The sequence below is a fragment of the Gossypium hirsutum genome, chromosome D02 (assembly GCF_007990345.1).
Source record: "Gossypium hirsutum isolate 1008001.06 chromosome D02, Gossypium_hirsutum_v2.1, whole genome shotgun sequence".
Classification (NCBI taxonomy): Eukaryota; Viridiplantae; Streptophyta; class Magnoliopsida; order Malvales; family Malvaceae; genus Gossypium; species Gossypium hirsutum.
The window spans coordinates 47,419,569-47,491,238 of NC_053438.1; the positions used below are offsets into that span (position 1 = coordinate 47,419,569).

The window sequence follows — 71,670 nt, forward strand, 5'->3', positions numbered from 1 at the left end:
CCACCCAATTTTATTTATTTGCGATTTGAGTCCCAAATTTTGGATCCATTTTTAATTTAGTCCCTTGTCGGTTTAATTGTTTTTGTTTATTTACTTATTTCTTTTAAAAAGAAGGTTTTATTTAATATTTTCTTTAATATTTATTTATTTACTTATTTGTGATTTTTTATCAAGCTTACATTATTTATTTTATTTTATTTTATTTTATTTTATTTTATTTATTTGCTTATTATTTTAGTATCGATTTTGTTCATTTTATTTTTGCCATCATTATTGCAATTTCATTTCTATCATTTATTTATTTGTTATTTTTCAAGTACTTTCAGAACTTAGATTTATAGCTATCATAGTTATCGTTGATTATTATTATTGTTTTTATTATATTGTTATTTATATCATTAATCTTATTCATGCGCGTATATATTAAGATTTATTAGCATCGACGCTACATGTATATTTTATCATGCATGTTATATCACGGTTATTTTAAAACGTATGTCGCACTATTGTATTTAGCCATGTACAACTCCTTTTGCGTATTAAACAATGTCACTAATAAACCTAATACATATTAAGCGTACATTTTTAGGCATTTCATTTCCTTTTTATCCAAATAAAAATTTCAAAATAAGGTAATATTTTGCGTTTGGAAGTTCGAGAAAACGTGCCCTAACGTGCTAGGTTTCGATTTTTCGTTCGACCAAATAGCTAAAATATCCTTTTAAAATTTCAAAATAAGGCAATATTTTACGTTTGGAAGTTCGAGAAAACGTGCCCTAACGTGCTGGTTTTCGATTTTTCGTTCGACTAAATAGCTAAAAATATCATTTTAAAATTTCAAAATAAGGCAATATTTCACGTTTAGAAGTTCGAGAAAACGTACCAGCTACACATGGGCTGGCTCAGTGTGAGTTCTCTTATAAGGATGATAACTATAAGAGAAAAATTCGAGAAATATCTAACGCTTGGAAACGAGTTCACCGAATGAAAAGATTTACCTAGGGGCAATCACAACTCCCGAATATTATGGGTGGTGAAGCAAAAGGGTCATTGACAATATCCTTAGGCCGAGAGAAGATTGCGTTCAGTCTCTAGAGAAGCATCTGGAAGTAGCTCCGTCAGAATTAGAGATCATCAAACAGGACTTTGAAAAAAGGAGTTCGGAGTGGGGAAAGAAGATAGAGCAGCTAGAAGAGGAAAAGATGCGTTTGGGACTAGACGTCGATATCCACAAGCTAAAAGTTGAGAAACTAAGGAAAGGAAAGAACAAGGCTGAAGAGGATTTGGATAGCCTAAAAACGGATTATAAGAAGTTGCAACTGTCAATGAGAACTGCCGGTTTGGGTAAAACGTCGGAGCAGTGGCTACAAGAGATCAAGGAAGAAAGAACCAAGGCCGACAAGTGGGAAAAGGAATTTCAAGACGCCCGAGCTTGAGAAAGTGTTTCGGGGAAAAGCTTGTTAGAATACCGAAATGAGAAAGCAGAATTAAAGGCTCGGGTGGCGGAGCTGGAAAAGTCACTTCACCTGTACCGTAGTCGCAACTCCGCGATCGAACTAAGGGCGAATTTGAAAAAAATTGATGAACTGAAAGGAAGGATAGAAGAGCTTGAGGACGCATTGCAAAATTCTGAACTGTGAGTGGAACTTCTTGAGAGGAGTAATGAGTAGTGGCAAGAGAAATTCCATCATTCTCAAAGTCAGATTAAAGATAGAGATTACATCATGGGCGAAGCCATGACTCAAGTACGGGAAGTAGCGGATCATCTACAAACCCTAGCAGTTCAGGTTGATGTATTAAGTTTAAAATTTGAGTTAGAATCGAGCTGAGCTTGAGAATTAGCTTGGCTCCTTGGGAAGGTTAAGGCATTGGGTATAAAGGCGAAGCCGTATATGTAATCCATTTTATGTAAAGAAATTCGTTTTCTAGTTGAGTTCCTAATGAAATTGAATTAGAATCAATGCCTCTTTTTACATTCATCTCATACATTTGCATTACATCATATGCATTAAGTTTCATAAAGTGACCCTAATAAATTAAAATTATGACAGAGAGAGTTACCCTGGAAACCAACAAAAATCCACCAACCAAATATCACTACGGTACTCATCGCCAAACAAAAGCAATAGATTAGAGGTTAGAAAGATTGGAACAATTGCAAAAGGAGATGCAAGATCAGATGCAGGAAGGACTGGATAAAATCCAACAAGACATGCTAGAAGCCCAAACAACTGTGATGAACCAATTGGCACAATTATTGGCTGGGGGAATAATAAAGGAAAAAGCCCCGTAGTTGATTCTGGGGTTGATCACGAGGACCCTGTTTATCCTCCGGGTTTCACCCCAGTTAGCACCCAGGCACAGCCAGATGTGTGCCCGCAAAGGATATCTGTCAATATTAGGCCTCAATATCAGGCCTCAATATCAGGCTGGTGCCTCAGTACCAATGCACTTTCAAACGGGCTCAGGTTCTAATCCCAGGGACAACCCTGCCAATCCTGTGGTCCCTGATCTCGATGACATGGAAGAAATAGAAAAAGTCAAGAATGGACTTGCCAAAACAACTTGAGGATCGGTGTAGATCACTAGAAGAAAAATTTAGAGTTATGGAGAACACCAACTACCATTACGGAGTTGACGCCAAAGATCTGAGTTTGGCCCTGATTTAATACTCCCGCCTAAGTTCAAGATGCCGGAGTTTGAAAAATATAATGGGACTAGTTGTCCTGAAGCTCATATTACTATGTTCTGTCGAAGGATGACAGGATACGTCAATAATGATCAACTGTTAATCCACTGCTTCCAGGGCAGTTTAATCGGGTTTGCAGCCAAGTGGTACAACCAGTTGAGCCGTGCTAAAGTTAGTTCATGGAGAGACTTGGCGCAAGCTTTTATGAAGCAATACAGTCATGTGACAGATATGACACCCAATAGAATTACGCTATAGAACATGGAGAAGAAACAAAACGAGAGTTTCAGCCAGTACGCCCAACGATGGAGGGAGGTGGCAACGCAGGTCCAACCACCCTTTTTGGAAAAAGAGGTCACTATGCTTTTTATCAATACTTTGAAGGCCCCGTTCATCAACCAAATATTAGGGAGTGCGACCAAGAGCTTCTCAGATATGGTAATATCCGGTGAAATGATTGAAAATGCAATAAGAAGCGGTAAAATAGATACAGGGGAAAGCTCTAAAAGACCAGCTCCAAGGAAAAAAGAAAGCGAGGTGAACAACATAAGCACATATAGCAAGAGTTATTCAAAACCAATCACTGTTGGCCCTCCAAGAATGATAGCCACTAGTCACCAAGGCCCCACAAGGCAAGAGCCCAACACAAGGCCTAACGCAGAAAGACTTCAATTCACGCCCATTCCAATAACATATAGGGAATTGTATCAGAATTTATTCTATGCACATGTAGTGTCTCCAGTTTATATAAAACTCATACAACCTCCATACCCCAAATGGTACGACGTGAATGCCCAATGTGAGTACCATGAAGGAATAACAGGGCACTCGATTGAGAACTGCACTGCATTAAAAAAGGTGATGGAAAGATTCATTACGATGGGGATTGTAAAGTTTGGCAACCCATCAGGACCAAACGTGGCAGGGAATCCATTACCCAATCATCCTGATAAAGGGATAAATGCGATAATTGAGAGTAGGGGAAAAAGAATCAAAGCTGACATTGCGGAGGTAAAAACCCCACTGAGATGGGTTTGGAGAAGAATGATAGATGGAGGTCTCATCAAGCAAGATCGAACGGAAAGGCCCAAAGGAGCGAGAAAGTATTGCGAGTTCCATGCTGAAGAGGGCCATGATATCCAAAAATGCACAGAGTTCATAACCATGGTGCAAAATTTAATGGACAACAAAGAGTTGGAATTTTATGAGGAAATCAAAGGATTAGAGGAGGGAGAAGTTTATGCCTCGGAGGAAAGATCTACGGGAAAGGCCCAAAGGCTTAATCACCCGGTGGTGATTATTTCGCGGCCAAGGAGCATAGAAGCTGGAGTGCAAATGGCACCAAGGGTCATGATCCAAAAACCAGTATCATTTCCTTAAAAGTATAGCAAAAGGGTTCCTTAGAATTATGACTGCAATGTGACAATCCCGGGAGAGGAGAACCCGGTAAACGCTTCAGAGGAGGATAATGATGTAGGCTTCTACACGCGTAGTAGAAAATGCTACGATCCAGCAAATACAAGAGTAGAGCCCATAAATGGAAAGGCCTTAGCAGTTGAGCGAGGGAAGCAAAAACAGACAGAATTGAATCCCATGTTAACAAATCAGTGACTGAAAACGAGGCTAGACAATTCTTAAAATTCTTAAAGCATAGCGAGTACAGCGTGGTGGAACAATTGCATAAATAATCAGCTCGTATCTCGGTGCTTGAGCTACTTCTAAGTTTAGAGACTCATCGTAATGCGTTGACAAAAGTACTAAATGAAACTTACGTCGCTAACGATATCTCAGTGAACAAGTTAGATCGTTTGGTTAACAATATAAGTGCTGACAACTTTATCTTCTTTAATGATGATGAAATACCACCGGGGGGAAGAGGAGCCACCAAAGCCTACATATCACCACTCGCTGCAAGGGATACACGTTGCCAAGGCTGTTAATTGATAATGGGTTGGCTTTGAACGTTTTACCTTATCCACCTTAAATAGGTTGCCAGTGGATGGCTCTCACATGAAATCATGCCAGAATATAGTGATAGCATTTGATGGCACTGAAAGAAGGGTAATGGGAAGAATTGAAATACCCCTTTTGATTGGCCCAAATACCTACGAGGTAGATTTCCTGGTAATGGATATCAAACCTTCATATAATTGCTTGTTGGGAAGACTCTGGATTCACTCAGTAGGGGCAGTGCCTTCGTCATTACACCAAAAATTGAAATTGGTTACAGAGGGCCGGCTGGTTACGATAAGCGCGGAAGAAGACATCATTGCATCGGTAACCAGTGACACGCCATATTTAGGGACAGATGATGAGGCAGTCAAGTGTTCCTTTCGATCTCTAGAATTCATAAATGCAACCTTTGTTGCTGAAGGGAATAAGATCCCAAAGCCCAGCATATCTAAAACCACGAGGACTGGGCTGCAGATGACAATTGGGAAGGGAGCCTTACCTGGGAGAGGACTCGGAACATGTCTTCAAAGAATGATGGAGGCACCAGTACTGAAGAACAAACAAGACCACTTTGGCTTAAGATTTAAGCCAGATGCGAAACAAAGGAAGAAAAAGCTGAAGAAAAAAAAGCAAGAAATGAGGAAGGCGCGTTTGAGTGGAGGAGAAATTGATTGGGAACCTATGACATTCCCCCATATATCCAGGACCTTCGTGGCAGAAGGAACCATTTATCCTGAACGAAGGACACCAAGAGGAAATACTGCAGAATAAATGATGAGAAACTTGAACATCAATGCCATATTCAATGAGGAACTCGAAGAGGAGAGTATGTCAGACATCCGCCCTTACAAGCCCGGAAGTGTTCTAGACAATTGGACTGTAGAAAAGATCCCTATAACATTTAGAACTAATTCAGAGTAATATTCAGAAGACTTGTTGCCCTAAGTCTGGGGGTAATAAGAATCTTTTGTAAAACGCACATGTCCAAAATCTTATTTCAATGAAAACGTATCATTCAGTCTCACTTTGAGCAAATATTCTTTCATTCCATTTATAATCATACCGTGCATACAATTATTCTTAGATTTTTCTTTCTTTGGACCTCCCTTCATCCCAATAACAGGTCTTCAGATATCAATGATGTGAGCGACGCTGTTACTAACTCAGAATCCCTATTTGAACAAGACATGAGTATGGAGGATCCTCAGGATTTCGAAGATGACCAAGACAGCGTTCTATCTCCTGATTTGTTAAGAATGGTAGAGCAAGAAGAAAAACAAATACTACCTTATAAGGAATCAGTGAAAGTCGTAAGCTTAGGAGAGGGAAGAGAGGTAAAAATTGGCGCTTGCATCACCAAGGAAACAAGGCGAGACCTCGTCGAGTTGCTTAAAGAATTCAAAGAAATCTTCGCATGGTCTTATCAAGATATGCCCGGGTTAAGTACTGATATCGTGGTGCATCGACTACCCATAAAGGAAGAATGTAGACCGGTTCAACAGAAACTTTGAAAGATGAGGCCTGATGTTTTACTAAAGATAAAAGAAGAGGTCAAGAAACAGTTTGATGCTAGTTTCTTACAGGTGGTCAAGTACTCAGAGTGGGTAGCCAATATAGTGCCTATGCCAAAGAAATATGGGAAAGTGTGAATGTGTGTGGACTACAAAGATTTGAACAAAGCCAGTCCAAAAGACAACTTTCCATTGTCACATATCGACACTTTAGTGGACAATACGGCAGGTTACTCACTTTTCTCCTTTATGGACGATTTCTCGGGGTACAATCAGATAAAGATGTATCCTGAAGACATGGACAAGACCACATTCGTAACCATGTGGGGCACATTCTGTTATAAGGTGATGCCATTTGGATTGAAAAATACGGGCAAAACATACCAAAGAGCCATGGTAACCTTATTCCATAACATGATGCATAAAGAAATAGAAGTCTATGTAGACGACATGATTGCAAAATCTAGAACAGAGGAGGAACATGTACAAGTCTTGAGAAAACTGTTTATACGGTTAAGAAAGTTCCAACTAAAGCTAAAACCAGCCAAATGCACTTTTGGAGCTAGATTAGGAAAGTTGCTAGGGTTCGTAGTCAGTAAAAGAGGGATTGAGATTGACCTAGCCAAATACAAGAATTGCCTCCGCCGCACACTCAGAAAGAAATTTGAGGTTTCCTAGGAAGACTGAATTACATTGCCAGGTTCATTTCACAGCTAACTGAGAAATGTGACCCTATTTTTCGTCTCCTTAAGAAACACAATCCGGGCGTATGGGATGAGGAGTACCAAAAAACTTTTGACAAGATTAAGTCTTACTTGTCTAATGCCCCGGTACTAATGCCACCTTGCCCAGACAAGCCCTTGATACTGTATTTGGTAGTATTCGAAAATTCCATGGGATGTGTTCTGGGCCAACATGATGAGTCGGGAAGAAAAGAAAGAGCAATATACTATCTCAGCAAGAAGTTCACCGAGTGCGAGACAAGATATTATCCAATTGAGAAGTTATGTTGCGCCTAGATTTGGACGACTAGGAGATTGAGGCAGTACATGTTGTACCATACAACTTGGTTAATCTCAAGACTAGACCCTCTGAAATACATGATGGAGTCAACTGTTCTAAACGGAAGGATGGCCAGATAGCAAATTTTACTGTCTGAATTTGACATAGTCTATGTGAATCAGAAGGCCGTTAAAGGAAGTGCTATAGCAGTTTTTTGGCTAGTCGAGCTTTGGAAGATTATGAGCCTTTGAACTTTGATTTCCCAAATGAGGATTTAATGTATGTGGCAATCGCTGAAGAAGATACCTGAGAGGGCAATGCTTGGAAGTTAAACTTCGATGGAGCCTCAAATACTGTAGGCAATGGAGTTGGAGCAGTTTTGGTATCCCCAAGCGGAGATCATTATCCATTAACTTTTAAATTGGATTTTGATTGTACAAACAATATGGCCGAATATGAAGCATGTATCATGGGGATTCGCGCAGCCATAGAGCATAAGATCAAAGTGCTAAAGGTATATGGAGACTCTGCATTGGTAATCTATCAGCTCAAAGGAGAATGGGAGACAAGAGATCCTAAATTGGTCAACTACCTAAAATTGGTTATAGAACTAGTTGAGGAGTTTGATGATATCACCTTCTGCTACCTTCCATGAGAGGAAAATCAGATGGCCGATGCTTTGGCTACATTAGCTTCTCTGATCAAAGTAAATAAACAGGAAGATGTAAAGCCAATTCAAATGAGCATTTATGATACTCCAGCACACTGTTGCAACATCGATGAAGAGGAAGAAGAAGACGATCATCCTTGGTATCAAGATATATTGCAATACGTGAAGAACCCTGAATACCTGGACCAGACAACGGAGAATGATAAGAGAATGTTGAGAAGGCTGGCTAGTGACTATGTCCTAGAGGGAGAGATCTTGTATAAAAGAGGCAAGGATCAGGTGCTACTGAGATGCGTAGACTCTGTTGAGGCCAAGCAAATCTTGGAAGAAGTCCATGATGGTGACTGTGGAACGCATGCCAATGGTTTCACAATGGCAAGGCAAATCATGAGATTCGGATATTATTGGTCTACCATGGAAAGAGACTGCATCAAATATGCCAAGAAATGCCACAAGTGCCAAATTTATGGAGATAAAATTCATGTACCTCCCTCACCTATGCATTTCATAACTTCCCCATGGCCTTTTTCCATGTGGGGCATGGACGTCATTGGGCCAATATCGCCAAAAGCTTCAAATGGGCATCGGTTCATTTTCGTAGTAATTGATTACTTTACTAAATGGGTAGAAGCCACTTCATATCCTAACGTCACAAAGGCAGCGGTCAGTAGGTTCTTAAAGAAGGAGATCATATGTCGATATGGAATGCCAGAAAGGATAATATCTGACAATGCGCTAAATTTGAACAACAGTACGATAGCGGAGGTCTGTAGCCAATTCAATATTAAGCACCACAACTCATTGCCATACCACCCAAAAATGAATGGCGCTGTGGAAGCAGCCAATAAGAACATCAAGAAGATTGTGGGGAAGATGACCGAGACTTATAAAGATTGGAATGAGAAGCTTCCATTTGCTCTTTTTGCTTATAAAACGTCTGTCAGAACCTCCACCGGGGCAACTCTTTTCTCATTGGTCTATGGAATGGAGGTAGTTTTACCCATCGAAGTGGAGATTCCTTCCCTTCAAGTCTTGGCAGAGCTAAAGTTGGACGAAGTAGAATGGATCCAATCTCGATATGATCAGCTGAACCTTATCGAAGGAAAAAGGCTAAGAGCTATCTGCCATGGTTAAATGTACCAAAAGCGAATTATACGAGCTTACAATAAGAAAGTTTTCCCTAAGGAATTCCATGAAGGGGATTTGGTACTGAAGAAAATCCTTCCCATACAAAAAGACTTTAGAGGAAAGTGGATGCCAAATTGGGAAGGACCATATGTGGTAAAGAAGGCCTTTTCTGGAGGAGCACTGATATTAACTGAAATGGATGGCAAGACTTTGCCTAATCCAGTGAATTCAGATTCAGTGAAGAAGTATTTTGCCTAAAAAAAAAGAGGAGAGGCCAAGGCGAAAACCCACAAAGGGCGCTTTGAGACCAAAGGGGCTTTGAATTGAAAATCCGGTAAAAGGGCGATTCAAATTTTAATCAAAGATGGGGCATGTGGTAGGCTTACTATGCCTGAATTGACACGAAGGAGGGATGCTACATCTTGGGGCATCAACAAAGCATTCTCAATCTTCTAAACACATATCAAGTTCAAAGGGTCCTCTAAAAGTATTGTGCAGAGAAACTCATGCTATGATATCTGGGGCACCTGTTTTCATCTTATTCATTTTGTATCTTAGCAAAACTTGCTATCTTGATTAACTTATTCACTTCGAGCTTTGCTCTCAATAAAATTTTATCTTTTCCATTGAGATAATCTTTTTCATCTTATCTCAGCAAATTTTTCTATCTTGATTAATTTATTTCGAGCTTAGTTCTCAACAAAATTTCATCTTGTCTATTGTGACAATCTTTTTCAAGCCTTTTTCATTGAAATGACGATTAATAGACTGACAATATTCAAGTAGAGTGAGTTCTGCATATTACTCTAAAAGCTTCTAAATAGTACAATGACCTAAAACAGGACCGCTATTTAGAACTAACCAAACTTAAGGGTCAGAGGCATTTGAGAAAGAATGGTCTAAATTGTGACTGTTTCTTTGGTTTTTCTGGTAAAGATACCAGCTGAACGAGAAGGCATCAGTGGTAGAACCTTGATGAACAACGAGGAATGACAATCCAAACATTAAAAGGGATCATTCTCATGACATTCTGCATTCATAAAAATATCATTCATGCATATCTAGTTAGGAACATTTGACCCATCCTAATCATGATATCCTAATCACTAGGCATAATTACGCCCATAAAATGGATTCTACAAGTTATGTTCTCCAGAACAAATGGATGAAACCACCAGTCCTATTTTCCTGAGCAACAGCGGAATAGGTCGAAGATTACAGATCTTATCTCTCTGAAGTTGCAGTAGAACAGATCGCATCAAATCTTATCTCCCTAAGCAGTAGTGGAGCAGACGAAAGAAACCAATCCTATCTCCCTGAAGTTGCAGTGGTGCGGATTAAAACCACAGATCTTATCTCTCTGAAGTTACAGTAGAGCAGATCGCATCAAGTCTTATCTCCCTAAGCAATAGTGGAGCAGACGAAAGAAACCAAGCCTTGTCTCCCTGAGCAGCTGTGGAGTAGGTTGAAGATTATAGATCTTATCTCCCTAAGCAGTAGTGGAGCAGACCGAAGACGGCAAATCTTATCTTTCCAAGATAGTGGGGAGCAGATTTAAGCCACCAACCTTGTCTCCCTGAGCAGCAGTGGAGTAGGTTGAAGATTGTAGATCTTATCTCCCTAAGCAGTAGTGGAGCAGATCGAAGACGACAAATCTTATCCTTCCAAGGTAGTAGGGAAGCAGATTTAAGCCACCAGCCTTGTCTCTCTGAGCAGCAGTGGAGTAGGTGAAAGATTGTAGATCTTATCTTCCTAAGCAATAGTGGAGCAGATCGAAGACGACGAATCTTATCTTCCCAATGTAGTAGGGAAGCAGATTTAAGACACTGGTCCTATCTCCCTGAGCAGTAGTGGAGTAGGTTGAAGAATGTAGATCTTGTCTTCCTGTACTAGCAGTGAAGCAGATCGGAAACAAATCTCATCCCCCCGAAGTGGCAGTGGAGCAGACTAAAACCACTGATATCGTTCCCTGAAGTTGTGGCAGAGTAGATTGAAGCTACAAGCCGTATCTATCTAAAGTACAGTGAGGTAGATTGAAGCAACGAGACACAGTGGACTAGAATGAAGCTACTTGAAAAAGAGAAGCACCAGAACCAGTCAAGTCAGTGAGACCGAGCAAAATTGGTCTTTCTTAGTCTTTGATCTATTCTCTTTACACGACAATGAGCAAAGAGGGCAGCTATACAAGCCCATTTTGCCCGGGCCCAGTGCCAAAACAAAAACAAAAAATTACAGTCCATCAGAACCCACAAGCCCAATTCTAAAAAAACTAATGGCCCAAAGTTAACCCTAGCCCAAAATTACAAACATTCAACAGCAAGCAAGCCCTAGGGCGCGCCGCACCTCTGCCCAAGCCCCCAGCACCGCGTGTTCTGTTGGCCTCCCTTGCGCATGTCGCCGCCACCGTCATCGCATCCACGCGCGTCACATCGCACCTGCAAAATGGCCACACGCAAACAAAAAACAAAAAAAGAACGTCGAAACAGCAAGCAACAAAACAAATAACAAAACGACAAAAGCAATCATCAAAGAGTTTGTAATTTGGCTATAAAAGCCACAAGCTTTTTCTTTGTATGGGTTCGGACACATCTTAGAATATCAGAAATAAGAACAACAAAGTAGAGGTGCTCATGGGCCAGGCCGGGCCGGGTTTGGGCCGAGCCCAGAAAAAAAATTTTGGCCCGAGTCCTAGGCCCGGGCCTGGGCCCGGCCCGACCCAAAATATGGGCCTAGAATTTTGCCCATGCCCGGCCCAGGAAAAAATTCATAAGCCCGGGCCCGGCCCGGCCCAGCCCGTTTTTTAAATAAATACCAGAAATTTATTTTAAAAATTAAAAAAAGTATTTTAAAAAAAATTAAAATTAAAAAAATTTTTAATAGTATTTTAAAAAAATTTTCAAATTTTAAAAATTTAAAAAATATATTTTAAAAGTATTTTAAAATAAAAAAATAAAAATATTTATTATATTCGAGCCGGGCCGGGCCCGGGCCAAAAAAGTGGTGCCCGAGCCGTTTTTTAATTTGGCCTCGTTTTTTTGCCCAAGCCCATATTTCGAGCCTATATTTTTACCCAAACCCTCCCTTATTTCGGACGGACCGTCGGGTCGGGCCGGGTCGCCCGGCCCATGAGCACCTCTACAACAGAGGTTGATATTTCTTTTTTTTCAATCTATTTACTCGTTGTTTTTTATTTTTTATTTTCATTTTGTTTTACGAATCTGTTAAATAAAAAGAAAACAAGCCTAAAGGAGGAAGGATAATACCTAAGGGTTGCCTGAAAAGCCCTTCGCCGGCCATTTCAGTCATCGAAATTGGGACGTAAAGGGGGAAAACATGGGGCCTTCTCCTTTCGGCTTTGAAGCCCAGAGGTTTAGGCTTTCAAGCGCCTTAAAAATAGACCAAAAGCACGACCTTTGCATTGCCCCGATCACCAATGACGGTGGGGTCACGGTGGCGCCGGCGTCGGCCCTATCGGCCGGGCTTAGAGCCTGCGAGGGAGAGAGAGGCTGAACCCTCTGTTTTTTTGTGAAAAAAATGAAGCAAACTGTTTTTTATCTTTTTTTTCTATTTATATTAGATATAAAACGACGCCGTTTCGAGTGATCTCCCCAGACGCAAAACAACACCGTTTAGCCCCATGACCCGAGCGCGCGACCCGACCCGCTAGGGGATCCGCGTGTTTTTGCTTGGAGGGGCTATTTGCATGTTAAGTCCCTCCGCTTTTATGCATTAATGCCATCTGACCCTCATTTCTTTTACATTCTTGCCCCGCGAATTTTCGGCCTATTTCATTTTGGTCCGCGCTGAAACGACGCACATAAGGGACGGGGATATTACCCAGTCAGTCCCTCACGCTTTATATGCGTTCCATTTTAGTCCCGAACCACCTACTTTTATTTCTTTGCGATTTGAGTCCCAGATTTTGGATCCGTTTTCAATTTAGTCCCTTGTTGGTTTAATTGTTTTTGTTTATTTACTTATTTATTTTAAAAATATGGTTTTATTTAATATTTTCTTTAATATTTATTTATTTACTTATTTGTGATTTGTTATCAAGCTTACATTTTTTTCCTTTTATTTTATTTTATTTATTTGCTTATTATTTTAGTATCGATTTTGTTCATTTTATTTTTGCCATCATTATTGCAATTTCATTTCTATCATTTATTTATTTGTTATTTTTCAAGTACTTTCAAAACTTAGATTTATAGTTATCATAGTTATCGTTGATTATTATTATTGTTTTTATTATATTGTTATTTATATCATTAATCTTATTCATGCGCGTATATATTAAGATTTATTAGCATCGACGCTATATGTATATTTTATTATGCATGTTATATCACGGTTATTTTAAAACGTATGTCGCACTATTGTATTTAGCCATGTACAACTCCTTTTGCGTATTAAACAATGTCACTAATAAACCTAATACATTAAGCGTACATTTTTAGGCATTTCATTTCGTTTTTATCCAAATAAAAATTTCAAAATAAGGCAATATTTTGCGTTTGGAAGTTCGAGAAAACGTGCCTTATCGTGCTGGGTTTTGATTTTTCGTTCGACCAAATAGCTAAAATATCCTTTTAAAATTTCAAAATAAAGCAATATTTTACGTTTGGAAGTTCGAGAAAACGTACCCTAACATGCTGGGTTTCAATTTTTTGTTCGACCAAATAGCTAAAAATATCCTTTTAAAATTTCAAAATAAAGCAATATTTCACGTTTGGAAGTTCGAGAAAACGTGCCCTAACGTGCTGGGTTTCGATTTTTTTTTTCGTTCGACCAAATAGCTAAAATATCCTTCTAAAATTTCAGAATAAGGCAATATTTTACGTTTGGAAATTCGAGAAAACGTGCCCTAACGTGCTGGGTTTCGATTTCTCGTTGAACCAAATAGCCAAATATCCTCTTAAATTTCAATCCATGTCATTCGAGTTTTTTTAAAGGATCGTACTCTAAACCATTATTATAGTAAAATACCCCCAAATCAATACATTCGAAAGTACCGATAGAATCGATGGATAGTGTGATACAACTCTAACAAGTTTCCAACCCAATCGAGCTTTCGATAATCTGAAAAGTAAAGGAAAACAAATACATAAGCAATGAATACTTAGTAAGCTCATATAAACTTTAATCATAATACTTCTTTTCAAATATGAAATTCATACATATCAAGAATAATTCAATATTGATACCACAATAGTCATGAAGTTATATTTAACAATTCACTAAGCGAATAAACCTACAGTATCACTTATACATATTACTCCTAGCATAGTAGGATTTTAAACAACTTTAACTCTTCCAAAATTTCTTTATTTTCATTTGTGTTTCTTTACTTTTCACACTCATTCCATATGCGTAACACACCAGTCATAAGAATATCATTCAACCATAGCTACAAGCTAGTGCATTTAAACATAAACCTTTTTCGAATTAATCACATAATAACTCATTTAATAAGAAATTGCATAACTTAAACCTTACCACTCTTTCATGAGCACAAGCATATTTTCATTTGAGCATTTACCATTTCAATGCATCTTGTAAATAAACATATTACCATTCAACCAGAAATTTGGCACTTGTCTAAGCATCAAACAACAACACTTGTTAGCGTACTTGAACATATTTGATATAATTTCAACATCAATAACCTTATTATCTCAACATGTCACACTTGAATTTATTACTCGTCTCAACTTACATAATTTTCATGTATCAACATATCAAGATATTGATATCTATATATACATTTCATGATACATATCATCTTTTATTGTTTCTTCATATACATATATCCTCCAAGACAACTCCCGATAACTTACCATTCGAAGAACGACTTACGGATATGAGTACATCATGTTCAGAAGCCCGAAGGTTGAATAGAAGCTCATGAGAGCTAAACGGAAACCCAAAGGGTTGAACGGAAGCTCGTAAGAGCTGAACGGAAACCCATAAGGGTTGAACTGAAGCTCAAAAGAGCTAAACAAAAACCCATAAGAGTTAAACTGAAGCTCAAAAGAGCTGAACGGAAACCCATTAGGGTTGAACAGAAACTCATATGAGTTAACAGAAGCTCGTGAGAGCTAAGCGAAAAGTAAACACGAATGTTTACAACAAATGTTGAACCTCAATTTACTTGGGTAATTTGCCGTCAAATCATCCTTTGCATTTACCGTCAATTCATCCTTTGCCACAGAACGATTGTACTCAATCCCGCGTTCCACTCATTTTGAGCATTCAATTCAAAATTCATAATTTTAACAATATTTTACTTTCATCAATAGATATAACTAAATACATAATACCATTCATCAATTTAATATACAAGCATTAAATTTTAACCATACGAACTTACCTGAATTGAATTGTAATAATTGTAGGAGTTCAGGGACTATTCCGCTATTTTTCCTTTTTCATGAGCATCTATGGAATCTTGATCTAAAATATAAAATTACTTATTCATTAGCATATAGTTCAGTTCCAATTTATTTCAAAATTTATACCCTTCAATTTTTCAAATTTACACAATTACTCCAACTTTTACAATTTAGTCCCTTAATTAGTTAATCTATCAAATCAACTAATTTTTCTCAATTAATAATTTATCCAAATATTCTAGGCTATCATAAAGCCCTTAATAAAATATAAATTTAATACCAAACCCTAATATTTTAACTATTTTAACGATTTGATACTAACATTAATATTTAACAAAATCACTTTATAATATCATCATACAACAAAATTAAAGCTCTAAACCCACTTGATATTAATAATTTCTTTAAATATATTAATTTAGACAATATAAAAATTCATTTCATACAATTTGGTCATTTTGACATTTTACAAAATTGCCCCTAAAATTTTACTTTTATTCAATTTAGTCCTTGAGCCTAAAACATGCAAATTAGCCATTTTTAATGTAAACTCATGCTAGCTGAATATTCATATATATTTTCCTCCTCCTCTCCATTCCACATCCTTAATGTATATATATTTGTTAGAATCTTTAGCTTTTAGTATATAACATGCTTATATGTTCATATCAAAACTGTCCACTTGAGTCATAGTCACTAAATTATTTATATCTTGAGCTAAAAAATTCTAAATTAAGATCAACTTGATGTTTTTGAAACTAGACTCAAATATCTTTCTACCATAAAAATTTTAGAATTTATAATTTAACCAATAAGTATAGTAAAATCTTCAAATTTATCCCTGTTCTGCTGTTTGACAATTTCGACCTTTCTTTACTAAAAATTAATTATCTCTTAGTACAGGGTTTGGATGATATTTCCATTTGTTTCTCTTGAAAATAGACTCATTGATAATTTAAAAATATAAATTTAAACCCTTAATTAATTTTTTAAAAATTTTTTATGATTTTCCAAAGTAAGAACAGGGTAACCCGAAATCAATCTGACCTTGTCTCACAAAAATTCATATATCTCATAATATGAAATTATTTTTCTTACAAAGTTTCTTCTATGTAAAACTAGATTCAATAGGATTTAATTTAACACTTTAATTAACCTCTAATTCAATTTCTACAATTTTTGGTGAATTTTCAAAGTCAAACTATTGCTGCTGTCTAAAACTGTTTTAGTGCAAAATGTTGATAACCAAGTTTATAACACCTTCCTTTCCTTTCTCTACAATATTTCTCATCACTTCCTCTTATTTCCGTTCACTAACATATCAAGAACATATAACCTTATATAAGAAAACTCTACTTTAACATCATTTTCATGCTTTTTCAATAATATCAAACTTAAAAATATATTGAAATCTTGATGTTCTTACCTTGTCCTATTGATTTCAATATTTAACTTGATTTTCTCTCTCCTCCAACTTCCATTTTCTTGAATCCAAGATAATTTTTTTGTTCTCCGTAGTCTCCTTATCACTTTTCTCTCTTGGTGATTATGAAAATTTCTTGAAATTCTTGGTGAAAATGGTGGATTTTTGGTGAAAGGACCAAATTGTAAAGAAAAGAAATTTTCTTTCTTTCTTTTCTCTTCTCACGTTGGTAGCATGGAAAGATGAAGAGAATTCTTCATCTTTCTTTCCTTATATGCTAAATCAAATAATAATAAAATATAATTAAAAATCAAATCAAAATATTAATAAACTAATATTTATTTATTTAATCTAAAATATCACCAACATCATTATTACTCTTCAAAATTATCTTCCTTGCTAAATGATCATTTTGCGCCTTATGATTCTTCAAAATTCCTCCACTGACTTATCACTTATTTTGGTAAAATTGTAATTTAACCCCTCATACTTTTTCCACTTAATCATTTTGGTCCTAATTCATCCATTTTCCTTAGTTTCTAGATCATTCCACCCATAAAATATTTGCACTATTGGTCCTTCAAATTTTTCATATTTACACTTTAACCCCTTAAATTTTGAGTATTTACTCTTGGGCCACAAAACTTTTCTCACTTTTACAATTTAGTCCTTTCTTGAAATAATATATCATAATATACTTCCCAATGTTGACATAACTCAAAATTTCCCTTTTTATCATTTTATTTTCTTATTTTACTATATCAAGCATAATATCTTACTTTCTTATTGTAGTAATTTTTGGGGTATTACATTAGCGTTTGGAAAAAGGCTAAGCTTAGGAGGCAAAAGTCATCAGGTGTGTTTCTAAGCTCCATTTCTAGGATGTTGTATGACTGGCATGAATCTAGGTTGTGTCCAAAATGAGTTTCATGATTTCTGTTGATAGAAAAGGTTAGATATGCACAAAAATGGTTATGATACCACATAGTTAAATTTGGCTTGCTTCATGTTATTATGTTTTCGTGTTCATATGACTGTGTATGCATGATTATAAATCACGAAGTATGGAGGGAAAATATCGACAGGATAAACGAAGCTAGGATTTGGGAATGAGAATTTCTGTTAGATATGGTCATATGATATTGCTGAATGCAAGCCGTGATATGTAAAGCTTCAGATCTTATGGAGGGGACACTACAGTGTTCGAGCATCAAGGTTAGGAATGGTGAAATGGACGGAGGAATAAAGAAAATGGAATTCTTGTTAAATACCACCATACGATGTTGCTAAGTGCAAATCGGGATGTGCGAAGCTTTGAGCCTAGCAGGGGGACACTTCGGTGTTCGAGCATCAAGGTAGACATGAGATGGGTCGATATCGACGGTTATAAGGCTCCATAGGGAAACACCACAACGGAGGTTAGTAGGCTCTATAGAGCGACACTACAACGATGGTAAGGTCCTAATGGGCGACACCTCAAAAGAGTTATAATACGTAAGACCATAGCTTGGCTATGACAACCAATACAGTTCATTGGGACAGTAGACATGGGGTTGTATTGTGTAAGACCATAGCTTGGTTATGGCAGCATATGGAGTCCGCTAGGACAATAAACACGAGGTAGTCCGCCAGGACATTAAATATGGGGTGAAAGGGTGTAAGACCATGGCTCGACTATGGCAACCAACAGAGTCCGCAGGGATATTAAACACAGGATAGTCCACTCAAAAGCTAAATGCAAGGTTGACAACCAGGAGAGTATAATTGAAAAAAGAGTTAGAAGAATAACACAAATGTTGGCAAGCGAATTTTGAGAAATCCGCCAAACGAGGTAAAAACAATAGGAAAGAGTACAGACGTACAATTAAATGTTTGTGCACAGACGCACCTTCCTCCAAACGATGAGCATAAAGACGTTGTTTCATATGCAACTTTCTAGTTAAGGTTTTCGACATACATAGTTGCTGCAGCTTTGCCCATAATGCAGCGGTAGTCTTCTCCTTTATCACTTACTGTAGAATTTCATACGACAAATGTAGATGTAATTACGTTAAAGCCTTTAGATCTTTACACTTCTTCTCTTCCTCTGTCAATGTCGAAGGCACCTTATCTATCCTTAGCAAGGCATCCTCTGAATCTATTTGCGCAAGCACTGTCTACATCTTTATCTGTCACAACGTGAATCTGATGTTGTGATCCAACGCGGAATATCATACTTCAATGTCACCATTACCGTTATCGAGACAAGCAACCCGAAAAGCTCTGATAACAGGTTGTAAAACTAACATCGATAATGGCAATATAGAACAATCGCAAAAAAATAAGAAAAATAAAAATAAAGCACACAAATTTTACATGAAAAATCCTTTCGGGAAAAACCACGAGCAGAAGAGAAGAAAATTCACTAATGTCAATTTAGAATGATACAAGAGGAGTTTAGACTAAATCTATTTATAGATTGAAAAAATCTTATTCTAATCAATGTCAAATAGATGAAGTGTAGTAAGGTTGAAAAATCTTATTTCAATCAATGTAAAATAAAAGAAGTATAGTTCTATATCGATTTTACTTTTGTTTTATTTTACCATTGTATTTTATTTTAACAAGGATTTGAGTCACTCAACTCTAACAATACCATTTTCAAAATTTTAATGGAAAATGATGAATAGGAAAATTGAAATTGAATTAGAGAGATTTAAGGTGTATTTGATAAATTGAAATTTTAAATATTGAAAAATTAAGTACTGAATTTTTAATGCTAAATTTTATTAGTTTTGAATTTATATTAGAAAATTGTTTGGTAAATTAGTAAATATAAGTATCGAATATGATGATTTTGTTTGATAAAAGTAAATACTAACTACTAAAAGATTATTTATTTTTATTTTTAATCTTATTAATATAATATTTTATATTTTTTGGATAGTTTTAAATGAAAGATAAATGGTAATTTGAATATCTCAATTTTTTAAAAAAAGATAATTTATATCAATTTTTTAATAGAATAAAATCAACTTAACATTTTGTACATTAAGTGATAAGTAGCTACCTACCTACTTATCTTATTCAAGATTTTTTTGCTGAAAATTTTATATTAAGTAAAAAAAATTAAAATGATTATTAAACACAATTAAAATATTGAATGTTAAAAAATTTTATATTCAATAAAATAAAAAAATTCAATAATTTATCAAACACGCCCTTACTCTAATAAAGAGAACAACCCTGATTTTGTAATTTTGATGGAAAAGACCTAAAAAACAGTTGGCACGTTCGGCACTTAAAAGAATGAGTTTTTAATGGCACTTTTATTTGGGGTGAAAAAAAATTACAATATATTTACCAGCATTTGGGGTAATTTTTACGCTAAATTTGAAGAATATGCAAAAAAAAAATTTAATTAAGTGCTTTCTACTCAGTGAGCAAGAAAACACGTCCAATTGCAATTTTTGACTTTTTTTAATACAATTAATTTCTTTGGTCGGATAGTTAAACGTTGATGGTTTTGTCCTTGAGTCCCAGGTTTTATTTCTCTCCTACTCACATTTATATTTTTTTATTTCATGTTGTTTTAAGTTTCGTCTTCTTCTTTTTTTACTAAGTGTTTTTAACATATTGGTTCCTTAGTTAAATGGTTAAATAATAATAATTTCATCCTTGAGACCTAGGTTTAATTTCCCTTTTCTAAACACGTAATTTTTATTTCATATTGTTTCAAGTTTTTTTATTTTAAATTAATAAATATTTTTTTCATTTTTTATTTTAATTCATCTTTTGAATTAATAAATCTTTTATTCATAAAATCAAGTAATTATTACAAATATAATTATTTTTAGTAAATATAATTTTTATATGTGTAATATTTATTTTTCAATCCATATCATGAGTGTAGTAAATATTTTTTATATGTGTATTTAAAATATTTCACATATAAACATAATGATATTTCAAATAATTAATTGAAATATTTCACATATAAAAATATTTGAAATATCATACTTACAATGTAGATGAAAAAACAATGATATTTGAAATATTTTACATATAAAAATAATAATTATATTTGAAATAATTATTTCATTTTATAATATTGGAAATCACTATACCCACAATATACGTGAAGAAAATAAATATTTGACATATAAATATTATATATAAAGAAAAATATATTAAAAAATTAGTTGATCTTTATATTATATATAAAGGATTTATTAATTTCAAATATTTTTAACATAATGATATATGTAAAATATATTTTTATTATATAATTACATATTTATTATTTGATTTTATGAATAAAAGAGTTATTAATTAAAAAGATGAATTAAAATATAAAAAATTGAAAACAACATATGTTTGAAATAAAAATTAAAAATGTGTTTAGAAAAAGGAAATTGAACTTGGGTCTTAGCGATGAAATCATTTTTATTTAACCATTTAACTAAAAAAACTCATATGTTAAAGACATTCATTAAAAAGAAGAAGGAGAAGAAGCTTGAAACAACATAAAATAAAAAAATATAAAGTGAGCGGGAGAGGAATCAAACTTGGGACTTAAGGTCAAAACCATCAGCATTTAACCATCCGACCAAAAAAATAGATTATATTAAAAAAGTCAAAAATTACAACTTAAACTAGGCGCACTTTCTATACGGTTGGCAGGAAAGCGCGCCTATCTAGACACGCTTTTAGACACTCTTTTAAAAAACAACCTATTTTCCTAAATAAAATTAAAAATAGCCTAAAAGACTAATTAAAAAAATTGGCATATAAGCCTTATTTAGCTTTTAGTACCAGTAAATTTTACTTTTCTTGTAGTGAGATAACTTTGGGGTGTAAAAAAAATATTATTAAAAAATTATTTTCAAAAATAACATTTAGAGATACTGAAATTCTTTTGTAGTTAAAGTTATTTTTCTTTATCATTTAAAAGTCTAATTTTTATATTTATTCATGAAGATAATGTGCTTCACTTATATAGACTAAAGGTCATCATATCAAAACTATGGGAAATTATTGTAAAACTATGGGAAATTAAAAAAAAAATGTAAGACACAAGATGAGAGGATAATTGTTTTTCCACTTGAGTTTGGTAAATTTGTACATAGGCTTCAACCATTTATAATATTTAAAGAATCTGCCTGTAAATATTTTAGGTTATAGAAATTACAAGTTTTAATATTTGTGAGCAGAAATGCTGAAAAGAGGTTTTAGGAGTTTTTGCTTGATAATTAAAATGGTAAAAATTGCGCTAGAAAAAGTGAAAGCTTAGGCCCATTTTTTTCATAGAAGAAGTTTGTGGACTGTTTTTTTATCATCTCCATGGTGTTTATAGATGGTTATTGGCCTATTTATTGCCATTTCTCCTCCTTGCATTCACTAAAAACTTTGGGTTCATGAACTCAACAGAGTGTGAACAGTAAGAATGTATGATTCATTTCCACCTATTTTTGCTATGATCAAACATCTCATTTTTTGGGAAAATGATATTGAAGCTTTTCCATACTCTGTTCTTCCAATCTAATGATTCATAACATATACGAATTATAGGTAGAGTGATATAAACCATTAAAATCAATGAAATGGAATGCTTCTCCAAATGCTGTTAAATACATGAGTTTTAGTAAACAGAAAGAGTATCAGAAAATATATAGTAATGACAATCTAATGTGAAACACAGGGAAGACAAGATAAATCACGTATTTATAACAAGGAAACCTTAACACCTTTCACAGAGATTTATGTTGCTGTATTCCCTTCTTGATGGAGATAAGATGATTGAAGCAAAGTAGGCAAAACAAGAGGTGATAGTAGAGGAATGGGATCTTTACTTTGATAGAAGGAACTAAATGAAGTCGAAGATGTTGCTGCTGCTGCTGCTGCTGATGATGATGATGATGATGATGACTTCAAATTGAAGTCCATTGCTTGTGATGGTGAAGCGTTGCCATCAGCATTGGGCTTAATCTGCAAAGGACGAGGGGCTCGTCTTTGAAGCCTGCTCAGTGGCCTTCTAAATACCAGTTCCTCTTTGTGAACACAAATTTGGAACCCTGGGAACTCACTACCAGATTCTGCCATTGTCTCTCCTCTATCGGTTCATCTCTATCATATCCTTCCCTTCCTTAATGGATCTTAAGCATTTAAGACACGCATTTTTTTTTATATATCCGTATTTTATAGATCTAAGATACTGTAACTCTTTAATTAGCATATGCTTAGCTTGCTTGCTTCAGAATACAGTATGCATATCCATGCTGTGTGATTCGCAAGCATGAAATGGCACATCATAGGAGTGTTGCAACGTGCAACATCTCTTGAATTAACCCTATAATTTAACTTTGCAATGAATAAATTATTTGGTATATGCTTAAGCTTAGATCCCAGTCGGTCAGTCATACATGTGGAGAGATGGGTTTCTGATATATTGCTTAATTAAGTACTTCCATTTGCCTACATGTGAGGGAGGAATCAATGCACACATTTGGTGACAAGATCCTCAGAAGCACATGATACATCAACAGTTTAATTAAATAATTAATTTCCCAATGTTCTTTTTTTTTTAGATTTATTTTCCTCCTCTGGTCCAAGACCTTCTAACCCAGGTTTTCTGTGATGAATGTCAACACGGTCAACTGTGATAAATAAAACAATCCGAAATCATAAAAGTTATTTAAGACCAGCACTCCATGTTAGTGTTAACTGGTCTGAGGCATCAGTTCTAAGCTCATCTATTTAATCTTTTCCCCTTGTTCTGTTTCTTTCAAGATGCATGAATGCTGCTAATTCTTTGTATGTATGTACGTACGTACCTATGTATGTATATACTTAGCTTGCAGTTGCAGACTGTTTCCTGTCAGAGAAGACCACTGATTCTTGTGCCTGTTCTTTACCAAATAAAAGAAAAATAGCAAAGCAAGTTCAAAAAAGAGAAGAAAAAAAAAACATAGAACATGTTGGTTTTTTATTATTTTAAGGTGGAAGGGGAAAGCATGCTTTCATGTTTCTACTCTTTCAACTTTTACATCAGAAAAAAAAATGTTTATTTCTTCTTTTAAAATTTTGAAGTGAATGTACATCCAATGAAAATCAGTGTGATATGTAACAATGTTACGCAAGCCATGATGAAATTGGACTGCTGAAAGTGTTAAATGACTAAAGAGATTTCAAAAAGGCAATCATGCAAACCTTACCAATTTAGCTTTTGTTGATGCCAATTACGTGGCAACTTCTTGGGGATTTATATTCATGTAATAATTCATCCTATATTGACGTCAAGTCACTGTTTTCACATCAGATTTCATACTGATATTTGATTACTTTGTTTCATATGGTATCTAAAGTTATGATGTTGAGAAAGAATCCGAGGCACCACATGGCGGCACCCTGGTGCAATCGTGGAGTCGCAAGAGTTTTGCTATGCTACTTTCATTTTCCTCAACATTCTGTCAAACTGAATATGATCAAATTCACTTTCGCAAGGATTTGGGTGGACCATTTTAAAAATAAAATAAAATCATTATTATAAATATTGACATATCATCCTTAATCAACTAATTAATCAATGATTTTTCACCTAACAAATCTTGGTACAAGTTGGAAATTGAAGAAAAAATTATAGAAAGAGACCAAAATAAAACACAAAGCCGCCTTCCTCATTTGCATGTTTGATGGCAGGTTGTCACCCACAATTTTTTTTCTTGAAAGCAAAAACTCCCATTGCGAATTTCAATGGGGCTTTATTTTTCTTCAAACAGTTGTACGTTTCATAGTCTTTACAGCTGAGACTGAGAAGCTATAGGTCAAATCAAAGATCCAATATTATAGTGAAAATGTAAACTCGACTTGTCATCAATACAGTGAAAACAAAAAGATCTAAAGGGTTAAAACAATGAAAAGAAATTTATGTATAAAGGTCACAACTCATTTTGACATTTCCTGCATTGGTGGATCCAACTTTAGGTTGGGTAATACACTTTAAATAAAGGCTAAAAGAGGGGGTGAGTTGGGAAATTTACAGGCCCTTTGATTTCTATCTATGGCTTTCATTAACCAGAACAGATAAAAATGGTTCCTAGACTGCAACAGCTAAATTGAACAAAGATCTACCGTAGAATCTAAGCTAAATGGGCTTTGATTTACATGTGGAATGATGAAGATAAAATATTATTATACTCATTAGGAATAAGACCTGACCAAGCTGAAATTTACAAAAGATCTTGACTTGAAGAGACCACCAAATAGGAACCTAGTTGGAGATTCCTGAGAAACTGATTTTACGTCTTCAGGGCTGCCTTTAACTTTTAGTATGGTCTGCCCGATCACTTGCCGGATGAATTCTATGGTCTTGGCATCGACAGGATACCCCGATGCATCCCGAACATAGAATGTGTTAACAGCTTTGCCATCTTTGGTTGTCACTTCTGCTCGGCTGACAGTGAGGCTATTCTCCCTGAATATGCGAGTGACATCAGATAGCAATCCAACTCTGTCTGTTGTGCAAAGTTCTAGCTTCAAGCCCTGGAAGAAGAGTTAATAACATTATTAATGAAAGGAGCCCTTCAAAGCAGCAATAGAACAGCAACAAAATATTATCAGCAATCCATGCAGGTAATATGATGTTATGAAATGCATAGTTTAGGTAAAATAATGTGATTGTCTGAAACAAAGCCAAGAACATACTCCCAGCTTGTGTGTGTACATATATAATATGAAGAATGCACCCACCTCAGATACCCTTCTCTTAATTGCCGCTTCAAGACACTGAGTTACTCTTTGTCTCTCTGCATCTGATTTAACAGGAGATCCATCTACATGACGAATGTAATATTCCTACAAACACAAGATGTAACGCACAAGTAATTATAACCGCATGAAATCATACAAAATCTCAGACTCATGAAAGCGACCATGTAAAGAAAGAAGAAAGCGCACTACCTGATAAGACTGTGGCCCCTCGGTATCAATTTTTGCATGAAACACTACATACCCCATATCGGTCAAGGTGCAAACCGTATCAAAGAGAAGTTTTGGTCTATCTTTACACCTAATGGTAACCACTGAATAGTCCTTGTCATACCAATTCACAACATCCACATTCGGCCTTTGCCTGTCCTCCAAAACATCATCACCGGTCTGTTCATAATCCCTGTCCGCAAACATCATTTGGTGAAGCCTTCTATCAGTATGTGTGACCGAATGAGAAACTATGGTTTTGGCTAAACTAGATTTGTTGCTTCCCTTAAGTACATTGCAAAGAAGTTCCTTTATCCTAGATAGCCTTTCTAGGTTGGTAATTGATGTTCCTGTTTCCTCATCGGTCACTTGTATCACAGCTGCAGCACGGGTGTTATGTGTCCATACTTCGGCATTCACTACATTGCATTTAAGATGCTTAAGGACCGCGCTTAATTCAGATAGCAACCCTGGTCTGTCACTCCCTGTTAACTCAATTTCAGTGTGGTCCATTGTTTGCTTCACCCCAACAGATCTCATTGCAGATGTGAAGCAAGATTCTGGCCCCAGAGACTGAAGAAAAAACGCACAAACAATCAGATAGGCATTATAAAAAAAAAAGCACGAAAATCAATTACAAATTTGAAGTGCTTACCTTTGTAATATAATCTAGAATACCTTCATCTGTGATTTTGTTTCCATCTTGATCAGTAACATTAAAAACTGGTATTGCAAAAACCAAAAGCAAAAAATGAGAATCAATTTACTAGACAAGTCCAAAAGTAAGAAGACGAGATATGTTACCATCCATGAACCAATTGCCATCAGCAGATATGTAGGCTTTATTAATGATAAGGTTAAGATCAGTCAGGATTTGTACAACTTCAAGAAGGATTCCATGTTCGTTTGCACAGTCAACCTGCATTATGATATGGGATAAGTATCAAAAGGTACCGTTTAAAAAAGAAAAAAAGAGCAACACAAAATCAGACAGCCATACCCTTATCACAGTTGCATTCTTGCAAGCTTCATTATCAATCACAACCCTGACAAGAAAGATAAGTAAATATCACTTGATGTTTCTCAAAACTCTTGATCGAAGTACAGATAAAGAAGATGAATTTTTAGCTTACCTGGGCGGATTCATTCTTCTAATGAATTTTTCATATTCATCACCCATGTCATGTGAAAAGCTCATGTTCATCTCTAGAAACGAGAAAACAAAAATCAGCCAATGAAAGAAACTAAGGGTAGTACTTGGAAATAAGAGCACCAATGAGAAATCAGAAAGAAAAAGGGGTAAAAAAAATGCAAAACCTTAAAAGGACTTACTTTGGGCAAGTCAAAAATAAAGGATTTGTTGAAAATGAAGAAAAAGAGGAGGGGTGAGAGAGAAAGAAGGTACAAGTATTCCCAATCTCCACCACAAAAAAAAAACATTGAGAAACTTGAAAAAGAAGGGAAAAGAAGTAGAAGAAAATCAAGCACAAAGAGCACAGCATAAGATTCTAGCTCTAAAAACACTGAAAATTCTCAATGTCAACAAAACCCACAGTGTGGAAGAGAGAATAAAAAGGAATAAGACAGAGGAGATAGATCAAAAGGGGCTTACCCATTATAGTTTCTTTTGAGAAATTTGAGATCTTGGATTAACCAATGTTCCTCTCTTGCTTTTTTAATTCTCCCTTCAACAAGAAAAAAGGGTATTTGTTTACTCTGTCTTTGCAATTATATGAATGATCAGAGAATCACAAATGTAGAATGCACAACTTTATTTACATACTTTTAAAAAAATAAAAAGGAATCTTTAGAGCCCCCTCCCCTGAATTCCCCACTCTCATTAAGGTAACAAAACATTAAAAAAATTACAAAAATAATAATAATTCATGAATCATGAGAATCAGATACACAACGACACGATACTCGAAAAACCTGCGAGCTCTAAAAGCAAGACTCGCTCTTTCTTTGTTTCTTTTCTAAAAGTTGCTGCCTTTGATAGAGAAGGGCGTAATTTAGCAATGCTGCGTATTTTAAAAGAACCAGGGATGGGATGGGATGGGATAGGAGGGAGTGCTAAGATGCACTTGGTTCTTTTTTATATATTTAGGGAGTAATTAAATAATTAAGCCACGTGTTTAAATTAAGGAGGTTGAGATTTAAGAGGCGGTTGATCTTCCAAGGTGTGTGGATAAAACTGCGGTTGTTTCTAATTAGCTGTCAGTATCTTTCCTTGGTTTTTTAAGGTTTTAGCTCTAAATTAGATCTGGATTGTTTTATATGCTTTCTAGTATCTTCATCTTATTTCTTTTATAAGCGACTCAAATACTTACACATAGAACATAAATACTCCGTTAATGGATTTTCACCTTTGATCATGTTACTCACCGTTTTACAGTTGAATTGATAAAATAAAATAAAAATCTAAATGACAAACTAATTCTACAAATTAGTATTTGCAAGATTTATGTAATTGGAAGAGCCCCAATTTGAAGTCTCTGAGGCCTGTCGCTTTGTTTCCAGGCCTTTTTTCCAAATAGACTGCTAATATGGTTAAAGACATGCTCAACCCGATGTTCGTAGAGCTGAGCTGAGTGTACAAAAAGCCCACCAACTAAAGAAGCCTAGTTTTGTATTTATAAAGCAAACATGTTCTCACACAGAAAAGAATGGATGTATCAGATTCCTAAATTGCTTATTCTGTCAACACATATTTCAAAAGTTTTCTATTTCTCAGCTTCATTGTCAACTTCCCATCAACTAAATGAGCAAATAGCCAATGGCCATATGAAAGATCTCAAAGAGACGATAGATGATTTTTAATCCCATGAAGAATTTGAAGAGTCTAGCATGCAAGTTAGTTACATCAACTTTAACAAAGTGCAGTCCAAAAATGCCTCAAAGATCTTTCAATATTGGTGCAAACATTTCCTCAACTACTCCCAAACCTTTGAATCTTGAGCAGGAAACATCTCCTCCGGTCAACAACTGCAGGAATGAAAGTAAATGAAGCTAATGGTATCCTGTATATATGGTGATTAAAACAATACAAGGCAAAAGAAGCTACGAGAAGCACAAGTTACTTTCATAATTCCCCATCAGATACTCCCACTAAGAAAGAACTTGGATCGCTGGACCCTAGAAGCGGAATGTACTCTGATCCTCTCACACGAACACTAAAGCATGCTGCAAGCAACAAAGAACCCATATAAGAGATCCAGCAAAAGAACTATCATGTGGGTACAAGTTTTGCGTGAATTACTGTCAAGTCTCTTAAAACTCTTTAGGTATTCATAGCACATACAAAAACAAGAAACTCGTGGAACTCTTGGCATTGCATATTCATTAGCTTAATGAAGAAATCTTTCATAATATGCTATAAGAAGATTTTGTATTTAAGGGCAAGAAAACCAGCATCAATATTACCATTCTCTATTTTCACAACACTTTGGAGCATTGTATCCATCTTTGTCTTCATGTCAGAACCGTCATCCATAAGTGGGACAAGAAGAGTCAATTCCCTGTAAATATCACGTACAAACTGGCATATTCTCTCAGAATATTCTACTTCACCATCAGATATTCGACCAATTGCTAACCGCATCAGCTCTCCAGTCAAATCTGCTAGCTGTAAAAGAAGAGTAAACATTCTTCCATCACAATGCACATTGTGTGAGCGTATGCGTTGGTTCAGTGTGTCAGAAATCTGTATGTATGTATGCATGTATGCTGAGAATAATAAGTAGGCAATATTTGAACAAAGGATATAAGGATATACAAAAAAAATTAGCATCAAATGTTTTCATCAGCCTCTGCCTTCAAAAGTAAATAGCATAATATTGAGGCATCTACCCCTAAGAGATAGTCAAGGAGGTTAATTTGCAAAGGCTCAAGAGATGGATCACTAAGTGATAGTAAACTAGCATTTATCTCATCAAGATTCAAAAGAGTTCCGGTTTGGCAGAATTTGAAGAATGTTGCAGCTTCAACGTACTCTTGTACCTGCCAAGAAACAAGCATGATAAGTCAACTCGGTAGTTTCTCTTTGGCACAAAAGTATAAGAAGAAAAAGATGCAACCCCCGGAGAGTATGCTCGCCGTAGCTTCCAAAAATCAGTCCCTTGCAACTCTTTCACCAGTCGGGAAATATGCTGATCTCTCACTGCAGCTAAATCCTTTTCGGCCTTTTCCAAAACTTCCTCTCTGTTGGCTTTACTGATTCTGTCATCAAGATTAAACCAAAAGCAAAGTAACATATCATATGAACTGAATTAAAATAATTCATTTAACCATACAGGTAAAGAAAACAGAATAGTAAATAACTGCAAGTTGAACAACGTATTTGAATGAACTAATTGCAATCAAGAACCACACAAATAGGCAGCAGCAATAGTAAGTAAAATTATCATCATTGAAGTCTTGAAAATCGGCAACATTACCTGTGCACCTGAAATATGACTTTTTTACTATTCATAGTTACATCACGACTGGCTTTTACAATCCTTTCGCGTTTTTCATTCTACAAAAAACGCTTTGTGTTGATTAGTCAGTGCATATGAAAGCATCTTTGGTAGTCAAGTAAATACATGCAAAAGAGAAAACTCCATTATGCAAGGGAACTTTACAGCTTATACATGTAAGAAACTTTGAACGTTTTGGAGAACATATATCCACACATTGCAAGCATCCAACGACAAAACAAGCTTCACTGCTAGAACAAACGATCTTGTATCGGTTTTGGGTCCACACTTTTTTTTTCTCCAAGCCAGTTCGTGAGTTTATGGTCTATTGGGTATAATTAAATTTCATATTGTAGATCAAGATATTCACCATTTTAAAGACCTAAAATCCCATAAAATCTGAATATTCATCTAAAATTGTGAGAGAAGTAATGCGAGCCAAGGTAAAATAAGCAAAAATAAAAGTGAAAAATGGAGAAAAAGGAGGAGGAAAAATTACGAGGGCATTGAGGTGATCAGCGTAGGAAGAAAAGGCGTCCTTGAGGGAGGAATGGGTGCTCATAGTTCTAGGTCTTTTAGTGGAGCTCTCTAACGCCAAAGCAGCATCATCTGGTTATTAAGGGTTTGGATGATGGATGTCAGAGCAAATAAAAGAGAAAAAAATAAAAGAAGAAATAAGAAGGTTTAGTAGTACCAGAACGAGAGAGGGTGGGATTTGAAGTTAGAATTGTTAGCCATAATCAGCCACGATACTGATATCCTTCTGATTGCTGCCGACGAAGAACACAACAACATCTGTTTTGCCACCTATACTTCTTGACCGCGCCGCGATCCCTTTTTTTCTCTTTGCACCAACTATTTTAGGGTAAATTATACCAACAATATCTCAACTTTGATGCAGCTAACAAAACAGTCACTCTGATTTCAATTCAGTCACCCAATTTTTAAAAAATAAGAAATCAGTCACTAATGTTATCGAAAAGTGACAGATTAGTCACCCATTAACATTTTCCGTCACAAGCTTAATGGGATAGCTGACGTGGCCATTTAACTTGCCACGTTGGTTGAGGCAAAGTTGAGTGATTGTTTTGTTTTTCGTCCTTCCTTTTTCATTTAATAAATGGCCCAATATGATTACACTTCTTCTTTTCCATCCAAATAATCTCTGTTTTTAAATATGGTGATCTACTTCACCCTACCATCAATCTCTTTTATCTCCTTCTCTACCTTTCAATCTCTCCCCGTCCGGATTCGAAGGGTAGGAAAAGAATTCAGAACATGAGATAAATGGGGTAGGAACTGAATGCTTTGGATTAGCTAGAGTTGGGACCATTGAGGACATTACTATATGGAGCTATTGCTGGTGCTTGTGCCAAAGTTGCTACTTACCCATTTGAGGTTGTGAGAAGACAATTGCAATTGCAAGTCCAGACAAGCAAAATAGGCGTACTAGCAACTGGTCTAAAGATTGTTGAGCAAGGAGGAATTCTTGCTCTCTGTGTTGGGCTAATTCCCATCTTGCTATAAGTAAGTGGATAAGCTTTTAATAAAATCTTTTGAATTGTTTTTGAAAAGCTTTATACTAATTATTGCTCTATAAATGCAAACATAGGGTTAAACATCTTTAGGTACTTCCAATTTATTTGGAACTTTTGATAAGAATGATTCAAATATTTGTCACCATCTTTGGGAAAAAAGACGGAAAAAGAACCTCTCATGTCAGTTCACTAAAATGTGCTTGTATTGCATCCAAATGAACATTCTCAGCTTTAAAAGAACTATTTAGTAGTCAATATTGGCATTTGTAATGGTTTCTTTTGGTTATATGAGAAAATGTTACAAATCAATAAAGCAGAGGGTCATGAAAAGGATGATGGAGAGGAAGATCGAAACATATTTTGGAAAATAAGATTGAAGCTTACTTCACCGCTGTCGCCGTGATCCATAACCTCATGTTGCTGATGAACCACTCTAGAATTTTTCTCTTCTTCTCCTCCTCTTCTTCTTATTTTCTTCTTCTTCTTCTTTTTCTTTTTCTTCTCTGCTTCTTCTTTTTATTTTACTGCCTAGCCTAGCTACGGTTTTAAATTGGGGTCGTTTACATAATAGGATAACAAGTCATCTTTCCGTTACGTCTGTAATAGAAAATGGTTAAAATGACTGATTTATTATTTTTTGAAAGTTGAGTGACGGAATTGAAATCAAAATGACTGTTTTATCAGTTGCATCAAAGTTGAGTGACTGTCGGTGTAATTTACCCATTATTTTATTTATTTATATGAAAAATCATATTAAATACTAGATGTTTAAAAATAATATTTTTTTTTGAACTAATTAATAACAACACATGAAATATATAATATTAAAATGAAAAATATTAGAAGCTTTATATATATATATATAGATGTGTGCGTGAAAATTACTTATTTAGAATACAGAGTTGTGTTTAAAATTAACATACAATAAATAATAGTAAGCTTTAAAAGGACTGATTTATTATTTTTTGAAAGTTGAGTGACGGAATTGAAATCAGAATGACTGTTTTATCAGTTGCATCAAAGTTGAGTGACTGTCGGTGTAATTTACCCACTATTTTAGTTATTTATATGAAAAATCATATTAAATACTAGATGTTTAAAAATAATATTTTTTTGAACTAATTAATAACAACACATGAAATATATAATATTAAAATGAAAAATATTAGAAGCTTTATATATATATATAGATGTGTGCGTGAAAATTACTTATTTAGAATACAGAGTTGTGTTTAAAATTAACATACAATAAATAATAGTAAGCTTTAAAAGGACTGATTTATTATTTTTTGAAAGTTGAGTGACAGAATTGAAATCAGAATGACTGTTTTATCAGTTGCATCAAAGTTGAGTGACTGTCGGTGTAATTTACCCATTATTTTAGTTATTTATATGAAAAATCATATTAAATACTAGATGTTTAAAAATATTTTTTTTGAACTAATTAATAACAACACATGAAATATATATAATATTAAAATGAAAAATATTAGAAGCTTTATATATATATAGATGTGTGCGTGAAAATTACTTATTTAGAATACAGAGTTGTGTTTAAAATTAACATACAATAAATAATAGTAAGTATAGTTTGGAACTAATTAATAGTAACACGTGAAATATATACGATGTTAAAATGAAAAAAAAAACATAAGTGTCTTATATGAATGATGACCTTGGTTCGAATGATAAATGAAAATTACTTATATGCATGGTGTTCCTAATTCAAATCTTAGTATAGATAGTTTTTTGAACTTGCTAAACCATTAAGAGTATGTTTTGTTCATGGTAATGAAATAAAGTTTTAATAAAATGTTATTTTGTGAGAATGGAATAGAGTTGTAATTAAATGGAACGAGTATTATAATAATATTCTTATATTTAGTTGGATGGAATTAGTATTGTAATAACATGAGAAAAAAGATTAAAATTACCTATATACCTTTTAATATTTTTTTTTTGTAAAAATATAAAATAGTCAAGCTCAAATACTTAATATACCCTTTAATAATTTTTAAAAAATATTAACCATTCAAAAATTTTGTTGATTGAGTCTTAGCTCAATTGGTATGGGCATTATTGCTAATATAGGAGGATGTGGGTTTGAGTGCGTTGAAGCGCATTATCCTCTAATAGTTTTTTGTAAAATGTTTGAAATATTGAAATGACAAATTTAACCTCTAATATTTTGTTATAAAATACCCAAAATGTAACAACAATAAAACATCCTTTAATAGAATAATATATATATATATATTTTATCAAATTTAATGTTCTTGATTGTATTTTAGACAACTTACTAAATCCACAACCTTGTGAGTGAATGAAGTAGGAAACTCAAATCCCAAACTTCATGATGCAGAAATTTTGGATCATATATATACAACACATCATTAAAGCCTATATAAATGTGGAATCATATATATTTTAAATTATATGCTACATGCAAATAGTATACTAGGAAGTTGATAAACTTAAACACACTGTAGAGCAAAAATCCTACGTTGAAATATGTAATCATTTTATACGTAAATACATGTGTAAAAGCATCTCTAACATTGCCTAAAGATCATAAAAGAGAGAGGACGTTTTATACAAATTTATATAACCAACTATCTACGTTTATAGTTGCAAGTACAAAAAGTTACAATCTGATATGGCATGCTTCGATGCCATAATCTTTGGCTTATAATATTTACATACAAAAAATGGCAACCCTCTATGGCATACTTTCATGTTCTTATCATAGGATTACATATACAAAAATTTATATTAACCCATCACAACAACCATAATCTTTAATGGGTAGAAATAAATCTTCTCATCCATGTTAATTGCATAAAAATGTGGTAGACTTAACAAGCATGAGCATTGGATGATCAGGAATTTTTGTTCAGCATATCATCATGTTCATCCCCTGTTAAGCCTTCTATTTCACCTAAAACCACATGGAATGTTTGTACCTTTTCTTGAATGGGTATTTTAAAGCAAATGCTCCTATTTAATTCATGGCCAACTTGTCTAATATTATCCCCTAATAATGTGGCAGCATCAACAAGTGAGTTAGTTGGATCAATAATTGAGTTCAACGACTATGTAGCTGAGACATCCATCTCATCTAGGAAAACATTTGTTTCACATCTATTATTATTTCTTCCTTCTTCATTCATCTTTTCATTAACAACTTCCTCATCTTGTAATTCTTTAATTATATCAACAGCTATTACTGCATCTTTCTCAATGACTCGATCTTTTACATATATGACAGTAAGTTACTCATAAAAAGGGAAACTTCTTATTCTAAATTGTCTGGCTTCTTTATGACTCTATTAAAGAAAAAGAGAGAGAGTTCATTAGCAATATATATTACATGGATATAAGTAAGGCAACATAAGAAAATAAATGCTAAATTAATCTTACATTTATGTATGATTTTCACACTGTATCTTTGGCAACAATCATTTGTTTATGCCCATCCCAACCAAAGCCACTAGTTTTTTTCCCTCTTAACATATCATAAATAATTGTCCAATATTTTTTCAATTTCTAATCCTTGATTCAATTTTAGGCTTAGCTTTCAACTTAGCATGAGGTAAAAGTTTGTTCATCATTCTTTCCAATTCACCTAAGTATTTGCATTAAAAGTCCCAATATTATGCAACTTAACCACATATGAAACCAAGGCAACATCTTTTTCCAGAATCCATTTCTTTTTTATTCTTCTAAAGTTTTGGGAAAAAGTTGTAGATTGTGAGTAACGTGACATTCTTTTTAAAATAATTGCAAGTTTCACTTAACAGAAAAATAATCATACAATTACTAAAAAAAGCAAGATAACGTATCTTGAAACACTTTCATAATCACAACAAGAATAATTTACATTGTTTGATAATACATAAACCAATACAATCAAAGCTAACATAAAAGAGATAATAAAATTAAACTCATAAATCATAAACACAACACCAAAGACAACTATAATACATATAAATTCATATAAATAAAACTTTAAGCCAACTCATTTCTTAATGTTTGGCATTCATTAAACATTTGATTTACTAGTTTCATCCTTCAATTTGTCCATACTATTTAAACCTTCTCCCAAATTTGCTTTAATAGGATTTGAACTCATTTTTGCTCGAATTATGAAGCAAGCAACAAGTAATAATGATTCAGTTATGTACTCTTACAGGATAAAATGATGGACTTCTAAGTATACCTCGTCTAAGTTTTAATAATCCAAAACATCTTTCAATGATATTTTTATTGTTGCATGTTTCATATTAAAATATTCTTCTAGAGTACTTGGTTGGTGAACTTTGCGCCATTCATTCAAATGATATCTTTGGCCTTTAAAAGGTGTAACGACTCGATAGTTAGGGGTGGTAGAAAGTGTATTTTCAGGACTCCATACCCGTAAATCGGACCCCCAAATATTTTTATTAAATATTTACGAGGCTAGCTTAGTAGCTAATTAATTTTTGGATTAGTAAATTTCGTGAAATTAAGAGTTATTAAGGTATAAGGACTAAATCACGTAAGAGTTAAAAGTTGAATTATAAATTAAAATAAACTAAAGGGGCTAAAGTAGCAATTGTGCCACTTAATTAATGTTTGTGTATAGGTGGCCAACCATAGGCTAGATAACATACATGTGTATATTATATATATGTTATATATATTAAGTAATAATAATAAATTAAATGAAAACAAATTAAATGAAATAGAAAGAAAGTGGAAAGAAAGCGATGAATGCATGCAAATTAGAAAAGAAAGAAAGAAAAGAGAGAAAGAGGCGCACGACTAAGGAACCTAGGGGTTCAAAACCAAATTGGTTAGTTCAATTTAATCATTTTCTTATAATTTTTACGTTTTTAGAATCCCGGTACCTAGGGCTACCCAACCCATGTTGTAATTTTTAGTATTTTTCAAGTTTTTAAATGTTGACATTATTGAATAGCTTAAGTATTAGGGATTAAATAGATAGATTTTTAAGTTAGAAGAGAAAAAGGACTAAATTGTAGAATTAATTATTGATTTTGAGCAATAAGGACTAAATTGAGAAAAATTCAAAATTATGGGGTCAAATTTGAAAAGAGAAAGCTAAATTTAGTTAGAGTGAAATTAGTATAAATATATATAGTTAAATATGAAGGTTAAAAACTAATCTCGCTTTAGGGGCTAAATTGAAGAATAAGCAAAATATAGTGTGAAAATTAAAAATTAATTTGAAATTGAATTGTGTAATATTAATGTATTTTAATTATTTTATTTCATAGCTAAATTCGTACCGAAATCCTCAAGTAAAAAGGGGAAAGATAAAATCGACGTCGAATAGCTCGGAATTCACGGTTTGTGTTTTTATAATCCGAACTAAGTTATAAATTATTGCATTTTGAATTGTTTCATATGGTAAGCATTTGAGGTGAGTACTTTTATACTTTGAAACTTAATTGAATTCATAGTCGATTGAAATGGATTGATTTGGCATATTATGAATTTATTGAAAATATGAAGATTGAATTGAATATATGTTTATATGTGATGATGTGTATATATGTGAAATTGAGACATTGGTTGTATTGAAAAGTGAAATGAAACCCTATTAACTGTATCAAGCTGAGTCGGATATAGATGGCATGCCATAGGATAGGAAAAGTTCAGAGATTACTTCGACCTCAAGTCGATGAGGCATCGCGTGCCAATTTGATTTCTTTTAACCAATGAGACATCGGGTGTCAATTTATATAACGCTGGGCGCAGTTAGTACTTCAGAATTATTCAATGAGACACTGAGTGCCAAACTGGTGTATTGGTTGGATCCGTGTATCCGTCCGAGACCAAGTCATGTTAATAGGGGAAATTTTAATAATAATTTATGTGATTGATATTGAAATGGCCAAGATGAGAAATGAATATGAGATAAGAAATATTGAATTGGAAAAGATGAGAAATGAATATGAGATGAGAAATGTGATATGTAATGATGAAATGAGATGTGAAGCGTGAAATGAATTCAAGTATTGATCAAAGAGATGAATCATGCCATTGCATGAGTTGAAACATTCAAATGTTATATGAAATGCCTTGTTATATATGTACTTGAACATGTGGAATTTAAAGGATGTAATAAGAATGGAAAATTTTGTATCATGGATTTGAAACATAAGTGTATAATATTTCTTGTTGCATTCTCACATTTTGATTACTCTTATTAAGTTGAATTGTTCAGATTATAGAAATACCACTGAGTTAGACTCAGCGTGCAGTTTTGTTTTCCGTGGACAGGTTAGGTACTCTTCGATTTATCTCTGACTCAACATTAAACGATAAATCCCGAGCTCAAGTGTGGTGATATCTTATTTTGTAATGGCATGTATCTAGGGAGTCCTTTGTTGATGTTGTTTATAAGGTGTTGTTATTTTGGTTTTAGTGAAAGGATGGATAGTTGTATATATATATGGTTATAGTTGAGGCAATGTTGGTATGGTAGCTTAGCATAATGCTTGGTATGTGCTTAGCTTCAAATTTGGCAACTTTAGGTGTTGAAAGTTAGTTCAATTATGGTAAATGTGATATGAATAAAAGTCTTGAATGTTTGATGCGTTGTTGATGTATTTTAACATATAAAGTGTGGTGCCAATGAGGGTACATTGGTTAGGCATATTAGATGATGAATTTGGTGTATTTTGGGCATGTTTAATCTTGTTTTGAGTAGTTTAAACAATTGGTAATTGATTTGCTTAGTGCCCAAGTAGGTAGGAAATGGTAAACTTGAGTTTTAAGGTACATTTTGGTGCATACGGCTATGTGTCACACACAAGCAACACACACGGGCGTGTGACCCAAGTCAGTGAGTTACACGGGCTAAGACACAGTCGTGTGTCTCAAGTCAGTGAGTTACATGGGCAAGGATACAGGCTGGGACACAGCCGTGTGTCCCAACTTCGAGAGTCACACGGCCTAGGGCATTCCACACGAACGTGTGTCCCCTATTTTAGGAATATTCGAAAATGGTAAACTTTCAAAACTATTCCAAATTAGTCCTTGCCTATTTTTAAATTGTTTCTAGGGTCTTGTAGACTCGAAATAGAGGCTATAAGAGTAACTTTTACTCTGAATTGGAATGGATTAGTACACCTATAATTAGTGCATTCTACTAACATCATCGAAGATAAAGAAAATAAATAGTCAGAGTATAGGCCAATACTCAAATGCTAATAACTGGAATAGTCTTGTATGTAACCAACTTCTAGATTCAAGAAGGGATACATATTGATAAGAGTATAGATAGTAAAAAACCAAGTTTAGCATTGCATAGCATGATTTGTTATTCGATTGTTTAAGATTCTAGTATGAAAGTATTAGATTGTCGTGACCTGCCCTTGTATATTATAATTTTAATGGTTAGCTTACATGTTGATTATGATTGATTAATTATTTGATTTGTTAGTAATGCCTGTGACCCTAATCCGATGATGGAGAGGGGTTAAGGGTGTTACAAAAGGTGCAACAAATTCCTCACAATTTGTGTACTTTACATCAACTAGATAGTAACAACCTATATAATCAACATTATTTATCAATGTCTTATATACATTTAATGGTATAAATTGAATGTAGTTTGATCGTAATTACTTCGACAACGGAAGTGACACATTGTAGCTCGAACCCAACGATCTAGTCGGGTATCAGGATGTTACATTACTAATGTTGGAACGATCTAAAAAGACAATTCAAATTCTTTAACCCTAAACTTTATCATAAGGAACTTTAAGTCCATTTCTCCTATTAATAGCATTTCGAAGAACTCGTCTTTTGACAACAAACTCTTCCTAACTACGAAGAACATAAACAAATGCATATCAGGTGTACAAACACCTAACATATTTATTCCTATGTCACCTTTTCGAGTTCGATATCTAGATTTATCAAGTGATGAAACCTTAATTTTGATATAAGTTCCACTTAAAGCACCTAAGCAATTCTACAAATAAAGTAAATGGTATGGTTAGAATAACTTATTTCAATCTAAATCTCGTAAGTTATTTTTAATTAATATATATACTCCAATATTGTAACACCCCTTACCCAACCCAATCCTCAGGTTCGAGCGTCAAAATGTTACATTCATTGTCGGAGCAACTACAACCAATCAGACATCATACAATCATTTATACATGTAATCCAATGCCAATCATATTCAATTCATGTTAATCAATCAAATCTGAGTCTTAATCAAGCTTATGAAAGCTCTTTTATCAACCCAAGCACGAAATAGGACCAAACTGCAAAGTTTTAAAAGTTCAGGGCCAATGTTGTGATGTTATCACTTTCATGCCGTGACGTTGCCAAATAGTTTGTCACGTTGTGACCTCAAACCTCTCGACTTCACGACGTGACTCACTGTCAGCCAAAGTTGCAACGAGGTACGCTGGTCGTCGGGACATGGACTTTATTTTTGGTAAAAACGAACCATTTGGTACTTATTTCATACTTTCCAATCAAACTAACCAATACACACCTTCATAATTCACAATCACCTATACCAAAAATAGTATATACAACTTAGAATAAGATAATAAGACATCGAATATCTGTCTATTCAATGGCATTACTTGTACAGGGTCAAAACTATATCATATTCAATCCACCATCTCATTCAACTTACCATTTCTTCTATATGCAATTCTTTGCATATCCAATTAACATGCTAACAAGATGGCTTGAAAGGGGTCAACAATCCTAGAGCTAGAAACAATAAACTCTTGTACAGAGAAAATGCAGCTATGTTTTAGCTAATGAGGTAAGAAAAATTGGGTTGAAAGAAAGGGGAAGATTTGTATAGACCTCTATTTCCCATTCTCCTTTACCTTCTGTAAGATAAAGCATTATAGAGGCCAAATTCACACCTTTAAAATTTCTAGTCTCAAGTAATTCAATCTCATCATTTGCAAGAAAAGGGACTCTATAATACTTAGAGATTACAAACGGGGAGATTTCAACTCTCTTCCCCTAACATACACTTTACCCTTCTTAGAAAATTTTAAATTGGCATAAAATTCATAAACCATAAAAGACATTGCGGGCCTCTAAGGTTGAAGGCTAAATTCCCTCCATCGATAAAGATCTACAATATCCTAGAACTCATTTTCAAAAATGGCATCTGGATCGAACCCACATTCATAGACAATCGGTCATTCATGAAGTTTATGAAAGAATCCTTCATCATCTGAGGACACAAATTTTTGAGTATTGATTGTGATCTCATTTGAGGTCTTTAAAGATTCCATTTTTTTAGCCCTTTGAATATAAAATGAAAACAATTTATGCTATGAAAGTAGAACAATGAAGGTGTGATAGGAACTTTTACAATGCAATAGGCAAGCATAAAACACTCGAAGTTGTGAGATGCAACATTGTTGACTCTTGAAGGGAAGCGCCACCTCTTGTCTTGGCTATTTTAGAGTAGAAATCTATAGCAAAGAGTTAAAGTGAGGAGTGAAATCATAGAAGAGTGTTCAAACCCTAGGTTGAGCTTGAAAGAAGCCTTTGAGAGTCCTTTTATGAGAAAAAGGTTGAAAGGGCAATGTAACAAGTGAATAAAGTGTTAAGTAGGACGACTTAGGGTTTTTTGAAGGGTAAGAGTTTTTTTTAAATCTTTAAAAACATGCGGATCACTAAAACTTGTCCTATCTTGGCACAACCCGACATGGGTATCACAACATCCAGGATTGGATATCGCAATACTAATAAAGATTTTGAAAATTCCTCTATTCTAAACTGTCAGGTATATCACACTTCCACCATATTTCTGCCCACTGATTTTCTCTTCCCCGACTTTAGAGGCACAAGGGCGAGTTCTAAGTCCCACCACGGATGACTCGCAGACGAAAACTAAATTCATAAGGATATGTCTAAAACACTAGTTACTGGACATTTTTTCATCCCACCGAAAATGAAACTTCCATGAAGTTCGGGAAACCTTAACCCTTTATTTGTTCATCAAATGATTAACTAGAGCATCCTTCATCAATTTTGAAAGTTGATCTCACCTCGATTGTGGTTGTTTCCCTATATTCTTTTCAAACCCTTTTTCATCTGACCCCGTTTCACCTTTTTGCATGTCTTGAAGGATCCTCAATGATGGAATCACAAACTCAACTTTTTTTTAATTCTTTTCCTTCCATTGAACGTCTCCTTGATGATATTTGTCTTTGATTGGTTCACGGCGAGGAATCTCTTCTACAATTTTGAGAAGTGTGACAGCTCCTCCACATTTACCTCACCATAGTTATGAATCTCCTCAGTGATGTGCATATCTTCACTGAATTTTATCTTCTGATCTCAACTTTACTGACTTAGATGAATTAGGTCTAGTTTATCTTCCGATCTCGTTGGTTAATCCGGGACTAACAAACGAATGCGCAACAAGATTACCTTCTAGTCTCACTTTATCTTAATATTCCTTTAGGGGCGTCACTACCTAAGTTCTTAGTTCTATTCAAATTAGACCAATTTATTCCTTTAGGGGCGTCACTACCTAAGTTCTTAGTTCTATTCAAATTAAACCAATTTATTATGATTTAGTCCTTTGTCTAAGAGTTTTAGTTTACCCACATCTCCATTAATCAACCTCCTTAAAGGTTTAGCTACACATGTTCAAAGCAAAGAAAATACACATAAACATGAAAAACAAAGCAACCATGAAGGTAAAGCTTGAGAAAAATATAAAAGTTAAGATTTTTAAGCAAGAAAACTTAAATAGCATGAAACCAAAAGCATCTAACAGAGAAATCTAAGGAAAAAAACATAAAAGGAGTAAGCTTTAATAGATTAAAAGTAAAATAAGCTGAAATACATTAAGCTAAAGCTTAAATAGTCTTGAAAGCAAGGTATAGAGACTAGAAATGTAAATAAACATTAGCTACAATCTTAACTAACTTAACTAACACTAAGGTAGAAAAAGAGAAAAATAAAAACCCTAAAAAAGTGCAGATAAAAATTAAAGAGAACCTAGAGAAAACTAAACCTAAAACTAAGCTAATGTGTGTGTGTCTCCTCCTCTACAATTTTTGGTTGTTTTGATGTGTATTATGATGACTATTCGATGCCTAAAATGCTCCTACACAGGCCTTGTGTGATGGTGGACCGGGTAGATAAATTCTGCCCTTTTTGTCCAAGTTTGTCTTTCTGATGAAGGTAATATTGTGATACCCAGAAGAGGATATTGCGATATCTTAAGCTATGTTGAAACTTGGGTCTTTCTTGGGAGGTGGATATCATGATACCCAAGGGGATATCACGTTACCACTGAAGGGAATCCTTGATCCTCTACATTGTCAGGGGTATTGTGATCCCAAAGGTTGGATATCGTGATACCCCTGCCCTATGTGTCGTTCTCTCTCGTTTTCGACCTCTGACATGCCCCTATAGCACTCAAACACACATTTGGCCTCCAAATGGCACTAGCCACCAATTTGGGTAAAAAATAGACAAAAACAAGACATTTTCACTTATTACCCGAAAATATGAAAATAATGAAAACTGTACTAAAAATGTAACAACCCATTTCTTTGATATGTCAGAATAGTGGTTTCAGGACCACAAAACTAACGTGTGAGTTTGTAAATATTATTATTTAATACTTACGAATATTATATGGTGTAATAATAAAATTTGACTTAATGATTTTTGGTTAAATGAAAGAACAATTAGGTTCAAGTGGTAAGACCCTTAAGTCAAGTGGTTTTAGGAAATGAGGTATCAAGACCTCGTTTCTATAAACCGAGCCGTAAATATTTTTATAAATATTTACGGAGTGTTATAAAGGTTGTTTTAAAGTTTTATTGAAAAATTTTAATGTTTAGATAATTAATTAATTAAAAATAACTAAATCGTAAAAGTTAAAAAAGTCAATCGCTATTAGTTTAAAGGTGTTAATTGACTAAAAAATTATAATTGGATGGCCTTGATGGATAAATAAACCATCCTTAAAATAGTGGGACGGTTTGATGCTTTAATTTCTTTTAATTTTAATGTTTTATATGTTATTTTATTATTAAAATAAAGAATGAAAGGTTAATAAAATAAGAAAACATAAAGTTTTCTTCTCCATTTACTTGTTCTTCACCAAATAATCCATGGCAAGAAGAACCAAGGTTCGGCCATGCTTCAATTTATGCATGGTAAGCCATTTTTCACCCGTTTCTAATAATTTGTATGTTTTTTAGATCGTTGCAACTAGGTCCAGCTAGCCCGTACCTTTATTTTTGAAACTGTTGGAGATTTTAAATGTTTCCATTGATGAACCTTTTGTGATTTTAGATGTTAAAATGATGAATTTGAGGTATTAGTTGTTATTTATAAGTATTTTGTTAATTGATTTTGATGAATTTAACGATCAGGGATTAAATTGTTGAAATGGTAAAAATACAAGGACATGGTGTGAAATTATTACAAAAGTGGGCTGTAATGGATGCTATTGACATTCAAATGACATGAATTTTCTATAAAATTGGTTTATTTGCATGATTAGAACATAGGGACTAAATTGAATAAAAATGAAAAGTAATGGTAATTTTGTAAAAATGTCAAAATGACTAAATTACATGAATTTTTTTATTATATAAATTAATGAATTGAATGAAATTATTAATTTAGATTAAGAACGAGTAGAAAATTAAGGAAAAGAAAAAATTATCAAATATCCCCTAGACTTAGGCCTTTCTACAATTTAGTCAGGTAAGTTCGTAACTTGGTTAAATCAATTAGTTGTGGTTTTGATTGTTTAATATCTAATTGTTTATATATGAATTAAGTTTATTGGTTTGAGAGAAATGATTAAGACCATAGTTGAAAGACACTATGGCATTATATTAGAAACGAGTAAGACCATGACTGAAAGATGTTATGGCATCACGATTCTATCAAGTAACACCATGACTGAAAGATGTTATGGCATCACGATTTCATTGAGTAAAACCATGAATGAAATACGTTATGACATCACAATTCTATCAAGTAAGACCATAGCTGAAAGACGTCATGACATCATGAATTAAAGAAATAAGACCATAGTTGAAAGACACTATGGCAACACGACGAAAAAATGAATAAGAACATGGTTGAAAGATACTATGGAATCAAGACAAGAATGAATAAAACCATGGCTGAAAGGCACTATGGCATCAAGACGAGAATAAATAAGACCATGGTTGAAAGACACCATGGCACACTCCTATCATTTGCTATTCAGGAAACACGTTTCAAGTGAGGTTTGTATCATAAGTATGAATACGAGATGAATATTTGACTAGTATAGTCTGATAATGAATGTTAATTCCTTGGTCTAATTATATATTCTTGTTATGTCTATAAATACATTAAATCGTGATGTTGTAGTGTGTTTAGAGAATTAAATGGTTACATGAGTATTTGTCTAATATTTGATGTTATTTCATTTGATTCAATAGGTATGATAAGGAAGGGACTGGTAAGTATTCAAATGACTTATGTCATGAATCTATGAAAAGGAATAAAAAGGTAATGTTCAATGAAAGTATGTTTATGTTTATGAAATTGATGAATTCAAACGATGTTACTCATGTATATGACTTACCTTATGTTATTTCAAGTGATTTACAAGTTGATGCACTAACATGTGTTGTGGATAATACTTAGGCTTGTGCAAAGCTTATGAGTGGATTATATCATGCTTAATCTTAATGATATATATTGAAATGGTAAGTGTTCAAATGGAAATATGCTTATGTTCATGAAAAGGTAGTATAAATCAAAAGATGTAATTTCTTATGAAATGATTTATCATGCAGTTGATCCTAAAATAATTATGTATAAATATACTAACTTGTGTATTGATGATGACGATTAGGCTTGTATCAAGCTTATGGTTATGGTTGATGTTTATACTTATGTCTTGTGCTATATAAATGAAACGGGTGAAAAAAGGTAATGAGATGGTAAGTTCACAATTGAGATGTAATGTGATAAGGTATAAAGATTGATGAATTAAAGGACTTACCTATATGTGAGAAATTTACTTATGTTAAAGGTGAATTTACCTATGTCATGAATAATCACACTAATTCGTGAATTGATACTGTAATTAAGCTTATACTAAGTAAATGGAATGGAATGGAAAGTAAGTAAATGGAATGGTTCATTATTTTAAGAAAACATTGATGATTATGTAATACAACTCATAAGATCTTATTATGTTACGAATAGAAAGTATATGTGAGTTGATGGTTATATGGTTTGATAAATCTTGTGGCATTGGTAAAGCTTTACATTTGTCATATAAATTTCATATTTATGATGAAATGTTATGTTTAATATTTATACGAGCTTACTAAGCATCCATTGCTTACGTAGTTATTTTCCTTTACTTAACAGATTATCGGAAGCTCGATCAATTTGGAAGCTTGTCGGAGACCTATCACACTATCCATCGATTATATTGGTAGATTTTGATATTTTGGTCAAGGTTATAATGGCATGTATGGGTGAACTTATGTGTAACACCCCTTACCTGTATTCCTTAACAGAACAGAGTATGAGGTATTACTATTTTTTTTTTAATTTCGACAGCATTTCTGCTTGTTTTTACATACAACCCCCAATAAGTTTTCAATCACACTTTCAAACAGATCCAATAATCCAACCAAAAACAGTTGTATGATCAAACGCAATTTATTTAATAATGAACACCAACATTTTAAACCGAAACATATAAATATTAGTTTACGCCACGATACATAAAGTCGTCTATACATGCCATGTTTCCAAAATATGAGTTGCAAAATACCCAAGTGTTGATGATAGTGTGGATGATTATCTGACTCCGCCCAAGTTCCAAGTTGATTGATGTCACTATAATCAAGGGGAAAATAAAAACGAGTAAGCATATAGCTTAGTAAGTAAACATATGACAAATAAATAAATTCCTCATATGATTACATAGTAACATAATTTTATTCACACATAAATTTCATTGTTTGTTCAATTTCCAGCAAGTTGTTTTTCTGCGTCATGGTCACTAATTTATTTTTATCTGGAGCTACAGGGCTCCAAATTGGATTCCATAAATTTTCCCAAAACTAGACTCATATACCTTACCACCATAAAATTTTCAGAATTTTTGGTTTGGCCAATAAGTACAGTTTATTCTTTAAACTTTCCTCTGTTTCACTGCCCGATAGTCCTGACCTCCCATTACTAAAATTCACTTAACTCCCTGTAAAAATTCAAACAATGTTCTCGTTTGTTTCTATTAAAAATAGACTCATTAAGGAATCTAGGCATATAAATTTCAAACCATAATTATTTTTATACAATTTTTGATAATTTTCCAAAGTTGGAACAGGGGATTTCGAAATCCATCCAGCCCTGTCTAAAATAAATTCAAATATCCCCAAATATACAAATCTTTTGTTTGCTCTATTTCTTTCATATAAAAATAGACTCACTCAGATTTAATTTCATATATTATTCAACCGTCAATTCATTTTCCATCATTTATGGTGATTTTTCAAAGTTGCCCAACTGTTGTTGTTCAAAACAGTGTTGTATTTAAATTGTCTCTTTTGTACTCTTGATATTTCCTCCCATCTTACCCATGGGTTGATTAATTATCAAACCCAATATTCCTCCCATAAACTTGTCCACCACATATAAATATTCACCTTCCCAATTTACTCGTTGAACACTCGGAATGTTAACCGTTATCGGTGGATTCAGCACTTAGCAACCACCAATGAGTCGGGGAATCAGCACTTAGCAACCCCTTTCACATTTAAGATATGGTGGGTTCAACACTTAGCAACCACCAATGAGTCGGGGAATCAGCACTTAGGAACCCCTTTCACATTTAAGATACGGTGGGTTCAGCACTTAGCAACCACCAATGAGTCGGGGAATCAGCACTTAGCAACCCTTCGGGGGAATCAGCACTTAGCAACCCCCTTCACATTTAAGATACAGTGGAATTAGCACTTAGCAACCACCAATGAATAGGGGAATCAGCACTTAGCAACCCCTTTTTTATTCAATGTAATCCGGCCGATTCCGAGTGTTCAACCAGAAACCGTGTTTTTTCAACACTTTACCACCTTTCCCCACTTAGCCACATTTTTAGTATCCTAGCCAAATATTTATTCTATGTTCAAATAAATCTCAACACATATCAAATAATATCAAAATAATGCATTATTTCACATGTTTACTTACCTCGGTGCAAAATATTGTAATTTTGTAATTTACTCCACTACTTTCTCTTTTCCCCGTTTGAGGTAGTCTTCTCATCTTTCTTGATCTATAATAGCAAATTTAACTCATTTAATGTTCACATTTATTAAAATAATCCACCACCCAACTTTTTGAAAAATTACAATATTGCCCCCAAACTTTTGTATAATTACACTTTTGTCCCCAAGCTCGGAAATTAAACTTCATCACTTATTCTTATGTTTTATGACATGCTGAACATTTGTCCATTCTATGGAAACATCAAATTCTCACTCTAACACATACTTTTGAACATTAACTATTTTTACCGATTATGTCAATTTACCCGTTTTCGTTTAAAATCGCTTAGCAAAAGTTGTTTAACATAATTTCTAGCTTCATATTCCACCATAAAACAGAAAAATAAACACATTTCACCTATGGGTATTTTTCCAAATATGAACCTTAGCACGAATTATTGCTAGAATAAGCTAAATTAAGCTACTGGGACTCCAAAAACGTAAAGAACATTAAAAACGGGGCTTGGGATCACTTACTATGGAGCTTGGAAGCTTGAAAACCCTAACTATGGCTTCCCCCTTGCTGATTTCGTTCACCATGAAGAAGATGAGCATATTTTGCCATCTTTTTCCCATTTAATTCTTTTTAATTACCAAATGACTAAAATGCCATTACTTAAAAAAATCTATTTCACTAATTCTATGCCCATTTTTGTCCATCAACTAACTAATGGTCTAATTACCACATAAAGACCTCCAATTTAAAATTTCATAACAATTAGATACCTCTAAGATGTAGAACTCAACTTTTGCACTTTTTACAATTTAGTCCTTTTGACTAAATTGAGTGCCCAAACGTCGAAATTTTCGAACGAAATTTTTACGAAAATTTTTCGTGAAATTGTAGACCATGAAAATATAATAATAACCATATTTTCTCTCATCAGATTTGTGGTCCTGAAACCACTGTTCCGACTAGGCCCAGAGTCGGGCTGTTATAATTCCCCCTTTTAGGGATTTTCGTCCCCGAAAATCTTACCAGAAAAGAGGTTTGGGTACTGTTTCCTCATAACTTCCTCCGGTTCCCACGTAGCTTCTTCCATTCCATGTTTTTGCCACAACACTTTCACTAAGGCTATACTTTTATTTCTCAACTGTTTGACCTCTTGAGCCAGAATCTTTATCGGTTCCTCCTCATAAGTCATATCTGGTCGAACTTTAATTTCTGTAGGAGAAACTATATGTGAAGGATCAAAACGATAGCGTCGCAACATTGATACATGAAATACATTATGTATCTTTTCTAACTCTGCTGGCAAAGCTAACCGATAAGCTACAGGTCCAATTCTTTCAATAACTTCATATGGTCCAATAAAACGTGGACTCAATTTGCCTTTACGGCCAAATCTCAGAATCTTCTTCCATGGAGATACTTTCAAAAACACTCTATCACCCACTTGAAACTCAATCTCTTTCCTCTTTAAATCCGCATATGACTTTTGCCGATCTGAAGCAGCCTTTAAGCAGTCACGGATTATTTTCACTTTTTCTTCAGTTTCTTTCACCAAGTCAACTCCGTGAATCCGGTTCTCACCGAGCTCAGTCCAATATAAAGGAGTTCTACACTTACGCCTATATAATGCTTCACACGGTGCCATTCATATACTCGACTGATAGCTATTGTTGTAAGCAAATTCAACCAATGGTAGATATTTCTCCCAACTGCCTTTAAATTCTAAAATACAACACCGGAGCATGTCTTCAAGAACTTGAATCACTCTTTCCGATTGCCCGTCAGTTTGCGGATGAAACGCGGTACTAAAGTTCAATTTTGTACCCAAAGCTTCCTGCAACTTTATCCAAAACCTCGAAGTAAATCTCGGATCTCTATCCGATATAACGGACTTAGGCACCCCGTGTAATCTCACTATTTCAGCAAAATATAACTCCGCCAACTTGTCAAGTGAGTAATCAATGCGTACAGGAATGAATTGGGCTGACTTTGTCAGTCTATCAACAATTACCCAAATAGCATCCTTCTTCTTTGGAGTCAAAGGCAATCCTGTCACAAAATCCATCGTGATACTTTCCCACTTCCACTCTGGAATCATTACCGGCTGAAGTAAACCCGATGGTACTTGATGCTCAGCTTTCACTTGTTGACAAATTAAACACTTTGATACAAATTCCGAGATATCCTTTTTCATGCCCGGCCACCAATACAATTTCTTCAAATCATTATACATTTTCACACTACCTGGGTGAACTGACAAATCACCACTATGTGCCTCACATAAAATGGTCTGAATTAACTCATCATTTCTCGGTACACATACTCTATCCCGGAACATCAGGCAATCATCTGCACCAATTTGAAAATCTGAGTCAACACCTGCTTCACACTGAGCTCTCTTGGCTTGCAATTTACTGTCATTCTTTTGAGCTTCCCGAATTTGCTGAAGAAATAACGGTCTAGCTCTCAATTCAGCCAACATTGAGCCATCATCAAATAAAGTTAATCTCGTACCCATAGCTCTCAAGGCAAATAAAGATTTTCTGCTCAAGGCATCAGCAACCACATTAGCTTTCCCGGGGTGATAATCAATCACTAATTCATAGTCTTTAATTAGTTCGAGCCATCTTCTTTGTCGTAAATTCAAGTCTTTTTGGCTCATTAAATACTTCAAGCTCTTATGATCAGTGAAGATTCGGCACTTTTCACCATACAAATAATGATGCCAAATTTTTAAAGCAAAAACAATGGCAGCCAATTCTAAATCATGCGTCGGATAATTCTTCTCGTGCAGTTTCAGCTGTCTTGAACCATAAGCTATTACTTTGCCCTCTTGCATTAACACACACCCAAGACCATTCAACGATGCATCACTGAAAATTACAAACTCCTTCCCGGACTCAGGTTGCACCAACACTGGCGCCTCAGTCAATAATGCCTTCAACTTCTCAAAACTCTGTTGACATTTATCGGTTCATTCAAACTTGACATTCTTTTGCAGTAACTTAGTCATAGGAGAAGCAATCATCGAGAATCCCTTGACAAAGCGTCTATAATACCCGGCTAAGCCCAGAAAGCTTCTAACTTCGGATACATTCTTTGGTGGTTCCCAATCAACAATTCCTGAAATTTTGCTTGGATCAACCCGAATACCTTCACTTGAAACTATATGTCCCAAGAATCCAACCTCACGAAGCCAAAACTCAGTTTTGCTGAATTTAGCATACAATTTCTTTTCTCTCAGAATCTGCAACACATTCCTCAAATGTTTTATATGCTCGGATTCATCCCGTGAATAAATTAAAATATCATCTATGAACACTACCACAAATTTATCCAGATACGACCGAAAAATTCGGTTCATTAAATCCATAAAAATAGCCGGAGCATTAGTCAACCCAAAAGGCATTACCAGAAATTCATAGTGTCCATACCTCGTAAAAGCAGTTTTTGCACATCGGACTCTTTAACTCTCAACTGATAGTAACCAGACCTCAGATCGATCTTTGAAAACACTGTTGCCCCTTTTAGTTGGTCAAACAAATCATCAATTCTCGGCAAATGATACTTGTTCTTTATAGTCACTTTGTTGAGCTGACGATAGTCAATACAAAGTCTCATAGAGCCGTCCTTCTTTTTCACGAATAGCACAAGAGCACCCCAAGAAGAAAAACTTGGCCTCACAAATCCTTTATCTGTCAATTCTTGTAGTTGAGCTTTTAATTCTTTCAATTCAGTCAGAGCCATCCGATACGGAGCAATAGAAATCGGTGTAGTATCCGGTAACAAGTCAATAGCAAACTCAACTTCTCTAATCGGAGGTAACCCAAGCAGCTCCTCTGGAAATACGTCTAAAAATTCACAAACTACCGGCACTGATTCAAGCTTCGACCCAGTTATACCAGTATTCAACACATAAGCAAGATAAGCCTCACATCCTTTTCTCATGTATTTCTGAGCAGATATGTGCGAAATCACCATAGGTAGTTTATTCGGCTCCTCTGCCTCAACCCGAAGAATTTCACCATTTTCACACTTCAATTCAAGGATTTTCTGTCTACAATTTACCTTGGCATCATGCAATATCAACCAATCCATCCCCAAAATAACATCAAACTCATCAAATGGTAACAACATCAAATTAGCCGGAAAACAGTGACCTCGAATCATCAAAGGACAATTCTTGCAAACCTTATCGACTAAGACATATTTGCCTAAAGGATTTGATACTTTAACCACAAATTCAGTATTTTCAATAGGCAATTTCTTACTAGATACTAAATGCACACATACATATGAATGAGTAGACCTAGGGTCAATCAAAGCAACAACATCAATATCATAAAGAGAAAATGTACAAGTAATCACGTCGGGAGATGATGCATCCTCACGAGCACGTATGGCATAAGTTCTGGCAAGCACTCTAGTTTCTGATCTCTCAGCTGTATCTTTTGCCACACTTTTACCACTGACTTTGCTCCCAGTATTCCTCGGTGGTCTACCTCTACTAATAATATCACCCGATCCAGCTCTTTGCAGTCTTTCTTCCTCTATTCTCACAGGGCAATCTTTTTATATAGTGCTCTTGAGAACCACACCTGAAACAAGCTCATTTAAATCCCCAACACTCACCAGCATGTCGCCTGCCACACTGTTGACACTTAGGTCTGGTATTCCCCACATTGCCTACACTGGCCACTGAGGTAGCTTGAGTTTTAGCTCCAGAATATGGTTTCCCTGGATCTCTACGTGAATACCCAGTTGTACCAGTTGGTCGTGGATCCATCCCTTTAAACTTCTTCGGTTGGGATTGAAAGGTCCTGCTCATTGACCTTTTTCTTATATCTCGAGCTTCCATCTCCGCTCTTTTCTTTTCTTTACTCAGTTCTTCAACTTTGCAGGCTCGATCAACCAATACTACAAATTCTTTTAACTCTAAAACCCCAACATGCAATCTGATATCTTCGTTTAATCCCTCTTCGAATCTTTTACACATAATAGCCTCTGTGGGCACACATTCCTGGGCGTATTTGCTGAGCCTAACAAACTCCCGTTCATATTCTGCCACTGACCTTCGACCCTGTTTCAATTCGAGAAACTCCTTGCGTTTCTGATCAATAAACCGCTGACTTATATATTTCTTTCTGAATTCCTCCTGGAAGAAGTCCCAAGTAACTCTTTCTTTCGGAACCACCGATATTAATGTTTTCCACCAACGATATGCTGAATCCTTCAGTAAAGACACAACACATTTCAAACATTCCTCAAGAGTACAGGATAATTCATCAAATACCCGGATAGTATTTTCAAGCCAAAACTCTGCTTTTTCCGGATCATCATCAACATTAGCCATGAAATCTTCAGCCTCATGCTTTCGAATTCTGTCAACTCGTGGTTTACTTGATCTTACCAACCCAACACTTTGTGGAGCTACGGGGACCGGTTAAGGAATAGGAGGGGGTGGAGGAGGTGGAACATTCAGATTTGCACGAACATATTCTGTATACCAATCACTCATCATCCGAAGGAAGGCTTCTCGAGTCTCATCCTAGCTATGTGTCTCATGTCTACTCTCTTCATGCGCGGTCCCTTGTGCGGGAGCCGGCGTGTTACTTTCAACATCATCTGCCATACTTCGGTCAGGATTCATTTACTATATAAAACAAAATTTTAAATTGTCAGAAATCATCACACTATCACAATATATTTATGGCATGTATAGACTGACTTTCACACATATTTTATTGGTCCGAGAACCGACTAAACCGTAGCTCTAATACCATTAAAATGTAACACCCCTTACCCGTATTCCTTAACGGAACAGAGTATGAGGTATTACTAATTTTTTTTTAAAATTTCGACAGCATTTCTGCTTGTTTTTACATACAACCCCCTGTAAGTTTTCAATCACACTTTCAAACAGATCCAATAATCCAACCAAAAACAGTTGTATGATCAAACACAATTTATTTAATAATAAACACCAACATTTTAAACCGAAACATATATATATTAGTTTACGCCACGATACATAAAGTCGTCTATACATGCCATGTTTCCAAAATATGAGTTGCAAAATACCCAAGCGTTGATGATAGTGTGAATGATTATCTGACTCCACCCAAGTTCCAAGTTGATTGATGTCACTATAATCAAGGGGGCAATAAAAACGAGTAAGCATATAGCTTAGTAAGTAAACATATGACAAATAAATAAATTCCTCACATGATTACATAGTAACATAATTTTATTCACACATAAATTTCATTGTTTGTTCAATTTCCAGCAAGCTGTTTTTCTGCGCCATGGTCACTAATTTATTTTTATCTGGAGCTACAGGGCTCCAAATTGGATTCCGTAAATTTTCCCTAAAACTAGACTCATATACCTTACCACCATAAAATTTTCAGAATTTTTGGTTTGGCCAATAAGTACAGTTTATTCTTTAAACTTTCCTCTGTTTCACTGCCCGATAGTCCTGACCTCCCCTTACTAAAATTCACTTAACTCCCTGTAAAAAATTAAAACAATGTTCTCATTTGTTTCTATTAAAAATAGACTCATTAAGTAATCTACGAATATAAATTTCAAACAATAATTATTTTTGTACAATTTTTGGTGATTTTCCAAAGTTGGAACAGGGGATTTCGAAATCCATCCAGCCCTATCTCAAATAAATTCAAATATCCCCAAATATACAACTTTTTTGTTTGCTCTGTTTCTTTCATATGAAAATAGACTCACTCAGATTTAATTTCATATATTATTCAACCGTCAATTCATTTTCCATCATTTATGGTGATTTTTCAAAGTTTCCTAACTGTTGTTGTTCAAAACAGTGTTGTATTTAAATTGTCTCTTTTGTACTCTTGATATTTCCTCCCATCTTACCCATGGGTTGATTAATTATCAAACCCAATATTCCTCCCATAAACTTGTCCACCACATATAAATATTCACCTTCCCAATTTACTCGTTGAACACTCGGAATGTTAACCGTTATCGGTGGATTCAGCACTTAGCAACCACCAATGAGTCGGGGAATCAGCACTTAACAACCCCTTTCACATTTAAGATACGTGGGTTCAGCACTTAGCAACCACCAATGAGTCGGGGAATCACTAATGAGTCGGGGAATCAGCACTTAGGAACCCCTTTCACATTTAAGATACGGTGGGTTCAGCACTTAGCAACCACCAATGAGTCGGGGAATCAGCACTTAGCAACCCCTCGGGGGAATCAGCACTTAGCAACCCCCTTCACATTTAAGATACGGTGGAATCAGCACTTAGCAACCACCAATGAATAGGAGAATCAACACTTAGCAACCCCTTTTTTATTCAATGTAATCCGGCCGATTCCAAGTGTTCAACCAGAAACCGTGTTTTTTCAACACTTTACCACCTTTCCCCACTTAGCCACATTTTTAGTATCCTAGCCAAATATTTATTCTATGTTCAAATAAATCTCAACACATATCAAATAATATCAAAATAATGCATTATTTCACATGTTTACTTACCTCGGTGCAAAATATCGTAATTTTGTAATTTACTCCACTACTTTCTCTTTTCCTCGTTTGAGGTAGTCTTCTCGTCTTTCTTGATCTATAATAGCAAATTTAACTCATTTAATGTTCACATTTATTAAAATAATCCACCACCCAACTTTTTGAAAAATTACAATATTGCCCCCAAACTTTTGCATAATTACACTTTTGTCCCCAAGCTCGGAAATTAAACTTCATCACTTGTTCTTATGTTTTATGACATGCTGAACATTTGTCCCTTCTATGGCAACATCAAATTCTCACTCTAACACATACTTTTGAACATTAACTATTTTTACCGATTATGTCAATTTATCCGTTTTCATTTAAAATCGCTTAGCAAAAGTTTTTTTAACATAATTTCTAGCTACATATTCCACCATAAAATAGCAAAACAAACACATTTCACCTATGGGTATTTTTCCAAATATGAACCCTAGCACGAATTATTGCTAGAATAAGCTAAATTAAGCTACCGGGACTCCAAAAACGTAAAGAACATTAAAAACGGGGCTTGGGATCACTTACTATGGAGCTTGGAAGCTTGAAAACCCTAACTATGGCTTCCCCCTTTCTGATTTCGTTCACCATGAAGAAGATGAGCGTATTTTGCCATCTTTTTCCCATTTAATTCTATTTAATTACCAAATGACTAAAATGCCATTACTTAAAGAAAATCTATTTCACTAATTCTATGCCCATTTTTGTCCATCAACTAACTAATGGTCTAATTACCACATAAAGACCTCCAATTTAAAATTTCATAACAATTAGACACCTTTAAGATGTAGAACTCAACTTTTGCATTTTTTACAATTTAGTCCTTTTGACTAAATTGAGTGCCCAAACGTCGAAATTTTCGAACGAAATTTTTACGAAAATTTTCCGTGAAATTGTAGACCATGAAAATATAATAATAACCATATTTTCTCTCGTCAGATTTGTGGTCCCGAAACTACTGTTCCGACTAGGCCCGGAGTCAGGCTGTTACATTATGTATAAGATTTAGTTGATGTATATGACATGTAAAGGTTACCTTGAATTTGTGGTACTTTTGTTACTTTAATGCCTTGATGGTTGGTGTTATTATAGCTAAGTTGACGCATGATGGAATGACCAATTTGGTATATGATGATATGTTTATATTGTGGCCATGTTAGGTTATGCTTTAAGATGGTTATGAGCTATGTGTATTGGTATGAATATGGTCAATTATGCTTATGGTTAGGTATATTTGATTGCTTGTGTTTGAAGTGCCTATACGACATATTGGTTGGATGGTTAAATAGCCTGTTGAATTGGTATTATTATGCATGATTTGTGTATGCTTTAAAGTCTTGGTTAAATGTGCAAGTTGTTTGTAGGTTCATGCTTGAATGGGTGAAAGAAATGGCTTGATTTTGGCCACTTTCTTGTCTACACGGCCTTAGACACAGGCGTGTGTCTCAGTTGTGTGTGTTTCAATTGTGTGTGTTCCCTATAGGTTTTAAGGGTTGCATTTTGAATTACACGGCCTGACACATGGGCGTGTGATGCCATTTCGAAGGTTACACGGACACACGAGTGTGTGGCTTGGCCGTGTAACCTATGTCAGAGGGTTACACGGGCACGGACACGAACTGGGACATAGTCGTGTGTCCCTATTTTGATTGTTACATGGCCCGATGGCTGAGACACACGGTTGTGTGACCCCTGCAATTTAAATTTTTCTAACTTTTTTCCAATGTTTCAAATGTTTTCGATTTAGTCTTGAATCATTTCTAAAGTGTTTTTAGGGCCTTGATGGCTCGATTAAGGGACGATAAACATGTGAATGAATGATTTATGCTATGATTATATTAATGTTTCGAAATATATGTTATATGTTATGGTTTAACGGTAATGTCCCGTAATCCTATTCCGATAACAGATACAAGTTAGGGCTGTTACAAAAAACTTTATTTTTCTCGAGAAAAAACTCCTTAAATTCGTCGAAAAAGCCTAATTTGCCACATCTGTTTGTGGCAGATCAACTTTATCTAACCTAAATCTTTGATTTTACCCCAAAAATCTAAGGGTAGGTAAAGAGAAGCCGATAAAGATTTTTGCTATAGTTTGACCATTCAAGAAGAGGGTCAATTCAATCCAATTGACTCTTGTTGAATGATGGCTAACCATGCTACCGTGATGATTTATTTAGTTGGCTTGCTTTAACGTATAAGTAATGTTTCTCCGTTCTACTATCTGCTTGTGTTGCTGCAAAGCCTCAACAACTCCTAACTAAACCTGTTGCAAGAATAAACTTGAATATTATTCAAGCAAACCAAACATATTACACTTTGGCGGTGATTCACATATGGTGTGGTCTTAAATACAATTAAGTTTCATACCACTCTCTCATAAACTTGGTAGGTCCTTTGGCTTAACCAAAACTCTGGGGCGAACTCTTTTTTCACTTAAAGTTACTTTGGAATTAAATCTTTAGATACTGCCATTGGGTGGATCATGCTATCACAGTGCACCAAAACTCTATCTCGCCAACCAACCAGCTGAGTGGCGGATCATGCTATCATAGTGCGCCAAAATAGAATTAACATGCATTACTCATTCTTAATTGGATTTGCCAATTCTGGGGTGTGACATGAAATGTGGCACTTCAATGCATTTGAAATGTGGCACTTCAGTGCAAATGAAAATGGAACTTTGGTGCAATATTGTGACTATTTCATATATCCTGTATGTTCTTTTAGTCTACAATGGGCTATTCAAGTAAAACATGGTAAGAGAAAATTGTCAATAGATTCGATAAGTGATTAAGCTTTGTGAATTGATCCTTATTTATTAGTATTAGCTTTATGAAATTATTCATATTCTAACATTAATTTGACTTTTTAAATAGAAACTTTGATTTTTGTAGTACTTACTAAGTTGTCATAAGCTTAACGCGTTATTCTAACGCATAGGTAAAGGTTAGACTTGAAGTGCTAGACTGGAGAATCGACGTCAGCTCATCTCATCACGTCCCAAGCTCAGAAGAAATTATGGTTTGAAAATATTGATGCTAGTTATGACACGTACATAGGTAAAGTCTCATTGTGAATATAAGTCTTTTGATGGATCTTTTTGTAGAACTTGCAACTCTTGCTAATCTTATAAACTTTGTCACAATTGAATGAATTTTTGATGAATTATTTGTTTATTAAGATTGGAATTGAGCTTATATGAATTATATGTTGGTTAAATTGGTTGGAATCTAATATTTGATTAGGGTTTTAGGTGATGAAAATTGAAGTAATGGAAAATTTATAAAAACAGAGTGCACATCGCGATGTCGAAATTACCATGTCGTGACGACATAAGATAGTAAGTGACATTGCAAAATGGGACCCCCAACGTTGCGACGTCAGCCTGAAACTTTAGGAATTTCACAATTTAGTCCCTGATCAATCATAGACTATTAGTGGAGTTGTTAGAAGCTCGTATAAAATTTAGATATTAGTTTGAATTGTGTTAGAAATGTATGATGATCCTAATAACTCAAATGGAATGATAAAATTAATTGAATTTAAATTGTCATTGCTTCGGTAATAAATGTAGTGTTTCGATATTTTGACCCGGTGATCGGGTCGGGTATGAGGGTGTTACAAAATTATCACTTTGGTACCTGTACTATTTTTATTATCAGTTTGACCTTTGTAGTTTATTTTTTATTAGTTTGACATTTGTATTTTCATTCCGTTAATCTTGTTACTAACCTAAATTTTTGTTAAAAAAATAAACCAACCAATAGCACATTGCCACATGTAAAAAAATCACTTAAAAATGTTAAAAGATACAAAAAATGAAAAAAAATAAAAAAATCCAAAAAAGCCCCCCAAAATAATTGAACTAAAAAATTTATAAAAAAATCATAATCTATTTTTAAAAATTATAAAAAATTAAGATTATAAGTATGCAAAACATAAAAAAAATTAAAAATTTTTTATTTTGAATTTTAGGTTTTTTTGAAATATTAAGATTACTATGAATTCTTTTTAGAATTCTTAAAGGAATTTTAAGATTTTTCAAGGAAAAAAATATCATAAAATTCTAAAAATTTCTAAAAAATATAAAATTCCCAATATATATTTAAAATTTTATGAAATTTTTTATTTTTTATGTTTTACATGCTTATAATTTTAATTTTTTTATAATTTTCTAAAACAGATTACCAATTTTTAGTTTTTTTTAATTTTCTGAAAATTTAAGATTTATTTTGGGACTTTTTTTCGATTTTTTTATGGTTTTTGGGATTTTTTTATATTTTAAAACATTTTTAAGTATTTTTTCCTTTTTCTTGACACATGGCAGTGTGCCATTGGTTGCTTTAATTTTTTAATTGAAATTTGGGCTAGGGTAACGGGGATTAAGGAGATGAAAGTATAAGGGTAAAGTTGATAATAAAAATAAACTACAAGGATCACACTGAAAAAAAATAAAAAGAGATAATTTAGCTCAAACGTGGTATTAAGAAAGAAAAAAAACAGAACGGCAACTGTATGCTTGGAAGCTTGAGACGTCGTATGATGGGTTCAGTCCCGCTAAGAAATACATTCACGCGTGCCTGTCTCGTCAAAACCCGTAGGCTTGGGCGAAACCTGTGGGCTAGCCAGAAAATAGAACACTGAATTTCAGCACTTTAAATACCATAAAATTTTTTTTTTCAATCAGACATAATTTCGACGCAAAAGAAAAGCAGAAATGGTGACGATAGTAGTAGCTACAACCAGCGATCCAGCCTCAATCAATCCGGCCTACGCCCTCTTGGCCATGCCCGGTTGGCTCCCCGTCCCTGCTCCCTCTTTATTGCAACAGGTCCTTTATTAATTTACTTCCATCGACATTACACATCTTAATCTCTACGATTCTTTTAATTTTTATTCATTTCTTTCTTTAGGGAATCAAAAGTTTTGCTAATAAAAATGTGCGATTTCTTCAACACGACAAAGGCATTGTCGAAGAGGACGATTTGGATCGCCGTTGGGAGGAAGCCACCGGCGAGGCTGTCGATGAGGTTATTTTCTTCAGCAAACACACCGCTGTTTCCAACCGCCCTGCTCTCACCGTTCACCCAATCGGTATCCTTTATTTTTCTAAAAAAAATTCTTCAGATTAAATCAAATATTTGTTACTTTCTGATTATTTGAAAGGCAGGGGTGCCTCATTTGCGCGAAGGAGATGTTCCGCCACAGGGTGGAAGGCCTGGCTGGGCTGCGCCGCCTGACCCTAGGATAGGGCCCTGGCTTAGGCTTTTGAAGAAACTTGCCCAGTCTCATAATTTGGTTCCTGAATTTGAGGTCATTTTAATTAATGATTATTTCTAGTACAATTTTTTCCCTTTCTCTCTTACTAATATTATTTTTAAATTTGGTTGTAGATAACTTTGGAGGGTACACATCATGGACCTATAACAATCAAACCAACTATGTTCCTTGAGATTGGTAATCCACTGCTGTTAAATAATTTCTTGTAGGAAATTTAATTTGGAAACAAAAATTAATAGTGAATAAATAAATGGAAAAGCTACTATCTTGGTTGACATGGGACGGGATGGATGTTGCATTTCGTTTTACAAAGTTGGGATAAAAATCTTTATGTGATTAGCAATTTGAGGTTTCCTTAAGGCGGTTAATATGGTGAATCTTTGACAATTCAGTTTGGATTGTTGTTTAGGGATAAATTATGTGGCTAGTATACCTATACATTTACACAAATTGAGCTGTTAAATTGATATATGGATATGGATTTTATTCATTTTTCCTTTATGTACTACTTCATTGAGGTGAACTTTCCCCTCAACTGATATTATCAGTCATGCATTTCATTTTTATTCATAGTCAGTGATCGAGTTTTAGGTCATCATTTGCGTTATGCTTAGTAATCGAGTTTTAGGTCATCATTTGCGTTATGCTTACCATGTGACTATTTTGCTTTTAAATAAATTGCTACCAGAATGAAGAACACAGTAGTTTCCATGGTTACTTGATTGCATCTGGAAGAGTTTTTATGCCGTTTAATTCTGTGACACAATTTTTTGTCTGCTTGGTGCTGATAGCAATTAGTACTTAGCTTTGTGTCATATGGATTTCTGCTGGTGTTCCTAGAATTTAATTATTTTCCTTTTTCTCTGTGCTTAATATGCTTTCTTTTTGTTGTTTTAGGCAGCACTGATGAGTACTGGAAGAGGCAAGATGCTGCCAAAGTCATTGCTCTAGTTGAGTATACGTTTATCATATTTTTTCTTTCAATAAATTTTCATTAGCACAGCCCATTTGTTTTCTTTCCTCTATTGTTGTTGTTATTCGTGTTCAGTTTTATTTTTAACATCCCAACTAAGATGATACAAAAAACTTGATGGTTGAACATGGATAAACTTTTGCTACTTTCAACTTGAACCTAATTTGTGGCACTAAGGAGATTAGATAGATTATTGGAAGTGAAGACTTCATTCCCTAACTTTTTCTGTTTGTGCTTAAAGTTAGTTTGGGAAGGACTTGGGCTCGGAGGTGGTGCTGCAGTCGGAAAGTGGGGCAGGTACTGACCTAATAACTGACATAAAAGTCATTAAGCTTTTCTTGCTGTTCCTTTACTGTATATGTTTTTATTAAACTCAATTATCTTTGGAGATTTCTATCCTGGTATTCTTATTGGTAATCAAGCACTTAATTTTGATTTATTTTCTGTTATTCCTTCTTTTGTTTGGTTTTTGGAAACAAAGAGTTTCTCATTCATGATAATATAACCTGGTGTTTTATAAATTCATGACACTCAAGGGAGGATGAAAGAAACAAAGTGCTTCTCGGAATTGGTGGTGGACACTACGCACCTCGGCATATGGATATAGTCATGTAAGTAATTGTTACCGTTAGCTTTTTTCTACATTGGCCATGCACCTCCAAATCTTGATATTTCTTCCTGTTATCTCCTGTTATTCCAAACTTATTGACATGCCTTTTTAAGTTTTTTGTTCTCCTGTTTCTAGGAAAAGAATAATAAACTTTCTTTTTTTGTAAACTACTAACTGCAGGAAAGAAGGTGTTTGGGTGGGCCACCTGCTTTCAGGATATTCTTTGCCAATGGAAGATCCAAGTCAGTCAAAAGAAAACGGAAATACTGATGGTATTGGTGGGACATGGAGACAATCGATAAAAGTTGCAATTGAGGCTACAAAATCAGCTTTCCCTGGTGGGGATGTTTTGGCACATCTTGACCACAAGTAAGTTAACTGATAATTTTATTACATGAACTCATGGTTCTATCATCTACGATTTTAGTTATATGTTGCAGTATCTAGAAATTTGTCCCGAGTATTTGGCTACAGCTGGAACCAGTTGACCGAGTGTCCAGGAGTTGCTTGTTTCAGTCATAAGTGGTTTTAGCTGGGTAAATTTGTGCAACAGATACTGACTTGTGTCACGGAGCCCTTGAAGTTTGGATTGGGAAACTAAAAAGCCAGAATAAAGTAAATAAAATTAGGTATGTAAAGTGATAAAAATGAGTTTGAGTGCCCTTCCCCATCTAGCTTTCAAGTTTTACAGCACGTCTCTTATAGGCAAACTTGCATATACCGTGTTGGTTCTTAATTGTTTCCAGGACTCAGTGCTCCGTTTCACAATGGATTGTGAAAGTAAAAAAAATGCAAATAGTGACTCCTAGATTTTTCATTTTTCTTTGGTCACTTGGAACAATTGTCAGTGGCTGTTTGAGATAGTGGAGTCTTAAAGTGAGATTGGTGAAAGAAATTAGATTGGGGATAAAGTAAAACAAGAGGTAAACAATCTGGAGTATAGACTTTAAATTTGTTCCAATTGATATCATCAATCGGTTTGGCCGCGACTTGTTATCTGCTATAATTTCTCCTGCTGACATCTTAGATACTGTTTCAGTTTTTGTCTTGATGCTTATTCCTGATTTCAGGAGTTTCAAGGGCTGGCAGAAAAATGCAATAACTGCATATTTAGGTGAGCTGAGCATTAAAATTGGAAAACCGAATGATTTCATTTGATTGGGGTCGGTTTTTGGATCGACCACTTTTCTGTAGCAAAAGCCGTCAATGCAGAAGATTGATTTAGAATCTATACCATAGTTAATCAGCGGCTTCTAGACAAATTTCGGTTGTGAAACTGAAGAGCAGTATAGGCAGAGATGGTTGACAAAAAAGGCGGCGTCCATACATAATTGCTTCATGCCTTGTATGGGTTTATCCAGGCTTGTTTTACCTCGATCCATTTGTAGTAAGCTAGATGATAGATGAACGAAATTATACGAGTAATTAAAGAAGTTCAATATTTATACTTTGCTACTTCGGTTTTATCTCTTTAATTCTAGTCTCCATGTGGGGCTACTTAGCCAGAAATGATTTGGCCATTAAGAAACTTGCACAATTTGCCGACATTCCTTTGGCTGTCAGGAACCAACCCCAAGTGCTGAAAACCCTCCATTATCGGCTTTATTGGATCATATGATTTGGAAGCATATATGGACTTTTCTTCTCATTTTAATACACTTATGGATTATCTTTGGACTTGAATTTACAAGAAAATAAAATATTTCCGAACGAACTGTTGGTGCTGAATATATGACTTGGAATAGAATTGTTGATCTCAATATACTTATTTACGATTCAGATTACTTTCTGACTTGAACAAATAAAAATAAAAAAATATATAAAAAGAAACCTGGAGCCATGTAGGAAGTATAATAGCTGCCAAAAACCGACAGCATTGGCCGACCAAGTTCCCATCAGAAAATAAGGCAGAAATCAGCAAAAATTGTCCCCCACTTGTCCATTTCAGGAAAGCGAATTCAGTCATCTTGCTTGGGGATTAGTTATTTAAGAGGAAGAATTACTTGCTGTCAAAAGAAATGAAAATGAAACCTAAATTAGTTGCTTACATATTAAATCACATAGGTAGATTCAAATGATCCAATGCATTTTCTAGACTATTTTACTAATCAAATCCCAATCACTTGAATTACGTGCAAATGCATATGATAAACAGAAAACAATTGATATCACCACCGTTAACTATAGAATATAGAAATGGTTGTGGTACATGTGAAACTGTTAATTCAGTACTATATTTTATGGTATTTTTTAACCCTCCATGTTTTGAGATCCCCAATCCCGATGCATTTGCAATGTAAACAACCCTTCTTTTTTGTATTTCTTCTACTCAAAATAAATACTTCAATATCTTTTAGCCGATTGGAACAAATTTAAAGACTTTAAATTTTCTTGGCTGCCTAAGGATATGGTGAACCAGTGAGATAATGACGCGTAATAGAAACAAAAATAAGTTGGGGGATCCAAAATGTACCTAATTGTACCTCCACATCCTGAAATCCGTTGCCACCTATTTTTAGCCTTTTCCACCATCTTACATACGTCACCATCACAAGATGGATACACGCGTCTCTTATAAAATCCTCACACAAGAAAGGAAATGTCTTTACGGTGGGCTCTTGTAAACACAAGCACAGCTTTTGGGGTTGATATAAGTTGGCATCAATTAATACAAACCCAAAAGACATTAAATTCTTTTATCAAACTAACTTAAAATTAGAACTAAAATCACACATTTTCAACATAGTTTGTCCACAGTTAGTGGCTTGCCCAGCCTAACAACCATTTTTCATAATAATTAATTACGGTATAATAAATTTAGCATTCAAAACTTTTACATTTTCAAAATTTTTATTTTAATTTAACCTACAATATTTATATAAATGCGTAAATATAAAAAGACTAAATTTTTTAATTTCTTTTTAGAAAAAGACTAAATTAATAAAATATGTAAATATTGATACTAATTTTATTATTATATCAATTAAAATTATGTACAATTGACATAAGACATTAACATAAATTAATTACCCTTAGTTACTTACTTTTAAAAAAAACGACAGATTAAATTGCTCCGATCTTGTTAAGAAAAATTAATTTGCTCAATTTCAAAATTGAGATAGATTAAACAAGTTTTTTATGAAAGCTTTTTGTTTTTAAGTTGATTAGAAATATTTTGAATTTAAATTAAATAATTTGTATTTAAATTTAATTATTAAAATATAATATTAATATAAAATATTTTTTATTTTTTTAATAAAATAAACTTAAATTTTTTGGAATTAGATTTCCACCCAGTGCATGGATACCTCTATTCACAAGTCAAGATGTTATTTTTAAAGAAACTTAACACGTGTGAACGAAATCATCGTCATCTTCATCATATCTTCACTGGTTTCGCATACACGTTAAAACTTCCCCTTTCTTTTTGCTTTACTTTCTCAGCCGGCTTTTTATTTTACAACTGATTACAGAAGATTTCATTTCTCCGGCGAAAAACAAGACAAACAAAATTGTTTTGAATTAAAAGAACAGAGCTGAGATTTCCGACACCTTTGTCGGCTTCGACAAATCAAAAAAAAAAAGTCAAAAGGAAAGGGAAAAAAGGGAAAAAATTGTTTTGGGGGCTTTCTTTTTCTTGTTTACTTCTTCTTGATGTTGTTGCTGTTTGGTTGGAAGGAAAATGTTAATTTCTTTTTTTAAAATTTCTGAGAAACTGATCAGGTAAAGTGGCGTTCTCTGTGTGGTTAAACATAGTTCTAAAATAGGTTGGGGATAATTAATGCTAAAACTGAGTCTAATAAATAAAAGGCTTGTCGTGGGTGGTTCTCTCTCAAAAACCCAAAAATAAATAATCAGGGAAAACAAATAGAGCCGTTTGTTTGGTTTGCTATGGCCATTAATAGCACATAGAAGTAGAGATTTTGGACTTTTGACCCTTTTTATTTCGATGTTTTTTTTTTGGATAATTACAAGAACTCTCTCATTTCCTTAATAATCTCTGTTTTCTTTCTTTCATCTGTTGTGAAAATCCCTCTTAAAACACCCAAAGCTGGGGTTTAGAGCTTTGTTTTTTAAGCTTCTTTATTCCTATTATTTACTTTGTTTCCTTTAGAGCTATCCCAAACTCCAAAGACTCTTCCTCACCCTTAAGGTCCCTTTGTTTCATGTACAACCTTGTTTATGTTTTCACTTGGCTTTTGCAGTGAAGATTGGTGGAAGTTCCAGCACTGAATCAACAGAGAAGAACCAAAAAGAAGGAGGTACTGTAAAACTATAATTTAGCTTAGTAATTTTAATAACTCTGTTATCTTTTAGTATGATTGTGTTTCTCTTTTCATGGTTTTTTGTATTTGTTGGGATCTGCTTCACATCTTTGATATTCTCTCCTTTTGGTTTTTACGTCTTTGCTTTCTTGAGTTTGAGAGTTATATAAAATATGGGATGTTTGTTATAAAAATAATTATAATATGTTAGATCTGGTTAGAGCTAGAAAACAGAACATCTTGCGGCATTGTTGTAAAAAAAAGGTTTCATTTTTTAGGGTTTTAAAATCAGTTAAAAGCTTTTGAGTTATAATTTAGTGGTTGTAAGTTCATATAAGCTTTTCAAAAAGTTTTTTTTAAACCCTCTCTTGTCTTTTTGTTTATTGAGGACTGACTAAGAAAAGATTCCTCATGGTGAACAGAAATATATTTTTTGGTCATGAATCAGTTTCTTCAGATTGTTGCGCTTTACTCTGTTATTGCTGTATATATTTGAATAAATTATTAGCTAGAAGTAACCGACTGTGGATTGGACTTTTTTAGGGCTTCAAATTTTGGTGGAAATTGTTGGTTTTCTAAGATGATAAATGAGCTTTGCTTACAAAGTTCTTCTCATCTGTTTTTGTTACTTCATCACTGGTCATTTTAGCTTTGGGTTTCTTTGCTTTTGAATTTTATTCTTTGGAGATCAGTTAGTTTTTTGTGTTAAAGCTGCTCGGTTTGTATATTTCTATGCTTGGAAAAATGTTTGTGGAAGCCATCGTTTATGACATGGCAGTTTCAATTGATCATATGAGCTGCTTTATCTTTACATCCTTTTTTTATGAACTCTGTATTTTTATATGTCAGCCAATGGCAATAGCTGTTTTCTATTCAATCATTTTTCGATGATTTTGAGTTGGTTGATGATGATCTAACTTTGTCCTGCATTTCATGGCCAGAGTAGTTCTCAAATGCCATATGGTTTAAGATATCAACTCGTAGCAACCACAAGGCCTATTGATGTAAAACATGAAACTTGGTAATAATATATTTTCTAATTTTCCTTCTCATCATCTCGATCTCTCTGTTTGTATATGTTATCTTTGCTTTCTGTTTTCTTTGTATGCTGGAAGTCAGTTCTGCTTTAGTTTATCACTGCACTTCTTTTTCAAAATTTGACTGCATATGATGTTTAACATGGTTTCGGATGTGTTAGTCTACATTTTCATCTTTCAGATGTTACTAACTCGTGAATGTTTTGGTTGCAGATAGTGAACAAGTACTTTGCCATTCAACTATAGGCCTCAAGAGTGACTCAAAGCCGTATTCCTTTATAGACTCTAAACCTTTCAAAAAAAAAGAGAAGCCTCGGGATTCTGTTGGACTGAATGCAGAAGGATTTGTAAAGGATGATTTGAACAGAGTAATGCATGATATAAAAGGAAATGATGGAGATACGGACCCCATGCTATATCTAGAGAAGACAGGAGATGGATGGCCAGCATCAAAACTTGATTGTTCTATGAGTGTAAATGACTTTTCCAATGGTAATGAAAAGGAGGCCCGAGATTTCGTGCCACCAAATTCTCATTCTTTGAAGAATAGGGGTTCATTTCAGGACTCGGTTTTTTATTTGGACAAAAGTGTAATGGAATGTGCATTGCCTGAATTGGTAGTTTGCTATAAAGAGAGTGCATATCATGTCGTCAAAGACATCTGTATTGATGAGGGAGTTCCAACTCAGGACAAGTTCTTGTTTGACAGTGTTGTGGACAAGAAGAGTGATTGCAACTTTCTGCCTTCTGAAGAGGATCAAGACAGTAAGCTGCTGAAAGAAAAATTAGAGAGTGATATATCTATGCAAGCTGGTTCCATGTATCCAGAAGAAAATCAAATGGACAAGGATATTGATAATGAACGTGATTCTAATAAAAAAACCATTTCTGATAAATGTACCCAAGATATTTCCTTATCTCTAGAAGAAAATGAGCCTAAAAACAGAATTCCGAGTCAATGTGATACGGAGGATTTGATACTGTCTAGGAAAATGACGGACGACACAATGAAAATGGCCAGAGATGATGTCTCCAAAGAGTTGTTTACCCTTGGAGAGTTGCTTTCCATGCCAGAACTCAGCACAGTGAAACCCAAAGCTATGTCATCCAATTGCAAAAGTGATGGAATCAAACAACAGTGTTTTCAGGTAAACTCATCTTGGTCAAAGTTACTAAATTCTGATGTACTATGCTGAAATTCCTTGGAATAACAATATGGATTCAGCAATGTATGCAGGGAAACATGCATGATTATATTTTATCATCCCCTAATTTTTGCATTCATGTTTCTGTTTAGCATCGAAGGCACCTTGTTTTCTAGTAATTATGTGTTTCCCATAATGAATGGACCCTCTGTATGAAAATTTGTAACTAGAAGAAAAACCATTGTAATTTTGTTTTCCACCTAAGTTAGGAATCTATGAATATCTGAAAAGGACAAGTATCCAGATTGTTGAAGTTACTTTTCTGTTAGGGGTTCACATCTTAGGAAGTAACATGATGTATTTTGACTTCTACGCAGAACTCGAAGGAGAAGGAAGTCATGGTGATGCCTCCTTTGGTTTCTGCAGATAAAGAATCAGACAATAGCTGCAAGGAGACAATTCTATCTGCTTCTGCACCGGTCTCTGTAGCTGAAGAAATGGACAGTAGGAAAGAGGAAGCTACCATGTTCAGCCCTGTTACCAGCAGCAGCCTTGTCAATGAGGTATCTGATGATAGCAAACTGGCAGCTCGAAGTATCGCATTTGGCTTTGATTCTTCTGCATTGACGAGCAGCAAAGATGAGGGTTGCCACAATCTTGATCGTGAAGCTCTTGAGACTGGCCATACACCCAAGCTTGAAGACATAGCTGATCAGCCTTCTTCAAACAATCTTCAATGTGGAAACGGAGAGTCTAGTTTCTCTGCTGCTGGCCTTGTAACAGGTCTAATAAGTTACTCTGGGCCAATAGCATATTCAGGCAGTCTCTCTCATAGATCAGATAGCAGCACAACGAGCACGCGTTCCTTCGCCTTTCCAATGTAATTTACCGACATCTATTTTGTTTCTTGCTTCTAACTTGTTTGTTTATAACCAAGTAATCCTTGTTTCCTTTGATTCAGATTGCAGTCTGAATGGAATAGCAGTCCAGTAAGAATGGCAAAAGCGGATCGGAGACATTACCGGAAGCATAGGGGTTGGAGGCAGGGACTCCTTTGCTGTAGATTCTGAAAATCCATAGGTTATACAAATTTTTATTAATTTTGTTTATCAACTTATATACATCATCTCCTTATCTCTGGCTTGGCTTGTAATGTGCAGTAGGTTTTAGAGTTTGGATCTCATGCATGCAAATTGAGCTGCAAACAATATCCTAATCCTATAATATTCCTATATCATTGTAGTATTTATTTATTTACTTTTGGTTTTTGGCTTTCGTGTTCATAGTCTCAACTTATATCAGATAAAGAGAGTTCACCATTAGTCATAATTGTTTTGCCTCCACATTTCTCGTTCATAATATCAGACCCACAAATCGATTGGCGGCTCAAATGGAATGATAACTAAAAATTTAGTTTCAACTTTTATAATTAAAATATCCAGTGTTCAACTCCTGTTTCCTTTCATATGTATCTCTTTATTTTTTTCTAAAACCGGAATATAACTATGCTTAATGCCTGCGGGGTTAAATGGGAAATTTTCTCTTTAGCCCCTCAAAATATAAGCATTTTAATGAAACAATTTTAACCTTGACCCTCCAAAATTTTATAATTTTATCTTGATCCTTAAATACAGCGGCCCATTTAGGTTTCATGGATGCCTGCCTGCCTTGCTCAATTATTAGTTGAACTTGGTCCTGTAAATGCTAAATAGTGTCAGTGGACCAGAATCTTTCCTTGGAAGATTTTAGCCCACTTCTGATCTCTAGACGCAGTAGCGAAGCAACATCAAGTTTCCTTGAATTTTGGATGCTAGTTTTAATTGATCTTCCCATGCTGTCCCCCTGTTATTGCAATAGCAGCTCCATATGTCCTATCAATACTATTTAGTACCACTGAGAACACAAGTGATACTGTTATTTGATTACTATTGTAAGCCACCTCAGAATTCCAGGCAGGTTGGACGCTGATTCACTGCATTATTACACCACTCCATATTCAACTTTAAATGCCTTCTCAATTGTTGAGCAATAATCCGACTGGATTTGTTAATCTGTCTTATGACTACATAGGAGCTAAGAGAAGGAAGTCGCATTTTTGTGATTTTAAAGGTGTCATATTACTAAAACACAATTATTACAAAAGGATTTTTTTGTTCAAATAATACCTATTGGAACATCTTACACCCAATCTTAAGATTGGGGCAACCTAAACATACATATCATACATTTGTCAATTTTAGATTCAAATATAATGTTTTCATAGATTATTTCAGACTTTTATAGATTATCTTGATGAAATATAAACTTAAACAAGCTTTGGAACAACATTCGGGGACCCAAAACACACAAACAGAGAACTAGGTGTTGATACATGGGTCCATTGTATCAATATAAGTACCAGAAATTTAAATAGTTTAGCTCTAGAGATCAATGTACCTATACATTAGAGGGGTTGTACAGATACATTAGGAGATGTACTGATACTATGAGGCCATGTATTGATACATGCCTCTCTTGTTTCAAAAATTTGATCATTAACTTCAATGTATTGCAACATTTGAGTCAAGTATTGATACTCTTCAAAAGGTACTTATATATGAGTAAGAGGTTTCAATACCTCATCCTAGAAACCCCCAAAAATTGACCGATTTGGTCACTCAAACATGCTTCAACATGCACCTAAGTAAACCGACATGCAATAAAATTTATACTAGTAAATTTAACATGCCAAAACAAGATTGTAACACAATAATTCATTCCAACAAACATAGTAAATCAAAATTGGATCACCTAAGTAGAATTTGCATACA

At 34.5% G+C, this 71,670-nt stretch overlaps 5 protein-coding genes across 15 annotated transcripts; 2 read left to right on the forward strand and 3 right to left on the reverse strand.

Moving 5' to 3' along the window:
* Nucleotides 1-22,292: 22,292 nt before the first annotated feature.
* On the reverse strand, nucleotides 22,293-23,832 carry LOC107939955 (uncharacterized). Its single transcript, XM_041088607.1, has 2 exons — nucleotides 23,581-23,832; nucleotides 22,293-22,902 (listed from the first exon to the last, which is right to left on the reverse strand). The coding sequence occupies exon 2, from the start codon at nucleotides 22,847-22,849 to the stop codon at nucleotides 22,508-22,510; it is 342 nt and encodes a 113-aa protein (XP_040944541.1). The 5' UTR covers nucleotides 22,850-22,902; nucleotides 23,581-23,832; the 3' UTR covers nucleotides 22,293-22,507.
* An 819-nt stretch (nucleotides 23,833-24,651) lies between these two features.
* Nucleotides 24,652-27,923, reverse strand: LOC107936334 (ACT domain-containing protein ACR4). Of its 4 annotated transcripts, none has more exons than XM_016869053.2 (9): nucleotides 27,656-27,923; nucleotides 27,336-27,408; nucleotides 26,857-26,929; nucleotides 26,724-26,769; nucleotides 26,528-26,642; nucleotides 26,379-26,446; nucleotides 25,706-26,296; nucleotides 25,496-25,600; nucleotides 24,652-25,288 (listed from the first exon to the last, which is right to left on the reverse strand). In XM_016869053.2, exons 2-9 carry the CDS (start codon nucleotides 27,337-27,339, stop codon nucleotides 24,947-24,949), a joined length of 1,344 nt encoding a protein of 447 aa, XP_016724542.1. In that variant the 5' UTR covers nucleotides 27,340-27,408; nucleotides 27,656-27,923; the 3' UTR covers nucleotides 24,652-24,946. The 4 variants fall into 4 exon arrangements, with proteins under 4 accessions (XP_016724542.1, XP_016724530.1, XP_016724549.1 ...); XM_016869041.2 differs by having other exon boundaries at nucleotides 27,507-27,788; XM_016869060.2 differs by having other exon boundaries at nucleotides 27,647-27,786.
* A 412-nt stretch (nucleotides 27,924-28,335) lies between these two features.
* On the reverse strand, nucleotides 28,336-31,017 carry LOC107936360 (translin-associated protein X). 4 transcript variants are annotated; one of them, XM_016869080.2, is made up of 8 exons: nucleotides 30,875-31,017; nucleotides 30,680-30,768; nucleotides 30,160-30,239; nucleotides 29,800-29,941; nucleotides 29,573-29,722; nucleotides 29,147-29,348; nucleotides 28,804-28,906; nucleotides 28,336-28,708 (listed from the first exon to the last, which is right to left on the reverse strand). In XM_016869080.2, the coding sequence occupies exons 2-7, from the start codon at nucleotides 30,740-30,742 to the stop codon at nucleotides 28,806-28,808; spliced, it is 738 nt and encodes a 245-aa protein (XP_016724569.1). In that variant the 5' UTR covers nucleotides 30,743-30,768; nucleotides 30,875-31,017; the 3' UTR covers nucleotides 28,336-28,708; nucleotides 28,804-28,805. The 4 variants fall into 4 exon arrangements, with proteins under 4 accessions (XP_016724569.1, XP_016724564.1, XP_040944542.1 ...); XM_016869075.2 differs by having other exon boundaries at nucleotides 30,680-30,789; XM_041088608.1 differs by lacking the exon at nucleotides 30,875-31,017 and adding an exon at nucleotides 30,346-30,562 and having other exon boundaries at nucleotides 30,680-30,789.
* Nucleotides 31,018-59,981: 28,964 nt separating this feature from the next.
* On the forward strand, nucleotides 59,982-63,868 carry LOC107936385 (D-aminoacyl-tRNA deacylase). 3 transcript variants are annotated; one of them, XM_016869112.2, is made up of 9 exons: nucleotides 59,982-60,381; nucleotides 60,464-60,644; nucleotides 60,721-60,863; nucleotides 60,944-61,007; nucleotides 61,728-61,780; nucleotides 62,045-62,100; nucleotides 62,340-62,414; nucleotides 62,594-62,782; nucleotides 63,484-63,868. In XM_016869112.2, exons 1-9 carry the CDS (start codon nucleotides 60,268-60,270, stop codon nucleotides 63,569-63,571), a joined length of 963 nt encoding a protein of 320 aa, XP_016724601.1. In that variant the 5' UTR covers nucleotides 59,982-60,267; the 3' UTR covers nucleotides 63,572-63,868. The 3 variants fall into 3 exon arrangements, with proteins under 3 accessions (XP_016724601.1, XP_016724608.1, XP_040944543.1); XM_016869119.2 differs by having other exon boundaries at nucleotides 60,038-60,381; nucleotides 60,742-60,863; XM_041088609.1 differs by lacking the exon at nucleotides 63,484-63,868 and adding an exon at nucleotides 62,967-63,015 and having other exon boundaries at nucleotides 60,038-60,381.
* Nucleotides 63,869-65,778: 1,910 nt separating this feature from the next.
* Nucleotides 65,779-70,117, forward strand: LOC107936401 (uncharacterized). Of its 3 annotated transcripts, none has more exons than XM_016869126.2 (6): nucleotides 65,779-66,136; nucleotides 66,619-66,675; nucleotides 67,625-67,699; nucleotides 67,929-68,863; nucleotides 69,238-69,740; nucleotides 69,822-70,117. In XM_016869126.2, the coding sequence occupies exons 3-6, from the start codon at nucleotides 67,690-67,692 to the stop codon at nucleotides 69,928-69,930; spliced, it is 1,557 nt and encodes a 518-aa protein (XP_016724615.1). In that variant the 5' UTR covers nucleotides 65,779-66,136; nucleotides 66,619-66,675; nucleotides 67,625-67,689; the 3' UTR covers nucleotides 69,931-70,117. The 3 variants fall into 3 exon arrangements, with proteins under 3 accessions (XP_016724615.1, XP_016724621.1, XP_016724645.1); XM_016869132.2 differs by having other exon boundaries at nucleotides 65,784-66,136; nucleotides 67,620-67,699; XM_016869156.2 differs by lacking the exons at nucleotides 65,779-66,136; nucleotides 67,625-67,699 and having other exon boundaries at nucleotides 66,176-66,675.
* Nucleotides 70,118-71,670: the final 1,553 nt, after the last annotated feature.

Bases quoted from the DNA above. Each gene is read 5' to 3' on its own strand.
- LOC107936401 (XM_016869126.2), top strand. The intron at 68,864-69,237 runs GTAAACTCATCT...ACTTCTACGCAG, and splicing joins TCAAACAACAGTGTTTTCAG to AACTCGAAGGAGAAGGAAGT. The intron at 69,741-69,821 runs GTAATTTACCGA...CCTTTGATTCAG, and splicing joins CGTTCCTTCGCCTTTCCAAT to ATTGCAGTCTGAATGGAATA.
- LOC107939955 (XM_041088607.1), bottom strand. From the start codon at position 22,849: ATGGCAGAATCTGGTAGTGAGTTCCCAGGGTTCCAAATTTGTGTTCAC.
- LOC107936334 (XM_016869053.2), bottom strand. The intron at 26,643-26,723 runs GTATGGCTGTCT...ATCATAATGCAG, and splicing joins AGAATGCAACTGTGATAAGG to GTTGACTGTGCAAACGAACA. The intron at 26,447-26,527 runs GTAACATATCTC...TTGCAATACCAG, and splicing joins TGGCAATTGGTTCATGGATG to TTTTTAATGTTACTGATCAA.
- LOC107936360 (XM_016869080.2), bottom strand. From the start codon at position 30,742: ATGAGCACCCATTCCTCCCTCAAGGACGCCTTTTCTTCCTACGCTGAT. The intron at 30,240-30,679 runs GTAATTTTTCCT...CGTTTTTTGTAG, and splicing joins CTGATCACCTCAATGCCCTC to AATGAAAAACGCGAAAGGAT. The intron at 28,907-29,146 runs GTAATATTGATG...TGTTGCTTGCAG, and splicing joins TGTTGTGAAAATAGAGAATG to CATGCTTTAGTGTTCGTGTG.
- LOC107936385 (XM_016869112.2), top strand. From the start codon at position 60,268: ATGGTGACGATAGTAGTAGCTACAACCAGCGATCCAGCCTCAATCAAT. The intron at 60,382-60,463 runs GTCCTTTATTAA...TTCTTTCTTTAG, and splicing joins CTCCCTCTTTATTGCAACAG to GGAATCAAAAGTTTTGCTAA. The intron at 60,645-60,720 runs GTATCCTTTATT...TTTGAAAGGCAG, and splicing joins TCTCACCGTTCACCCAATCG to GGGTGCCTCATTTGCGCGAA.